Raw genomic sequence first — 72,089 nt, 5'->3', positions numbered from 1 at the left:
CTTTCCGAGATATTGAAGTATTTTGGATCAATGTTATATTAATGTATGTGGGACATTGCTCACGAAAGCTGAACTCCTTGTAGCTATTGTTTTATTATACTATTTTACCTTTTGTCTTAAAACAAGTGCAGTCAGCAGTCAGTTAATATTAATTAATAGTCAAGGTCTTTTCTGAAATAGTCTGTATTTTTAACAAGAAAGTAGTTTAAGGGAATGTAAAACTTTCCAGCTGGGTGTGGGCTCTACCTTTCCATAGGTGTTCTCTTCTCCCTGTCACTCAAACTACTACTCCTAGAGAATTTGCGCACTGCTCTTTATAGCCAACATGCAAGGGGAGCAGGAATTTTATTTGGAGTTAATCCCTTATCCACTGGAGATCAAGAAGTGTCCCTGCATCCTGCCACCTTGAGATTATTAAAATTAGATGCATAAATTAGCTTTATTAAAATCCATAACATATTTAAAATATTTACTTATCACTCTATGCGCTTGTACATCATTGAGTATAAACCAATGACATTAGACTACATAGTTTCATGTTAGTTTATAGTGAATGTTTCTTTCTGGTTCTCATGCTGCTATGTTTGCACTGCAAACATGGTAGGGGAATTTTAAAATCCAAACAAAAACTATCTTCATTTAATTTATTGAATAACATGGAAATATTCTTTTATATATTAGTTTTTCTAAAAGCATTTTACTGTTTGGGGGCTATTTTATTTTTTTGTAAACCTCAATTTCAGGCATAATCTATACATTGAAATAACATGCCTTCAAAGAGCTGAATACAGGCCCTTTACAAGGTATACAATTCTGTGCTTAAGTTTCTTAGGCTATGTCTACACTACTGCGGTAAGACGACCTACGCTACACAACTCCAGCTACATTAATAACGTAGCTGGAGTTGACGTACCTTAAGTCGAGTTACTGGGCGGGGTGATGGGAGAAAATGTCCCGTCGACTTACCTTACTCTTCTCGTTGGGGGTAGAGTACAGGGATCAACTGGAGAGTGAGCTGCAGTCAGTTTGGCCGGTCTTTACTAGACCTACTAAATCGACTGCCGGTGGATCAATTTCAGAGCATCGATCCCTGCCTAGTGTAAACCTGCCCATATTCTCAAAGGGAGAAGTACCATGGCAGTGAGCATTCATCCCCAGAGATAATTTCATAGGTAAAAATTTTTTTTTTCTCTCTCTTCATTCTGTGAAACGAATGGACTTGCGGCCTGATCCAAAGACCACTGAAATCAATGGAAGGACTCTCATTCATGACAATGGGTTTAAATTGGGGCCTTAGAGAAAAAGGGCTGGATTCCCTCCTGTGTTTGAGCTAGTATAGGAAAGGGAGGGATGGGAACATCAGAGATCCTGCGGGCTGGTCTGTGCTGGACCCAGTGTAAATTAGAGCAGCCTAGGGACCCTATGCCAATGGAGGATCAAAGTAGTTTAGTAAAGCTCTGCCATGCCCCCTTCTTGTCCCCAATATGCCTCTTATGCCAAGAATAGTGTGACTGGCGCAGGAGCCAATTCTGCCAACTTTACGAGAGTTCCCCTCCTCCAGTAGAATTCTCCAGTGGTCATTTGCAGCCATAATCCGGCTCCTTTGCCCTGCCTAAGTAGTGCAAAGTGGCTAGATTGTAATGGAGAATCTGTCCCAAAGTTGACAACTTACTCAGCTCCTGTGGCTGTTCACATATAGTGTCAAAAAATCTTACTCCAGAAGAACTAAACAAAAGCACAGATTAAGAGGTCCTGGGGAAGGGCAGAGCTCCACCTGCTGATAGCCTTAATTTAGTTTCAGATTGTAGCAATCCTCCTCATACCCCGTGTACAATGTAGTGCTGCATGTATGTGAATATGCAAAGGTTGCTGCATAACTTCCAGATGACTGGAGAGGTAAAAATAATCTTTCACATACATCCAATTCTTTCTGCCTGAGGACAGAATTTAAATATCGACTGCTGGGTGTTTTTCCTTCTGTGTAAAAGCCGCAAGTTCAATTCCTAGCCTTATCTGCCTCAGGCTACAAAATGTTTAATGAGGACATTTACAGTGGGCAAAGCTAGCACTGGAAACGACACGACTAAAGTGAACAATGCATGAAACGTAAAGGTATATGGAAATAGTTTCTTAAGCATTTCATTTCCTAGCCAAGATAGTAGGGTCATAACTTTCCATATGACTATGAATTCTGTAGGTGAGCAAAACAAAGATGCTGGGAATTCTGTGAGGTTTATCCAGAGACTTTCCTCATAATTTTTAACAGGGGATATATAAAGAACTTTGGTCCCACCTGTTTGATTTCAGGGCACCCGAGTGGAGGTCAAGCTCCTATGCTGCTATGTACATGACACATACCTCTCATTGTCTAGCTGCTTACTGTTCCTGTGTCCTAGCCTACTCTTTGGGGAAATTAGGATGTAGTCTGGAAAATCCTATGAATTCAGTAGGGCTCTGCATGGGTGGCCACTTAGATCTGATTGCAGGATCAGGCCCCTGAAGTACTTGCTGAACATAGGCTGTGAAAATGAGAGCTTGCCAGTTACTGTTCTTTTTCCTACACTTTGCACACCTCCTCTGATGTGAGGCTGTTTCAATCACTACATTACAAAATTACACACAAAGTTATCGAGAGGTAGATCAGAGTTCAAGATCTCCAGTTAGCTGACGCTATGTGGCTGAAAACGGCTTCAAGCATTTCAGAGGCTGCATCTTCAGGTGCTGGATGGGAAATTAATAGACGCATCACCTGTTACTCGATAATGACCCCTGTGGGTCAACTCTGGAGTGATCCCGATGGACTTCAGAGGAAGCTGTGGCCCTCTTTGTCACAACAGCACAGAGAGTTTTGGGAGATAAAGTTTCCAAGGGAGGCTTGGAAGTATCTTCTTAGGGAAAATAAAATAGACTATGTGATGTTGGCCAAGTGCCTCAGGCTCCAGTTCAGCAAGGTACTTAACTACATATCTAACTTTAAGCACGTGAGCAGTTCCACTGACTCCTATATTCTAAACATCATTATATGTCTGTTGCTTTTTTGTTTGGTATATTTCAAGGTTTTCTAATAGTTGTTTATGCTAGGACCTAAAAGCCCCAGCCAAGGGGCTTTGTATTATGCTAGGACCTAAAAGCCCCAGCCAAGACAGAGGCCCCATAGACACTGTACAAACACACTAATAAGAGCCAGTTCCTTCCCCGAGAGTTTACATTCTAAATATTGTAGACACACAAAAAGTGGGAGGAAGGGAGAATTATTATTCTGATTTTACAGATGGAGAACTGAGACAGAGGGTATGTATGTCTACACTGCAGTAAAACACCCGCGGCTGGCCCGTGTCAGCTGGCTCAGGCTGTGGGCTATAAAATTGCAGTGTAGACATTCAGACTCAAGCTGGAGGCAGGGCTCTGGAGCGTCGACACGGCAATTTTATAGCCCCGCAGACGGAGCCTTGGAAGCCCAAGTCTATTGCCATGGGCCAGCTGTAGGTGTTTTATTGCAGTGCAGACATACCCGGAGAGACTAAGGCCCTGATTCAACAATGCACTCAATCATGTGCCTAACTCTAAGCACACGGGTAGTCCATTTGAAATCAGTGAGGAGTCTACATACTTGAATTTTTCAGTGTATTAAGTTTGACTTGTGACATTTTATTTGCACAGATTTCTAATCTTAGCTGCTTTGATGGCTGATGGCAAAAATCAGCAGATTTTGCAGGTGGTATTCAATTTGGTTACTGGATGTCTAAATACAGTATAGTAGCTAGACTGTCAGTAAAGTAGCAGATCTTCAGTTTGTGTATATCCCTAATTTTTAAAAAATCAGTCCTGTAATGTTTTCCTTCCATTATACCTGTAACTATTCAGCTACACCCATCCATTTCATGGGCAGTGCATACACAAACACACACATACAGAGACTGGATGTGCTAGTTTTTCAGTACAAAATAATTGGGTCATTGTATTACACCACTGTGAGAGTCTCAGCCTGAAAGGGATATTTTATTGACATTTAAGCGAAAAGGCAATCATAATATAATGGATCTTAAAAGTGGCTGCACTGCTTCTGGATTACTGTATTGTTGCTCAATATTCCTGTCAAAATCCCTATGCCCTGTGCTACCAGACTGAAGTCATGAGACTCTGTCCTATATTTATGTAACCTTTAGGAATATTTATAGTAATAAACGCAGCAATGTATTTTCAGCACAAACGATACATTCATGCAGTTTGACTTTATCTAATGTGTTGGTAGCAGCTTGAAAGAAAGTACACCAAAGTATAAAGACGTTTGTTTCTCATGCATGCTTTGACACACTCTAGTGGCAGGAAGTTGCACTACTGCTTAAGCAGTGGAGCCCAATCAAGGTTAGACTTGACTCTGTGCCAATCCATTTTTTCTTTTCCATGTGCAGTAATTGTTCAACTGAAATTAACCTTTAGTCTGTTACTATTATAGTACAGTAAACAGCCTGACAGTGCAGAATTTACTGTTCAAACCCTGACGTTAGTACAAAGTCATATTATTCTTATTTATTTTAATTTATAACATTTTGGCTCCAGGATTTTTGTTGACTGTATGCTCAGATGGAGTCTCACACAGCAAGCCCCAACCTGGTTCAGCTTTTTAGGTGCTGCCACAATACAAAAGTTTAATAATAAGAAATAACACCCATCCACAAACTCTACCCATTATTTAGCGATATCTACAATTTACACAGGAATTTACTCAGACAGCCTCATCCATAAACCAACCATCATCAAATAACAAACCAATAAACCATTCCACAAAGAACTACTCATTTATAGCCAAACCCCATCCAAAGCTCGTGTTCTGCTTATTGAACTGATCATAAAGGTCTCATTGTGCTCCCTCTTTCTGTTTGTCATATTCACCTGTTGTCTATCATCAGAAAGCTAGATGGTGAGCTCTCTGAGGCAGAGAATGTCTTTTGGGGGGTGTACATGTGTACAGCACCTAGCACAATGGGGACTCAAACTCTGATTGGGGCTCCTAGGCATCACCATGTTACACATATGAAATATAATAATAATTAATCTAAGCGTGGCCCAGGAGAAACTGGTACATGGTGCAGTGGAGGAAGGGATTCTCCTTAAAGGTAGGAAGGATGGTCTACTGCAGCGGTTCTCAAACTGTGGGTCAGACCCCAAAGTGGGTTGCTATTCCATTTTAATGCGGGCCCAGGGCCAAAGCCGAAGCCCAAGGGCTCAGCCCTGGGTGGCGGGGCTCAGGTTACAGACCCCCTTGGGGCTTTGCCCCCCCCTGCCTGGGGCAGTGAGGCTTAGACTTTGACTTTGGCCCCGCCACCCAGGGCGGCGGGGCTCAGGCAGGCTCAGGCTTCAGTCCCCCCTCTGGGGGTCATGTAGTAATTTTTGTTGTCAGAAGGGGGTTGTGGTGCAATGAAGTTTGAGAACCCCTGATCTAATGGACTGTGCGCTGGGTTGGACCTCAACAGTCTGGAGTTCATTTCCTCGCTCGGCCCAGGACTTCCTGTGTGACCTTGGGAGAATCACTTTATGCTGTGCCACGGTTGTTATTCTGTCAAATACTAGAATAATACTTGCCTGCCTCACCGGGGGTGCTGTGTGGCTAAAGCCACTCAGTTACAGTGAAGACAACCATATCAGTATCTGGATAGATACTCTGTTAAATCCTATCTATGGAACATGCAATTGGCATGACCAAAAATATTTTATATAGGATCGAGAGCTTTCACACTCTGGCAGTTACAATGTTCTTGGTCTGGCTGGGAGCTATTGTGTCTCCCTGTGTAAGAGCAGCCTGATGTCCGTGTGATAAATGAAGGGAGGGGCGGGGGGTTGGCTCCCTTTTATGGACACACAGTCAGCCAGTTAGCTATAAATCCCCTCTTGGTAGCTGTTCTCTACTTGCTCTACATGTAAAGGGTTAAAAAACATGCAGGTAAAAGGAGGGGAGTGGGCACCTGACCAAAAGAGCCAATGGGAAGGCTAGAACTTTTTAAAATTGGGAAAAAAGCTTTCCCTTTGTGTGCTGTTGTTCTTCTCTGGGAAAGAGGGGAACAGGGAGCAGTTATTCATTGCTCAATTAGTTAAAGCAAAACTTTTAGAGATACATCTGGTGCCTTAGAGGTATAAATACTACTTCTTCCATTTGCATTACTGTCAGTTCCTTTTTGACCTAAGTCCTAATCCAAGCAGGGAATAAATCAATTCATAAATGAGAAGAGGATGGATGAGTGTGCATCCAGAAATAATAGCATCTTGTCAAGGCTCAGTCAGTCATATCCATTGAGGCATCGGTAGTTAACCTAAGGTCATTCCCATCAAATAGAGCTTTGTAAAGCTACAACATCGAGGATTCTCAGATGCATTTGGAGAATACTACTGTAGCGACAAAGCTTTTCTGAAGGATTCAACTCAGTTCTTTCCATCTTATTGTTTTGAACTGATGTCATCTTGACTCTACAGTGAATCCACTGTTGGCTTGCATTAAAAATAAATGATCAATTGAGCATTACATATAAATGTATTCAAGATTTTATGTATGGAAAAAACAAGGATGGGAAAGGTCAGAGCCTCGGGGTGAAATTATTACAATCTAAAGATGTTTGGGGAAAAATGTTGAAAATGTTTTGGTAGAAAACAGAAAAAAATTCTAAACAAACATTGTAACTTTGTTAACTTCTTCTGTTAGAAGCTCCCCAAAGTAGAGGTGACAGTGAAATTCTAAACTCTTGTTATGTAGCTTGGCATCAGTGATTCCTCTTTTTTACTTTGAATTACTAATCCTGTGAGGTTTAATTTGGAAGTTTTAGAAATGGTTCCTCTTCCTGTTTAAATAAATTGGGTTGCCCTATGAAAAAGGGACGTATGTTGATTGTAAGATAGAATAAAGAAAGTTGGATAAGGTGCACAGAGAAAACAACTAACAATGCTCTGCACATGAACTGTCCAAAAAGCTCTGCAAATTAGCTAATTAATCTTCACACCAGCCCTGTGAAGTCAGTAGAAAGGCAAGAAAATTGAGAAGGCAGTAGAAATTGAGAAAGAGGTTATGTGATGACTAAGGCTATTCAGTGCATCAGTGTCAAGCCAGGCTGAAGTTTACATTATGGGCTTACTATTTACGTTACCAATAAAGTCAAATCCCAGGAAGGGGGTAAGTTGATGTGTGGATACTTTGCTCTGAATAAGGGGGGAAAAACACCTGCTTCCACCTAACTCTAACATAAAGATTCTAGGTACTTATGTGGTCCTAATTACTAGTAACTGAATGCCTCCCATTACTTCAGGGCAACATGCTTTCTCCTCCTTCTCTGTCACCAAGAAACAGACCTGAAGAAGAGCTCTGTGGAGCTCAAAAACTTGTCTCTTTCATCAACAGAAGTTGGTCCAATAAAAGATATCACCTTACCCACCTTGTCTCTCATATCCTGGGACCAACAAAGCTACGTCAACACTGCAAACACCAAAAAAACAGGGTCAGGCTTTTTTTTTTTTGGAAGGAGAAGTATCTTTATAATGCCAATTTTTTGGGACAGATGAAGACAGGCAAACTATTTGATTTATCTTCCATGTTACCTTAACATATTTGCACTGGTGTTAATTTTCCCACTTCTGTGGGAAAATCTGCAGGGCAAGAATTGGGCTCCTCAGCCACTTAAAAAGTCACCAATGAACCCCCTTGATAGATATCATCCTTGTATCGAGGGATAGCCAAAGAATAAGTTAATTAGAGCAGAATTTTTCTCTGCATTTTGCCACCATGCTTGCTATAATTCAATATGTGCATTTAATAGGCCATTTCTGTCAACTACATTAAAATGTATTCTCTCATTTAAATATTTTGATCTATAAACATTTCTTGGAGCTTTGGAGATTCCTTCAGTCACATGTCAGGAAGTATTGTGGGTGGTAATGTTATCTAATACAGAGGACTGGGAGCTAAGATTTTCTGGGTTCTATTCCTGTCTTTGCCCTGACTCACTGTGTGGCTTTGGGCCCAAATTTTCAAAAGTGACCATTTATTTTGGAGTGCCTCCAATTTTGGGTCCCCATCTTGAGAAACTGGGGACTGATTTTTTTCAGTGATACTAAGCAATGAAACTTAATGGAGCTGCCGGTGTTTAAAGTTGGGCATCCAAAAATGGAGGTACCTAAAAATAGCATCCACATCTGAAAAGGTTGCCCTTTCCCTCAGTGTCACTTTCTTCATGTATAATGGATAACTCTATGACAATGTACCTCTGCCCTTTGCTAGAGGAGATGGGAACCGTGACGGTCATAGACCCTACATTACTAACAGCTAATGGAGAATCTCCTTAACCAAAAAATGGTTTTAGAGCAGAATGATCTGAATTCTATCCCTGCTATTGCTAGACATTTTGATGTGGCTGTGATAGGAGCAGCAGAAGTTTCCTAAAAGAGGGGGGCCACCAGCGTCTGAACCGTGGTCCTGCCCCCCTGCACCACCTCTTCCTCCTGAGGCGCCGCTCTCATGCCACCCACTCCCCCCAGACCCTTGTGTTGCCCCTTCTCCCCGAGCCCCTGCCCCCTGCTTGCTCCTCTCTGCCCCCTCCCCCTCATTGCTTGCCCTCGCAGCTGGTAAAAAGTGATGGGGCCAGAGCTCCCTGCCCCTCTTCTCCCACCTCCGTTCCGGTATGCCTGGGCTGGGGCAAGGTATGGAGTACATTCTTTAGCCAGCTATGAAGTGTTCAGGATAATCCTTAAAGTTTGTGAAGAACTAAGTGACTATAAAGTTGTTACAATCCATATTTATGAAATCAGGCCTTCAGTCTCACCTGGGGGATGTGAGAAGTTAGGTAGTTAATATGTCTACAGGGTACTTGAGAGGTAAAGCATTAGATAAATGCAAAGAACTATCATTAGAACTCATCAAGGTGAAAAGACGATAGTTTCCTTTTCCCTCACTATTCTTAGGTAAAAATGTATTTGAAAAAAATATCAGTTCAACAGAGTTAGTCTCTTATACATGTAGCATTCAGTCCTACGTTGTTTGGTCTCAAGTTTGAGTTAGATGCCAAATATCTAACTCTTTGTTCCAAAGGATTTATTTCTTTTCAACACAATAAAAGTAACATTAACCACTGATTGTGGGTGATGTGTTTATTGTGACAGCCATTTAATATAGCCGAGGGCCTGCCATCTTTAAATGGATGTCCTTGATATACTATACCCTGTACTGCTAATGTAGGATTGTAGAGAGACAAAGTGGGTGAGGTAATATCTTTTACTGGACCAACTTCCGTTGGTGAGAGAGCCAAGCTTTCGAGCTTACACAGAGCTCTTCAAGTCTGGGAAACTAACTCGAAGTGTCACTGTTAAATACAAGGTTTGAACAGATTGTGTAGCATAAGTAGTTAACATATATTTCAAGGGACCATTCAAGGTGAAGTGGCCTCTTAACACCCCTCTAGTTATAGGGAGGAAAGGAAGTGGAGTGGGGAAAGCAACTGGGAGGGAGGGGGTGGTTGTTAGTGGGTTACAGATCATTATAATAAGCCATAAATTCAGTGTCTCTATAGTCCATGATTTTTAGTGTCTAGCAAAGTTATGAATTTAAGCTCCCTGGCTCAGCTTTTGAAAGTGTTGTGCAGGTTTCGTTTGAGGATGGGGACTGATAAGTTGGATGTGGAGTAGGATCTGACTGTTTTGCAGTCTTATAGCTCATTTGAATGCTCAAACATTGCAAATATTTGCAGAGTGATTCTAATTTTTTGACTGGCACTTGCAATAACATACCTCAAATTTCAATCATCAATTTTGCCAGCAAACTGTGTCTCTGGATATGTCTACATTGCACTGAGCCTCCCAGCCCAGGTAAAGAGACTCATTAGCTCTAGCTCGAGCACTAAAAATAGAAGTGTGGGTTTTACAGGTCAGGCAGCAGCTCAAGCTCGCAAGCCCACCTGACCCGTGGGTTCTAAGCTCAGGGAGCTATCTCGAGCCTCCGCTGGTGCTGCAATGTCCACATTGCTATTTTTAGTGTCCTTGCTGAACTAGTGTGAGTCTGTTTACCTGGGCTGGGAGGCACTTTTCCAGCTGCAGTGTAGAAGCGTTCATTTGGAAGTAAAAGCTATTCAGTTCTAAGCATACAGTAACAGAAGCAGTTGTTCTAGTTAGATGCCTTTAGCACTAGTCTACTCCTCTGACATCAGTACAGCAATCTATGAAAAGCCTTCTGTAATCACATAGGTCAAATGTACTGTAACATACGGTACAATTATAGCATCCGTATAGTATATCCTTACATGTCCTTGATAATGTTTACTCATTTGAGCCTGGATTCTGATCTCACTTGGAGTCATTCCAGGAAAATTACTCCAAATTTATACCAAGGTTCCTGCCCCTGATCCTTATGGAAACCCTCTATGAATGATTTTGAGAGGAGAAATCTCACTCCAGCAAGAGATTGAAGCTAGCTGTATCTGTACTGTACTGACAGTAGGTCCCTCAGTTTCTTCAAAAAGACTGATTAACCAAATACAAATTACCCCACATGTACCTTCCTCATCCAAAGTACTGGTCCCATTATCCCATCACTTTCAATAGCGTTTTTCGATGTCATAAGCTAAATCTTGCCTGTCTTGATGTTGTTACCTGTCACAACCTTAGTCTTTGTACAGAGATCCCAGTGATGTCAGTGGCATCTCCACATGGAGAACTGGAGTAGAATATGGCCCTTATTATTTATTCATATGTTTGGGGACTGATTCTCATTTCTTTTACACCAGTGTAATTCAGTGATACCTTGACTGAAGTCACTGGAGTTACCCCTGTGTAAAGCAAGAGCCAGAGAGAACAGACTCATGCTTGGAGTCTTCACAGCTATAATTTTTTAGCTAAAATTGGCAGGACACTTTACAGGTTGATCACTTACAAGAGTTTCTGTTTACCTTCTATGTAAGGGAGTTATATGACTGTGTGAAAGAATAAATATATCCTTTCAGTTCATGGTCAGACTATGTAGTAAACTCTATTTTTAATCAGGCTAGGTTCCATTCTACACCCTATGTATTTTTTTTTTAATTATATTTATATCCAGTAGCTCTTTACAGCTAATTGCCCCTAGGCAGGGCGCATCAGAAGTTCCTGAGTTTGTACAGTATCTACCATAACGAGGCCTCGATCCTTGCGTTTTCAGGTGCTACTGCAATATAAATCAATGTATTGAAAGTTTAATTACACTCTTATTCACCTATATAAATTTTGAGCCAGACTGTGGCTGGCCCTGTGTGGGTGCACAAGGGGAGAAGAAGGTGCAGGAAGCTTTTTTCCCCTCCTCATTTGTGTTCCCGTGCAGGGGTCACTCGCAGTCCCTGGAGGGAGTGCAAGAACTGCATGAATCTAGCACTATGAGTGGGTCTGTACTCACTAAAAGGGATGGGCAGGGCACCAGCCAGCAGAGTTGAGCAGGTGTGAAGCAGTGCAGTATAGTGTAATCTGTAACAGGTTGGTAGAGCTCCAAGTGACAACAGGTGCTGCACACAGAAGCCTAGCAGAATAACCACAGCCAGCATCAGGCGCATGGACTGAAACTGTCTTCTTTACCATGGCTTTATAAACAGCAGAGAGGCTGCTTCATTGGCCCTCCACAACAGAGAGCCCTGCATTCCAGGGGGCAAAGTCTCTACGTGCAAGCAAGTGGGATCCTTGCCTCAGCAATGGCTCCCATACACAGCCCTGATGCATGTTATTCTTGTTCCTGGCATGAGAAATCTATGCAAAGGGCTTTGTGTATGAGGCTGTGGCCAGGCAAAATATGAATGTGCATGAACACAACATAAGCGTGTGCCCAATTTGGGTGCCATTTGGCACAGCTGGAAACTGTTAATCCCTCTAATCCATATCCCCTTCCCCTTAACTCTTCACTAATGTCAATAAGGGTCTTCAGTTTTCAACAGGAGAACTGACCTATGCTGTAATCTATTGTAAAGATGAAAAGTTAATCTATACTTGATCCCATCTACTTTTCTATTTTAGAGGTAATTTCCTTTCTGAATTAAGCTGCAGTGTATTGTAGAGTAACCCATTCATGATCTCTTCCTCTAATATTAACTCTCTTTAATGGTACAATTTCAAATGATATTTTCCCTATAATAAGTGTAAACAAGCTCCACCTACATAGGTAATGGTCATCTACACAAGTTTACCAGTGTAATTAGTTTTATCACATTAAATTGTTCAGATTTTAAACTCTTTGTGGGCTTGTTCTGAAGGCAAAACTTCCATTGACTTCTGGCTTTACTGAGAGTTTCTTCTTTGACAGCCATGTGGGATCTGGCCTTATATGTTTGCATGGCAACCCTTCCAATAACTCATATCCAACCCTCTGCTGACAATAAGCAGCAATTGCTTCAGTAACCTATTATTTTTTAGCAATAGCTTTTCAAAATACAGCAAACCGTATACATTTTTTTCTTTCGGTCTTCAGTTTCTGTGACAAGGTATAGGGGCCCTTCAAGATTCCCAGTAAACCGGGTGCTTACTCCCTGCCTCACTCAAATATTCAGGATGGAGTAACAAGGCTGAATCAGGGGCTAAAGACCTGATGCAGATCTTTCATTAGCTTTATACCAGTGTAGTTCCAACAGGTTCAATGGAGTTACTTCTGAGACTCAGTAGTGTGAAAGGAGAGTCAGTGCTCAAAGCCCAACGAGGCATTCAGAAGGAATTTAGGACATACCATGTAAATTGGTAGTGAATGGGGAGAGAGGCCTTTACAAGAGGCAAAACTCCACACAGAAGGTCTAACCCAAAGTCTTTCCATTGACTTTAGTGAACTTTGGATCAGGCCTCCAATAAGCTGACTTGTAATCCAAAGTGTTCTGCTTGTTTTCGTTTTTGTTTTTAATTTGGATTCTTTCATACCTCAGACATTTGTTCACTTTTCATATAACTCAGGCCCACGGATGCCCAAGGACAAAGCCCGGATTAAAAATCTTGCTTGTTGACAGTCTTTGTTTTGTTGCTGAACCCAGTGCTGGCCCACTGCCCCTTTCCGCACTCACACGCTCATGTAATATTATTTCTCCCCACCCCTTAAATCTATCCTGTTGTAGAAAACCTCTCACCGGACATTTTCAAGCTAAAAAACGGAAATAAATATCTATCTGATCAAAAGGCGGCAGGGGAAGATTGAACACCTGAAACTCTGAGGGTCTTGCTAACTTTTGTTTCCACTGCAGATGCAATGTCTAAGCACTTCTATAGGAAACATTATTCCTTATGGGACTCCATTAGTACTCCATGCTCTCACCGTCTCCTGACAGTAGACACAGGAGGCAGGCATTACTTATTCTGTTAGAAGGTTTCCCTACCACTAGTGCAATCTCAAGCTGTCCAAAATGTCTCTCTTAATAGGACAACACACACTGAGCTGCAGTCAAATATTTGGATGCTAAAGATTAAGCCCTCAGGAGACTTCTGTTGTTGTTGCAATAATGTATCACCAACCATTAAAGGATATTTTAAAGCTACTCCAATTTTTCCAAAAGGCCTCTGGAGAGGTAAAGAAGAAAAAAACCTCTTGCATTTAATGTCTGCAGGGAGTTCTAGAATTTGGGTTGTAGATTCATCAGAAATAAGCAATTTTCCTGGGGTGATATATATATATATATATATATATATGAATAAAGTACCAGAGGATATTTAACTGTTCTCACTGCTATTTCAACCAAACTGTATGTGTTGTAAAATGGGAATTTCACCATCTTTACAGAGCCTAATTCATGCATTTCTAGACGAGGAGAACTGCATGATAAAAACCTATTTATTTTTGGTATAAATAGGTCTTCTACCTTAGCATTAGTGGTATATCTGAGATTTCTTTGTAGTGTTAACACACTATTATACAGCAGTTTTAACATACTGTAGCAAAAGCCTGTGCTCAAGACAAGAAAGCAATGTATGTAACTGTAGATCAGCAATATTGGGTCTTTTTTAATAATGTTTCTAGTTAAAGTACATAAAACAAGTCCTAGACTTGAATTGTTTACTCAGCTAAATAATAAAACTGACATTCAGCCTAGTATCAGGGAAGCTCAGGCAACAGACATATCCACAATTCAATCATGGTTAAAAATTACAGCTCTCCAAAATGTGCTGAAATGTAATGGGAAAAAGAAGGCTGGAACTGAACGAAATCAGGGTCAGTCGTTGATTTCTAGAACATACAAAGACAGTGAGTATAAACGTGTTACTTACAAGTGCTGAGGATTTTAGGGAATGAAAATGGAGACCAGGAGCTGGAGACTGCCTGCCATGCCAGCAGTGTTGATTTGGAAACGATGGACACAAATAAACATTCAGCAAAGCTTAAAAACTGTAATGCAAAGCTAGCCAAAAGTGTCCATGTCCTTACCGTGCTGTGGCTGGCAGGCAATCCGTTTCTGGGAGCCTTCAGTCCCGCTAATCAGGCTCCGGGGATTTTGTTTGCAAGGGAGATTGTCCTTTAAGTGATCAGTGCAGGAAAACGGAGAAATAAAGAGAAATGAGCAAATTGTACAAGGCAAATAGCTGCAGGTCTTTAGCATGCTCCCTGCGTTTTCCTAAGCTGCATCTGCAGGAGAGAAAATATCCCCAAAATAGCTCAGGCTGTCAATGACTTGCTGAAACCTGAGAAAGAATTGCTGAATTTAAAGATCTGCATTGCTGTGGGTGTATAATTAAAATGAGAAACTGCTGGCAGGAGGAACCTGGGATGGAAGCACATGCTTAAGGAGTAACTTGCAAGTTCACCAGTGTCAGAACGTGACCTGACCCCTGATTTTCCCCTTCCTCCCTCTCACATCAGTTAACCCCTATGAGTTCAATGTGGAGGAAAATTCTGTACTAGTGCAATGGGAGGGAGAGGATACATAGATGGCCAAGAAAGCTCTTTCAAACCCTATTACCTGTGGTTCAGTGACAGTAAGTTACAGCAGTGTCCCACTTTCTACATTTCAAAGCAGTCAAATAAGCTGATGTTATGCATAGGTCTCTGGAGCTGCAAATTTTAACCTAAGGAAATCTCAACTGCATGCAGATTTTTGTTTTGACAGTCTGCAGCAGGTTAATTAATGTCAACCTAGTGCTGAGGCTAATGTAGTCTGTTTGAATCAACCTTAATTTTAAAGACTGCACCAGCTGTGTTGTTAAAATGATTCTTGAAAAATATTTTGAATGGGGTCAATGCCAACGATAGAGAGGAACTAAGAGTTGGATGAAGATATAACCAGGAATAGTGGGGTTAAATTTAAATAAGGGAAATATATGCTGATATCAAGGAAAAGAACTGATCATAGGATCTGTTGAGCTAAGAAATAACCTCCCAAGGGATCTGGTAGTAGCCCCATTGCTTTGGACATTTAAAATACGACCGAACAAGACACTACAAAAAGTTCTAAACAATACAGCCCCACATTTCCGGGAGATGGATTAGAAGACTTAATAAGTAGTTATTTTCCTTCTATAATCAATATGGGTCTAGTCCTGCCAGGGGAATTCTCTCCTCCTCCCCCTGCCCCCAGTCACTTGATGCCAGCTAAGATATTGGAAGATAGCCTGCAAAGCAGCAGTAAGGGCCCTCTTACCCTTAGCATAGGGGGAGTCCAGGAAGTGCAGAGTCAGCACAGTGAGACTCAGTGCGGGAGCATGGTGGGCAGCTATCTGTGCCACAGCTCTCCCCATCAGCTGGATGGAGAAATAGGGACCATTGCAGTCAGGGGGTAACTTCAAGTATCCCCGTCTCCTCTAACCTGCACCACAGACTGAATGGGCCCCTGGGCAGTGGGGAGGAGCTCTGCCTCCTTTCTTGGTCCTTGCCTTCACTGGGATCAGCACTGGCACAGGGATGAATCAGGGCCAAATATTTACTCTGACAAAACTCCCAGAGATTAAAGGGACTGACAAGAAAGCCTGGTGTGCTAAGGAGGCTATGTTATACCATGTGGTTTAGGGCCTTGTTCAGGTTACTTTAGTCAGGCAAACTCTGATTGTTTATATTATGGTAACACCTGGAGCACCCGAGGGGGATCAAGGTTCTGTTGTGCTGGCCTGAATGGAGCAGGTTGGGAAGTTTTAGACAAAACAGTTTTACATCAGAAAATGCTGATTTGTCAGGAACAAAACTTTTTGCAGTAATGTGTCAAGTTCAACAAAACTCTTGTTGGGAAATTTCGCAGGTCCGTGATGGAGTTTCTGGTCAAAATAAGAGTGTGTGTGAACACGCGTGTGCAAGACAGAGACCCACCCCAGTATGGCCAGCTTTGTAGCCTGGCATGTTGGAGACTCATGTTGAAGTCCCTGCTGTGCCTCATTCAGCCAAGTGCCCTGACTACGGGGCTATTCTGGGCTGTCAAGCTTTAAAAGGTGTTGGGTTTTGTCCTGATGCAGAATGGGAAAATTGGAATCTTGGAAAATTTCCCACACAGCTCTAGCGCTGAACAGCCATAAAGAGACACAGGCCCTATCTCACCAAGCTATCAGACAATGGGACAGATCTGTGATAACTCTTTCATGCTGAACAGCTCCTTAGACCATGACGGTCCCATTGAATCAATGGGATTAGCTGTGATTAAGGGTATCACCATCTGGCCCAAACAGCATTCATTGGAAACTTTACTACTTATTACTGGGTTTAGGGACTAAATCTTCAGTTGTGCTGGAGGAGAACTTGATGCAGTTGAGGGAGGAAGCCAAAGATGACTCTAACCCTCCTTTCAGTCCCCCACCCCTTCCTGGGTCTAACTAGGGTCCAAAACACCCCTTCCTGGGTCTAACTGGGTCCCAGAGCAAATTAAAGTAGCATAAGGACTGCCCTGGTTTGTGCTGGCTTGTGATCATCCCCTAGTGTTCTGTCGGCTTGCATGGATCTCAGGAGCAAAGCATACTTTGACCCAGTCGGTGAACTGCCTCCTCTCATATATGTCTCCCCATGCTGGGAAGGGAACTAGGAGGGATTGGCATAGAGCTGTCCAGACTGGCTTTATGAGAGCTGATTGTCCCCCCCCCCCCCCCCCCCCCCAAATGCCAGGAGAATCTTATCAGCTACACATTTAAGGCAATTTTAAGGTCCCTTGTGCCACTATAGCATGGTCTAGGATCTGGCTCTAAGCCCCTTTCCCTCTTTATACTTGAACTGAAAGGGGAAAAGCAGTTTCAAAAATATAACCAGGTTGGATTCAACCAGATGGGACTCCATTACGGGACGCTGCTCCCTTGCAAAGCAGTTCTGCATCTGAGAAGCAAGCTTAATGGCAGTTTAGTTTTAATGCTTATTTTTTGATTGATGCCAAACGATAGTGTACCAGATAGGTGGAATGTCATATGCAATATATTTTAATGGATGTGGCAAGCCCTGACATTAACGAAACCTTTGACTATGTAAGCTTTAGGACATGGTAGTCCCTGTACATCTGAGCCCCTTGAGGTGGGGGTTTTTTTTTCCCCCCCCAAGGTGCTTGATCATTTTGTCTTGGGGAAGTTGTGCACATGTTTAATATTGACTAACCATTGTAGGCCTCACTCACTCAGTGTAGTTTTGCTGGACTAAGAACTCTGGGATTTGGCACATAAAGATAAGTAAACTTTTAAGCTGCTCCTACACAAGGAATGCTGAGGACCTCAAAGTATAACTGAAAACAACAGTATCAGAGAACAGGGCGACAAGGTGATATCTTTTACTGGGCCAGCTTCCGTTGGTGAGAGAGACAAGCTTTCGAACCACCTAGAGTTCGTTTTCAGGTCTGGGAAAGGTACTTCCAGTCTGAAGAAGAGCTCCGGGTGGCTCAAAAGCTTGTCTCTTGCACCAACAGAAGTTGGTCCAATGAAAGATATTCCCTCACCCACCTTGTCTCTCTAATATCCTGGGACTGACACAGCACCAACTACACTGCATATAGTATAAGAGAACAGTAAATCCAATAAATCCTGCAACCAGTTTAAAAATGAAGGGTGAACGAACTCATTTTGCATAATAGTCTCATAACATGGCTTCCAAAGCTTGGCTCTGATTCAAAAGTAGCTCAGTTTGCATTCTGCTCAGGGACAGGAGAGACAATGGGGAGCAGGAATCTTGTGAAAAATAGAACAGAGAACAATAACTACAGGGAGACTGGAGAGGAAGGAAGCTGAGAAGAGAGAAAATACTAATGTGGTGGGCGGGGAAATGCTGTATACAGCGCTCCTATTGGTGCCAGATTGGTGTGTAGCCCAGACATTCGCTAACTGGAAAGTCTCTTTAAATTGACCCTCCCTTGGCACAATACAATGGTTTCAATCCCAGGAAAAACAGCTTCATGATACAAACTAGTTTTGTAAATGGTATGAATCCAAAAAGACACATTGACGTTCACAAGCCCTTGTACTCCGAAGGATTGATCACTCCACAGCAAAAATAAAACTCCAACCCACCACCCATAAATAACTCCCCACTTCCACCCCAGACAAGAAAATAAAAACGTATTTGGCTGTGCTAGTAAAAGTATCACCAATACACTGATGTGTCACTATTTGGTGTAAGGTGCCCCCTAATTCCCCTCCTTGGGTTACCCATGTTGCCAGTAGCAGCACAGGAGTGGGGAGGAGAAAGCAGCGTCCATGGGACTGCAACTCCCCCTTTGCACGGGTGGGTGAGCAGGAAGTGGGTGGAGCCTTGATTCTGAGCCCTATCCCAGTGCACCAACCAGTGCAGAGAAGGAAGGAATCTATGCCAGATATAGGGCTGTGACAGATTACCTTCTCCCCATCTCCCTCCTCCTCCTCCTGGAGCAAGGTGGGAATCTGTCATCAACTGCAGCTACACTTGGCCTCTTATTCAAGGCTTATGGCAAAAACACAATTGAGCCCTGTTGTGTGTTTGTACAGCGCCTTGCACAACAGGGATCTGGTCCTCCATGGGCTCTTGATGCTACCGGAATACTACTGCTTCAAACTGGTGATGCACCTTCAGGCAGAGAGCATTCCAGAATCACAGGCCTTCAATTAAAAAGGCCACTTATCTCATTCCTGGGCCAGTCAGCAATTCCAATCCCACTGATCTCAAGGGTCATGCTAGGAACTAGGGCAGCAGGCAGTCCCTGACGTAGGCTGGTTATGTTTTCGTATGTCTCTGTATACCAACAGGAACATTTTGAAGTGCGTCTGGGGAATGAATAACTGTGACTGAGCCCTGTGTGGCAGCATTCATCCTCAGAAGAAAGGCAATGAGTACCAGTATGAATATATTAACTGAATGGATTATCTGAGATGTTTCAAGGCCAGCAAAACAAATCTGACTACAATCTAATCCAAAGGAGACCATAATTAGAGATTAGTGTCTGTGCTAACAGAGTGACCATGCATTTAAAAAAAAAAAGTAAAAAAGAGAAGTCTGTGCCTCCAATGAGCTGACTAATTCAACCTCTCTCTGATCATTATAAAGTGGTTGCTTATGCAACACAGTAAAGCATCGTCTGACCTTCAGCAACTGGAACGGATCAGTCTAAACTATCCTACCTCCCGTAAGCTCCACTAGTGTGTGATAACTGAAGAGCCCAGAAAATATATGGTTTGTATGAGATAAGGCTTGTTTTGTTTTTGACCTAAACATAGCATAGGTAAACCTGGCTCCTCTGGGTATAAGTAAATGAATTCTCTCTTGTTCCTTGACCACCACAAACATCAGTTACAAACGATCTTCATCTGGCTTAATTTATAACCTTACTATCTGAGGGCCCACCATATGATAGGTGTGATTAATAAATCATGTGTACATCACTGCATTTCAGTGTCCAGTATGCTTTGAAAGCTGTTATTCTTGGCCCATAGTAATCGTTGGTGGATTAGGAAAAAAACCACTCCAGCTAGTTTCCACCCAAGGAAAAAAATAGAATGAGGATATTTACATCACTTGCCTAACAACCCTGGCCATTAATTATGGCTTTGTTAAGGAAAACATGCTCGGAGTACAGCAAAATAAACAAACTGGGTTAAATCCTGGCCCTACTGAAGTCAATGGCAGATTTTACCTCCTGCCTTTCCAGTTAGAAATCCCCATGTCTTGCTGGTTATACCTCTTGGTCCCTAGTTCAGTGAGCTTGGTGGATTGTGAGCTTTGGAATAATGTAGACACATCCATAGCACTTCACTAGGAAGTTCTACAATGGACAACCAGAGGGAGACAAATATTATTAGAAGGATGCTACACTTACTGGTAAAAGTAGTATCTTGCATTACCAAAAGCAGGACTACAACATTAGGGAACAGGACCCAGTCCTGATGAAATCGATGAAAATTGAGAGAGCACAATAGTACTTGCTCTATCAGACCTTAGGGAATGTACTCCTGTGGAGTTGAAAAGTTACTCTGCCAGCAAGGAAAGAAGACAGAAGAAAACAAAATTATTGATTCAGTGGGTGCAGGATGAGACCCTAATTTGAGTATTGACCTTGGTGAATAAGTTCTGTCAAGGGTATCTGTTAATAATGAAAGAAATTATGATTTGTCATATTAAATAATAGTCCCTGTCAATGTGCAGGGCTGGAAACAAAACACCAAATATATAGATGCAGTATCAGTAAAGGTAACAAACCTTTAGACACTAAAAACTGATGGAGTTCTAGTGCATCTGCCCAGTTGTGACTGAATAATTGTATTTCTCGTCCATGTTTTGGTTTGCTACAGGAGCAAAGGTAGTAACTAGGGCCTACCCAAAGAAATTGTTTGAAATAGTGATAGATGTAATCTTGCTTCTCCATAGACAGAGTAGTTATAAATGTCCAACTCCAGTGATGTGTTGTCATATCCGATGAGGAAGCACTGAAAGCTGAGAGATGGACTCAAAGAGCCAAAATAAATAAACCCATCCTCCAATGCTGAAATTTTTCTGGATTTAGAAAGAAATATTCAATCTAGCTGAAAATGAAACATCTTAATGTTTAGAGCACTTTTGGTGACTAGTTACTCTCCTGGCACTAAACTAATGAATCAGCAAAGCATTTTCAGCAAACTTTAACTGTGGTAATCAAGCAAGTTCTGTTGAACCAAAACAATAAGAGAAGTCCCTGGGGCAATTAAAAGATTTTCTCTATTTCAATTACTGTATCAAATCAACCTCTGCTTTTATAATTCTTTTCATTCAATATATCCCAAGGCACTCTGCATCAGATTAGGTGGCAGCTCAAGCACAGGATCTAGGAAAATGCCAGATCAGAAAGCACAACCTTTTCCCATTTGACTTCTGAAGACTTTATACATCTGATTGAAATGAAAATGATTTCTTGTCATTGTACTGTTTATAGCCATAATAAAAATATGGACATCTTTCAACTTCTGCTGAGCGTCTCCAAGAGCATCAGTATCCTCATGCATACTCCAAGGCAATAAGCTGGACACTTGAGCACATCCATCTGAACTGAACATCTGTTGCAATAGAGACTTTAGTGTTGCTAATAGAACAAACTGAGTTTTCTAGATTGTGTTAACGCAACTGTCTTTTTCTTTGTTTCAGGGTAGGAGTCCCCCATATCTGGCACTGCTTAATCAGGCTGCGTGTAGAAACACCTGACTAGCTATTGCCACAAAAACTTGATCAGCGGAGCCCCTTCCTGCACCTCAAAGCCGCTTTTAGACCACTCGTTTTCCTAATGGTGCCAATCAATTGTGCATGATTCATAGAGGCTGGAATCAGCATATCACTCCAGTTCTAGCCAGTCCTCATTAGCTTCTACGGATAAGCTCCCACCTGCCAATAATTCTGTTCTCTCTTCCTCTACTTCCCTCCTACTCTCTATGCTCTTAGTCTTCTTTCCTGCCTTCTCTTTGTTCTCTTTGGCTTCATGGCTTTTCTTCTTCTCTTAGGCTGGAACACCCTCCTTCTTGCTTCAACTCCAAGCCTAACCCTCTTCTCCCCAAATAATTCCTCTCCTTGTCTCATCAGTTAGTCCTTCACCATCCCAGTTCTGGGCTGTTATCTTTTCTTATTTAGATTGAAAGTTCTCTAGGCTGGGATGGATGAGTTTGATCTGTAAAGCATCAGGTAATCTGACAATGTTGTATAAACCTTTTATAATAAAATCTATTATTTCATTTCCTACAGAGGGGTGACTTGCAGAGACTGTAAAGATTCCATCATAATCATCTGAAAAGAAAAAAAAATTAAAAGAACGTCACAGGAAACAATACAACTCCCCACCACACTCCCAAAGCGCTGAGCTTCTCTGCAATTGTCACAGCAGTTTTCCTCAACACCATGTTGGATCTATTTCAAAAATGCTAACTCCCTGCTATGCTGCGTCTGGTTAATGACTGTCTCCAGAGATTTTCGCTGGTGATCATTGCATGAGATGCCAAGAAATCAACTGCTTCAGCAATGTCTGGGAGCAGGATGTGTCAAGGATATAGCTTGCTCATCTGAGCTTATAATGAAACATCTTATTATAGCAATTGCCCAGAGGTACTAATTTGATACATACTGAATCTGCTCGGCCAGAGCAGTCTGGAGCTGACTCACAAGTAAACACAGTCTGATAAGAGATTTGTATTTAGTCACCAAAAATCATAATCATTATGTGTGTCATGAACATTTAGGTGCAGCCCCACAGTATATTTATGCAATATTGTATGTGCAACTGTGTAAATTGGAATAAATGCAGTGAGTAACCCTGGGATATTGCTAACTCCATTATAAAAAAATTGGGTTCTGTTAAATATTAGAGAAAAATCTGAGCAGAGTGGGCCAAATTCTGCCCTCCAGTTCCGCTGTAAATCAGAGTAATTCCACTGACTTTAACTAAGACCTGGTGTACACAAGGACATTAGAGTGGTATAACATGCCACTCGGGGGTGTGAAAAATCCACACACCTGAGCGGTGCAGTTAAACTGAGCTAACGCCCGGTGTAAACAGAATTCTCCCATCAACCTCGCTACCACCTCTTGGGAAGGTGAAGAACCTACACCAATGGGAGAACCCCTCCTGTCAGCGTAGGTAGCATCTTTACAGAAACACTACGGCAGCGCAGCTGCAGCAGTTCCACTGGAGTGTTTTAAGTGTAGACAAGCCCTAAGTCACTCTAGATTTACACCCGTGCAGCTGATAGCAGAATTTGGGTCAGTAAGTGGGTATATACGTAAGTTTTGTTTAAAGTTAATTATGTGTTTAAGTTCCATGGGCTTAAATGGGATTTATTATTATTAATTATTTGTGTTACTGTAGTGGCTAGGAACCCCGTCATGGGCCAAGACCCGATTGTGCTAGGTGCTGTAAAAACCGAACAAAAACACAATCCCTAATTTAAGCATGTGCTTAAGTTCTCTCCAGATTAGGAATGCTTTCCTGAATTCAGGCCTTCGGACCTCTCTTTAGTACTGGCTCCTCTGTCTGTGTCTCCTTTGACAGACTCATCCCTTTCCCTGGCTTCACTTTTTTCACTTCTTACAGTTTGGAGACAAGATCCTGGGTGAGTGGTTTGATCCGGTATGGCAATGCCTACATTCCAGTGCAGATTGTCTGCTGTAACATGAGTTTATCTGATCTGCAAATTGGCCAATGGGGATTGATTAAAAAACTAAAATAATTATTGTCCTCCAGTCCTTTCTCAAGCAAAACTCTCACTGACTGCAATGGCAGTTTTGCCTAAAAACTGTAGGATCAGACTCAAGTGTTGGCTGTATGGACAATTATCTGTACAACACCCCAAAACATGAATCAATATGGGGCCCTGGTGTTCTAATTTAAATCTTTTAGTTAATACCTCTGGTATGGATAAGAAGCTGGACATTTCTTTTAAGTACCAGCAGCTACTAATATAGAAAGGAAAATATTTCAGTGACATTTTAAGAAGGTTCCATCAGTTAATAAAAAATCTCACACAGGAAAACTTGGCATTTCAGAAAGGTTCCACACAGACCACATCAAATCTGTTCTAAGAACTCTTTACCATGTCCCTGTGGTATGAGTACAATTAAAGGGAATCCTGTTTGGACAAATGGAGGCAGATTGTGTGGTTTTGATTTGCTGGTTTGTTCCATTCAATACATTTTCCCACTGTGGCACAATGCTTTTCAGTAGCATTGCTTGTAAACCACTTTCAAGGCTTTATTTTGGAGGGGAGGGTGGTGGTGGCGTGAAGTGAATAGAAATGCTTCAAGTCTAACCTGAAGTTCTCAGCATATATAAACATGTAATGTCATATTAATCCTCTGTGGGCCAGTGCCCATATGGTAAATGTATAGAACCGTATTTAATATGGCTGGCAGTCTTGCTGGAGGACTCTCCGCAAGAGCCGTCATGTCAGCAATCTCTCAGCTACTGGCCTCCGAAGAAGTGAGCTATAGCTCACGAAAGGTTATGCTCAAATAAATTGGTTAGTCTCTAAGGTGCCACCAGAACTCCTTTTCTTCATGGAACAAAGTTTTTTCTACACAGGGGCCAATAAGAAGGGACACACATAACTGGTGGGGCTGGAGCTTCTTGGTTTAAGCACATAGCCCAGAAATGGAGGCCCTATTTGAGAGCAGGGTTCAACCATCACCACACATAAGAAGGACTTGCAGGAAGGACTCTGCTCAGCCTGAAGCACTGACAAACCTTAGGCTCAGAGAAAGGGTGAGCTCAGCCTAGGGGAGGGTATGTCTCAGGACTTCTGTTTTGTTTTCAAAGATCTGTAACTCTCAGCTGCTTTAAGAGTAAAGTCCCTGTGGTTCAGAAACTCCTTTGTTAAGCCTGTGTTCCTTGCTTTTCTGCCATGTTATCCCCAAAGGGATTAAACTAGAAGCCTGCAGCACCCACAGTTATGCAGATGGAACGCTGAGGGAATGTGTGTAAGCGACTGAGGGACTCACAAGGTCTCTGACACTCATTTTGGGATCTAGGGCAGCTGGATTGCGGTGTCCCACATCCCAAGGAAGAGTGTCAGACAAGAGTTCCGAGCCTAGGAGTGTGCCCTGGAGTCCCAGAGCTAGAAACAGTGACTAGACTCTATACACATCTATTTAGCTTGGAAGCATGTGGGATCCAGCGACTGGGTCCACTAACACCAGACTGAAGACTGTACAGAGTGGTGCTAAGTCAGGTTGTAACACAGTGAATAAAGGACTTGTTTGGGGCCAGATTCACCAGTATGTTTTGGCTGCTTTGAACCACTCCAGTGATGCAGAGCAGCCTATAAACTTGCTTTATACGAGGTGTATGTCTACTTTGTATCACCGAACTGGGGTGAAACAGCTTAAGCTGGCCCTAAATGTGTCTATGGTACATATCCTGGACCTGATAATGGGTAGTTTGGGTGCACAAGGAATAAAGAATTATGTCCTTCATGAGCAAGGGCTCTCGCCAAACATGGGTAATCTTTGACTTTCACCATTACAGATGATTAACCAAAATTAAAATTACTGTCCTGCAGTCTTTCCGTACTCAGGCAAAACTCCCATTAAAGTCAATGAAGAAATCTGCCTGAGAGAGGACTGCAAGCTGATGTCCTGAACACAAGTGTGCTGATAAAATATAACATGAGAAACAAAACAAAAATCATTTTGAAAGGAACAGAATTGCTAAATTTGTTTTCAGAGAAATGATGATAGATTTTCTATGCATTGTGCTGACTGTCAGTTGCTAGAGGGCAGCATTGTATAATAGACAATGAGCAGTGGGAACATGACAACATCTTAACTTCCATAAACATCTAATAACTTTGGAGCTGAAATGTAGTATTTTCTGAGTGTATAAATGGTTCTGCAGTTTTACCAGTTCTGGGATCATAAATATTGTTAGATTAACTAAGAAAGCCATTCCCAGTTTGGTTGCTGTCTTGGTTACTATTACATTCAAATGCTTCGATTTTTCCCATTCTCTTTTGGTTGATCACAAACACCTCAGAGACATTATCTTGTGCATTTTTCTATATGCAAAAGTTAATGTCAGTAAAGGAATTAGGAAACTATAGTACTAGGTTCCCTAATTCATTCTATTTTGTACTTGAAGAATAACCCACAATCAGTTTTTTTACTTCCTCAGTAGGTGGCAACCATAATGTCTACATTCACCAAGCCCCAGTAAATTCTCAAAACTCAAATTGCATAGAACTGGTTGGATGTATAATTAGTGCCAAATTATGTATTCACCCTGTTTGGAGTGAATGTGTTGCTTTCTGTCATGGGAGTGCATCTGCTTTGTGTTGCTGCTCTCTTACTATTCCTTATGTTGACTTATGCAGTGTATGCTATAGCTGCATTCAAACAAACTGGAAAGGAAGGTAGATTCATATGTGATTGCAATGCTCTTGTGCACAATGTTCATGAACATTTGAGCACACTAGCTTTACGAGTACAAGTAATCACAAAAAGCAATTTTTTAGATCAAATACTTGCCCCAAATGTCAATAGTGAAATTAATAAATTGTAATTCATGCACCGATCGAGTGACACCAGGGAGGGCTTTTTAATGTGGGGTTGTGTGTGTGTAATAAGTTGCATTTATGTCAGCACAAGAAAGTCAATATTGTCAAAAGTGGTGACTGATTTTAGGGACACATGAGACACCTTTGTCATGCACCTGAAAAAGAAGATACCCCCAAATCAGTGGCTACTTCTGAAGATTTGGCTCTATACCTCTGTTGCAAACCTCCTCTTTCCAGCCCCTGTGGAAAGGTAATTTTTTAGTGGTTTAACACAAGGTACAGCTGTGGGTGGGTGGGCAAAGGGAACTACGGGGCTTACCTAAACTTTCACCAGCTGAAACTGTCTCTTAGGCCCCGGTCCATTATTTAGGAAACACTGGAATTAGTGCGTTTCAGCCCCATCCAGTGCTCATGCCCCCAGCCTGCCTTGGAATGTAACCTACATACTAGGCGGAGAGCATGTGGCGAAGAGCCAGCTAGGGCTTTATGCCGCCGGAGGAGCTTCCTATGGCAGGGGAATCCCTGCTTCCCTTTTTAGGAAAGCTTTAAGTTCCTTCGAGCTGGTGTGATTCAAAGGGGACTTAACCTCAGCTACAGGCTGAGGATCCCTCACAGAGTTTCCCCCATATGATCCCAGGTGGGTGTAGGGTTCCTTACCCCAAAGAATAAACTGCTGTGCCTGCCCCCAAACTCCACAGATATCCTCTAGGATCTATGTGAAGCCAGAGCCCCCTTCCTGTCCCTCCCTGCCCCCTGGCTGCCCTCAGGGACTCCCTTAAAGCCCAAGGCCATATTATCTTTTCTTCAGAATCTCTACAGGGTCAGAGAAGGGACTATGTGTCCCCCACCCCCCAAACCCACCCATTTGTCCCTCAGCCTGCTCACCCTCTCCTGAGTGCAGAGGAGTGCACCCAATCTGTGGGTGGAGGTCTGAGGTCTGATCCCCAAGGAAGTCAGTGGAGTTACTCAGGATTTGGTGTAAGCAAGGTTAGCAGGATGCCCACAAGAACACAGACATATCTGAATGAGGATCCAGCTTGTAATAAACAACATAAAGTCAATCAGAATGTTTACGCGCAGGAAGTCACTGTTGCTGGAGTGTGCTGATCATCTCTCTCATTCCGTTGTTGTTTGTTGAGAGAATAAGGCAATTACTTTGTAACTTGAACTCACAGTATATACTCAAACGTCAGCCAAGCTGGCTAGAGCTGCCAGTCCTTGGCTTCATTTTTTTTTAATCTCCTTTTTAATTTGTTTTTAGCAGCATGAAAATATACCAAAAAAATTTTAAAAAATCAGATGTTATTGCCTTTGGATTAAATACTTTGATTATAGCAATGTGTGTGTAGGACTGTGCGTAAGGTTGTGTCAGTATTTCCATTAGATAAACCCATAAAAATAGAGGTATTATTTGGCTGTAAAATTATACTCCAGGCTGCAGCTCAGTGTCCTAGGTATTTATGGAATTAAAAAAATATTTTTTTCACCATTTTTAATTGAGTTAAAAAATAGGGGCCAGACTCTAAGATAGTGCTGGCATAGCTGCATTGAATTCAATGGAGATACACTGGTTTTGTCTGGCTAGAAATCTGGCCCTAGAGGCTTACAAGCACTGACTGCTTTTTAAAATACCTGTATAATTCAAACCATCTTTGATTTTAAAAGCTAAAATTCATCAAGAGACAAGGTGGATAACTGGACCAGCTTCTGTTGGTGAGAGAGACAAGCTTGGACAACAGAAGTTGGTGCAATAAAAGATATTGCCTCACCCATCTTCACTCTCTATCTTGGGACTGACATGGCTACAACTACATTGCATACAAAATTCATCAAGTAATGAGTCCCTAAGATGGGCTAATTACGGGCTGGAGCCTGCTCCCATTAAAGTTAGTGGAAATTTTGCCATTGACTTCAATGGGATGCTAGATCGAGCGGAGATAGTGTGCCTCTTTCTACCTTTGCTGAGAAGCATGCTCCCAGTTGCAGGGTCGACATACCCTTAGAGTCAATGGGAATCTGTCCGTTGAATTCAATGTGAGTTGAATCAGGCCCTTGGAACTCTCCTGGTTCTTTGGGGTTAGAAGGAAGCGTTCCCTGGGGCAGATTATCCCACAATTGCCTACTGCAGGTTTTCCTGCATCTCTGCTAAAGCAGGGGATACTGGCCACTGTTGGTGTCAGGGTCCTGGAGTAGATGCAGCACTAATTTGAGCAACTTTGGCAATTCCTATGGTCTTATGGGGACAATAGCAGACTCCAGTCTCCGGGACTGACAATTTTGTTCCCTTTAACAATGCTACAATCTTTTTGTTTTTAAATCCATGCCTTATTTGCAGTCTCTCAGTATGAAATTTCTTTTGATTATTTGTATAGTTTTTAGTTTCACAACTAAGAACAAAAAACACTTTTAGACCTTACTTGAAAAACTGACTTTTTTCCGGGAAGGAAAATGCAGCCAAAGACACACAGTACTGAATTAGTCCAATTATGCTGCATTCTTGTGGTTGAATAAGACACAAAGCAACTAAAACAAACTAACATAAACAGGGGAGCCAAATAAAATACTTACATTTGTATAGTGCAAGGGGACCTTCTGCTCTGGAATGCAATTCAAGCTTTATTTATTTTTTTTAAATAGTCAGAGCATAAAATAGCTCAAGATCTATAGAATACAATTCTAGTGTAGGTTTCAGAGTAACAGCCGTGTTAGTCTTCTGCAGTTTCCACGATATGCTATGCATCCGATGAAGTGAGCTGTAGCTCACGAAAGCTCATGCTCAAATAAACTGGTTAGTCTCTAAGGTGCCACAAGTACTCCTTTTCTTTTTAATTCTAGTGTAAGCTCATTATAGAATTGTCAGGTAAGAATTCAGCTAAAAGTATATTTTAAGGTGACTAAATGTTTGCTCATTATGCAACAGAAGTTTAACGACTCTAAATAAAGGGTCACACAATCTAAAGAAAGGCTCACACAGTCAGCCATAAGAAAAGGAGGACTTGTGGCACCTTAGAGACTAACCAATTTATTTGGTGCCACAAGTACTCCTTTTCTTTTTGCGAATACAGACTAACACGGCTGTTACTCTGAAACAGTCAGCCATGGCTCTTCATAAAGCAAGAGCAAGTTATCAAATGGATACTCAACACAAAAAAGGTGAGAGAGAGAAAGAACTGGGGTGCTCCCATTAAATGGTAACTGACACACAGCCTACCCGATGTTGGAAGTTTGATGTTCTTCATGAAGAAAAATGAATGTGTTATGTAAAGAATGCAGATGTTTATCTATATATCATTGCTAGTGGGGTTTCTCACAGTCCTCCTATTAATTGTGCTGCAGGAGAGCGTTTGGATTTTCACAAAACAAATGTGACCTTCCTGTCCCTCCCCACTTGAATGGGCTTTGTGCAAAAGAAAATAAATGATGAAGTAGCTGTAGCATAATATGGACATCAAACGAAATGGGAACGCAAGGTTGTAACACAATGTAAGGTAGCAAACGAGATTTTTGGGGTGGGGGGATTTCTTCTGTAGGAGGCAAAATTAACCAATATAAATGATTTACCTTAAAGCAGTGGCTCCTGCACTGTTGTCCATGATCTTCAGTGGCCTATAGGGTAGTGGCTGGTGGTCATTTGAGAGCTGGTTGATCACATGGTTGCTGTTTCCAGCTGCTAAACTGAATTAAAAGAATCTAAAAATTAATTAGAAAATATTTAAGGTTACCATTCCAAGAGCCACAAGTCAACACCAGATGTTCTATGATTGCAAATGGAAGGGTGTTTAGGTGATTATGAATGAGAAGGAAGTGGGACTCGCAGTCACAAATGTGATGGAAGGTGAATCATGAACTCCATTACAAAGTAGTCCACATTCTGAAAAAACCTGAGAACCTCCTGCTGTAGATTCTCAGTATTGCCAGAGTGTCTACCTACAGGGAAGAAGGCCAAAGACTGGATTCTGCTGTCAGTTACAACAGTGGAAATCAAGAATACTGGTAATTCGATTGAAGTTAATAGATTTCACATTACTCTATGTAACCTGAGTATGGTATCTGTCCTTAATCTGTGTTGAAAAGACAGTTGCTGGGTTTAAATGTGCTTTTCTTTTTAAGTCACTGAACTTTCTTACCTTGCCCAAAAGACAATGCTGTCATTGTGATAGAATCTTTCGGGGCTGTTTTTATTTGTTTTTAAACAGTGACCACAGAAAACTGTCAGGGACAAAAGGACAGTTCAGTATCCTATTCTGGGGTCTAGATCATGCAGCCTTTAATGAGGCAAAACCCCCATTGATTTTACATAAGTTTTTCCTCCATGGGAGTTTGGCTTGAGCAGGGCTACAAGAAAAGCATCATAGTTTTTAAGCTTGGAACTGCTATTTGTTTGTTAGGATTTCCAAGATCGCACACAGAATTTCAACATCCCTAATTATTTCAGCATATCACAGTCCAGCAAAGGAGCTCTCCTGGGTTTTTGTTTTTGTTCCCTATTCTTTCGCCTTCTGTCCATTCTCTCCCTCCTTTCCATTTTCCCTCTCTCTCACTGAATTACAGAACTCTCCTTCACATTTTTGGCAGATCATATGGCAAAAAGTCTTAGTGAAAGCCTAAAACAAATCACTGGGTGTTATTTTTCCTTTAGCATTTTTTTGTTTAAGAACTGGACTTGCATGCATTCACCACATAAAATGTTACCCCGCTTGAGTTATGGCTTCTGCCCTTCATACCAGTATTATGTTTTAATCCCTCTTTAATTAGCTGGTCCATGTTGCACCATTTCCTGTTCTCGTGGTCTGTAACATCTAGTTTTATTTGTCTGAGGCCAAGATTTTCAAAACCTTGAGCCTAGTTTGAGGTACCCAAGTTCCTGGTTAGCCACTGGGACGGATTTTTGTTAAGTACTTTCCACTAGAATCAATGGGAGCTGCTAAGTGTCCAGCACTTTGGAAAATCAGCCTGCTTATTTAGGTGCCTAGACTTAGGCACTAAAGTATGAAAGTCCCGACACGCTGCCCTCACCTCTAACCACTAGACAATATTCCTTCTTTGTGTTATGCAGATAACCCCTCGTACTGTGCTGTTCCCAGTTAGCTCGCACCTTTGGTTATTCTAGATAAATGATATATGCAATTTTTGTCTTAGTTAACAGAATATGCAGCATAACCAATGGCCAAGGAGTAGCCATGAGAACAGCTGGGACCAAAGCTGTAGATTGGTGTGTGGGAGTGCTACATATTCTGTGAAAGGTAATGGAAAACTTTACTGTTCTGAATGTTTTGGTGTTGAGTAATTTGATCTGCATGGCTATTTTTGTTCTCTCCTGTTTACATTCTTGGTGCCCTTTTCTGATTTTTTTAGACATATATGCACTTATCCTCCCATCTCTAAGGGGTTCTGGGTAAAATTCAGCAGAAACAAAGACTGTAGCACAGACAAATACAGATGAAAGGTCTGGGTTGTTTTTTATTTGCAGAGCTCTGTATTCACACTGCCATTCTCTGTGTTAATCTCCTTTGCACACCCCCTGGGCTGTCTGTGTATGGGCACCTGTCTCCCAGTTAAACCACACACCTGCACTGGCTTTAACACCAGTCTATTGTAGTGAAGCCATGACCTTCTCTATTTTTGCCCTTTGTACCACGGGCACATTCTAGGATGTGGGTATCATTTTGGTGCATAAATAAAAAAACAAGGGCTCAGTCCTCAGTCATGCTGAGTTTATACTTGGTGCAGCTGAGGAGAGGAGGGTCAAAACCACCTTTATGGCTACTCAATCCTTGGCAAGCCAGGGGCTGAAAGAGCCTCTAGACTAACTTTTAGGGCAGCCTCAGGACTGCTCTAAATCATACCAGCTAGAATCAACGACTGTGCCCACCAAGGAGTGTAATGTGCTCTGTCCAGATGTTCCCACCCCATTATGCACCCTCTCTAATTTTGGCAGGCCCCCTCTACATGAACGGGGGGACAGATCGGTGGTATAGGACAAACTATGCTGGCATTGCACCATCCAAAGATTCTCCTGAGTCACTCCTTGGTAACTTTCCATTTTCTTTGTTGTGACTGTGGTGAGGTACAAACCGTGCAACACATCATGGACAACTGCCCCACTCATGCTTGCCTGGGTGGCATAAAGGGGATCCACTTAGCTACCCCAGAAGAATTAGAATGACTTTCAAATCTTAAAATTCAATTATAATCCCAGCTCATTGCTTTTCAAATGCCATATGAAGAAGAAGAAGAAGAAGAAGAAGAAGAATGTGCTTTGTGCTGCTTTAGATGTGCAAAGCAGGTGGAAGTACCTTGAGAATTTTATATCTGGCCATGGCCACTCTGCTTCATGATCACATAAGGCAAGAGCCTAATGTTCAACCTGTGGAATTCAGGAGGCTTTTAACTTTGTGGTGTCTAAGTTACATAGCTGCAGGCTGCTCTTGATCATTTTTGGGACTTCACTCAAATGAGCTATTCCGAATAGTGGGTGGAATAAAATTAATTTTTACATAACAGTCTGAGGTCAATGCATCGTCTCCCAGTATGTGGTCTCTGAAGCCAGAAGCAGTGATCTCTTTGTGAAAGAATTTAAGAAAAATGAAGGTCTGTCCCAGTTAATACTCTCAATATCCACCTCTCATACCCTCAAAGAATGCATCCTATGCTTTCACATAAATGCCTGATATTTCTGGGACGGACAGAGGCAAGTTTTCATGAGAGAACATCTTATCTGCTTTCAGTGGAAAGCTGCAACGCACAGAAGGAAGGGGCATACATTCTCACCGTTCATCTTCTGGAGAGCTGCAGAAAGGCAGAGAATATAATATCTGGACAACATTTCCAAACTTGGATGCTTAGAGTTAAGTTCCTACATCCATCTGCAGGCACCCAAAAAGATGTGGCCTGATTTTCAGAAGTAAGTGAGCACCCACAATTCAAACTGAAGTCAATGTGAGCTCCAAAAATCACACCATTTCTATTTCAGCGCCTAAATATGGATTTAAGAGCCTCACTTTGGCTGTTTGAGTTTTCAAATGTTGGCTGCAGTCACCTCTTCTCATTGTTTGATCAATGAACTGTAGAAATGAAAATCAGAGAAGCAAAAAGTTGACGCAACTTTTTCTTCTTCCACAAATTTAGTGTGAGACTGATTGGCCTGGAGGAAAAGACTTTTTACGCTGGCCGAGTTAAAGTCTAACCTTTCTCCCCAAAAATAAAGGGGAAGTGATAAGCAGCTGTCTGCAGAACAGGAACTGTCCCTCTCTGTGCATGGCTGAGCATATGCAGGATTATTTTCCTGTGATTTCTGTTCCAATGTTTAGCCAGCTTTACTTTTTGAAATTATTTTTGAGTCAGAACTTTTTAGGGCAATTGAGATAATGTCTGTGGACTGACCCACGATCTCAAATGTCTCAAAATATCACTGAACCTGCCGCTGACTGACTAGGTATATTTTTGGATCCGTGGGCTTTCCTAACCTAAAGTCACTGGAATAGGGAGGTTCTCTGTTTGCATAAAGGAGTCCTAATCAGATCCAATTTGGTGATGTCAGTGACTTCAGAAGAGGAGTGCTCCATTCTGATTTGCCAAGAAATTCCTGAGAGGAGTTCCAAGGTGGGAGAACTAGTCAGGTCACCATCTTCAAAACCTGGATGAAGGGAAGAAGACTTACTACTAGCAGGTTTGTTTCTGGCTTCAAAGGGCCTGTGCTTCCTTTGCTGTCCTGGCTGGCCACCGAGGGGCAAGAATGGAGAAACATGCAACATCTAAGATTCAACATCTACAAGCAGGTAACTTCTAACCAGACAGCAAGTTCATCAGAGTTAAATATCAGAGCCAATACTGGCTAATCTTTTCAACCATGTACCTGAAGATGAATGAAACCACCAGAGATATGACAACCATCCTGCGTATATTTGAGCCCTTTGGGTTTTGTTTTGTTTTCCAATCTTTTTTAGTAGAGGCAGGCCTCTATTTCAGCATTCTTGCACTTGTTTTTAACTCCAGCAAATGGTTAGTAGTGAATTTATGCATGTGTGTGCATGGCTAGAACCCCCAGAATTTATTTGAGAACAGTGCCTATAGAATATTTCCTTAAATACCTAAAACAGCCGTCGGTTAAACAATCCTGCTGTCTAAAAGATCACACAAATGTATATTTAATGGGTTAGGTGTTGTATGTTTAATCCTGAGAGCTCACATTATTTTCACCTAAATTTGTCATTTGAATATTAAATGTAACATGCTATTTCGTCTTTAATTGTGCTGGAAAGTTTTATTGTAACCCTACGTAGGGGACTGGAAAGAGAAAAGAAACTGGCTTTCACCTAACCACCAATAAGTTGGGCAGGCTACCTTAACTGGCACCAGAGCTTCCATCTCAACGTTAGCTTCAAGTTGGGAATGACTTCACCATCCCTATATCAGCTGTTTGCCTGAGATTGATAGTGCCCTATCACTTATGGGGCTGATAGCTAAACAATGACTCCTATCTTCCCAAATGTTCCTGTCACTGTTCCTTTAAGGGCCCGGGGCCAGGAGCCTTGCAGAGAGGGTGGGGCAAGGCTTCCCTCTCACCAGCCAATAAAGAATGAGCTGGGAGAAAGGGACAATACAAATGCTGCCTCCTCCCTCATCTGGGGGTGGTGGCGGCGGCGCAAATGCTTGCAGAAGGTAAGATGTGCCTGCAGGGCCCTGAGTAAAGAGGGAGAAGATGGCAAAGTCTGCCTGATGAACCCCCTCCCCGCCAGTCTGAGGCAGTCCCTGGTGAGAGGTTGGAACCTGCCAGCCCGACCGAGCCCTGTGGCTCGGCAGTCAAGACCCACCATCCCTGACATCAGCATCCAGCCACAATGATTGACCCAGAACAGGCAGTATTCCTGTCCCCATAGGTGGGCCCCTCTCCTGGTGGCCTGCCCCTAGAGTTCCACACAGTCCTCCCAGCCTGAGGGTAGAACTGACTGGGAAAAGGGGCCAACTGGAGGAGACGTTGCCTGAGCCTTTACAGCTCGCCTAAAGTCTAACTCCAGCTCCAAGGAAGAGAGCTAGGAGGCTCCTGTGTTAAGAAGAGGGTGTGGGGATTGTCTGAAGTACAACCTAGCTCTGGGAGTGGGGCTGGGGCCTCCAGAACAGTGGAGGAAACTGAGCAGGACCCAGAGGGGGTGTGATTTGGAGAGGCTAAACAAGTGAATTATCTCTGTAGCGTGAGTGAATAAACCTGTACCCTGCAGCGAGGGGTTGACCAAAGCTGGTGTCGGTAACTGTTTGCACTCAAAGAAAAGGAGTACTTGTGGCACCTTAGAGACTAACCAATTTATTTGAGCATAAGCTTTCGTGAGCTACAGCTCACTTCATCGGATGCATCTGATGAAGTGAGCTGTAGCTCACGAAAGCTTATGCCCAAATAAATTGGTTAGTCTCTAAGGTGCCACAAGTCCTCCTTTTCTTTTTGCGAATACAGACTAACACGGCTGTTACTCTGAAACCTGTTTGCACTCAGGACACCAGACTCAGGTCTGAATAGCACCTCCATCAGCTCATACATAGCATGAAATGAATATGCAGATTAATACAGAGTATAAACAATAAACAGCTTTATTTCCAAATGTGTTAAATACAACAGAGTAGCAGCTACAGAATGTGGGCTCAGCTCTCATTTAAACTGAGGCCCCTTTATCCTGCTCTAGTAGCAGTATAACTTTTATTCTGCAAGGCTAGAGCCATGCAAAGAGGGCTTCGTGTAAATGAGGCTTGGACTCTACCCTTTTCCCTGGGTTTATTATTATTTTTGGCATTGAAATGATTGGTGGAGATGACGTGTATTTATTGTCATTAGGAAACACTTCTCAAAACACGTGATCTAAATAACTGGATTTGGTTTCAAATGTGATTGATATTGATCCATCTCTATATCACGTTTTCTGAAGCTCAGTATTACAAACAGACACAACGAACAGCAAAAAGCAAGTAACAGAATGATAGAATAGCTTATGAAATCTGATGTCTAATATTTATTCACACCCTGCCTTTGCTCCAAAGATGACCCTTTCATCTGATAATGATACACCTTGTTCATGTGAGAAGTTTTCCATCTTTATAATGAACAGCTGCATTTTGATTTTGGCCTAGGGAATAACTGTCAACGGATTTTAAAAAACATGTGTGCTCATCTTGCACTGAACGTGTTCTCTGCTCTTTTTCATCATGTGAAGCTGAACTTTCTTATATCTCCTCTTGTCTGGAATTTCTGTAGTGGAGGAAAGCTAGTTCTCAAACAAGCTTTACAACAATTGCCTTTCCTATTCTTTTTCACTATCAAAAATGTGATAAAAAAGAGTTAAAGTGGCTTAGCAGTACCTTTTACTCTTCCAGAACGTGGAATTTGGCAAATAAAAATGGAAACATCCAAGAAACAGGAAATACAAATAAACATTAGGAAAACAGGAAATACACAACTAAGGTAATACTTCCCACTCGCAATCTACATACTCTTCTCTGTCCCCCTAATGGCAGGGATGGTAAAACCCAATCCTTCAAAACCCAGGATATGCAAAGACAGCATTGCAAGCTCTCATGACTGTATTGCAAGTCTCATGGTATTTGATGTTTTTTTCCCCAAAGCCCCAGCTCCTGCAGTAATTTTATAACATGAAAATTTTAGTTTTCATAAAAAAAAATCTAGAACTCATAGGCCTGGTCTACATTGAAAACTTACATTTGTAAAGCTACATCTCCGAGGGGTCCACCCCCCCCCCCCCGAGAGAAGTAGCTATACCAGCCTAACTGCCACTGTAGACAGTGCTAGGTTGACAGAAGAATTCTTCCATCAACCTAGCTACTGCCTCTCAGGGAGGTAGATTAACTACAGTGAGCGGGGAACACCTCCAGTCACTGTAGTGAGCGTCTACACTGAAGCGCTACAGTGGTGTAGCTGCAGCTGTGCCACTGCATCAGTTTAAGTGTAGACATCCCCATAGTTGTGGAAAAAGCTTGAAAGCATGGCCCCGGCAGGCTCACTAACCAGAAGGCAAATAAAAAGAACCCAAATGTTTAAAATCTCAGGCTCAAAATGGTATCTCATGACTTTGGGGAGGGGGACTGCCTCATGACTTTTGAATGTTAGAGGTTGTCCCACCGAGACAATCTTAACTCTTGGGAAATGTAACAGACCCTTACCTGTCCCTAACAAAACTTCCCATGGTCTCTGCTTCAAATCAGTATTCCTGTTTATGTATTCTCACTATGCTCTGTGGAGCAGTATTGACATAGGGGCTACTTGCAGAGAGCTGTCAGAACTGACACTACCTTCTCATAACTACTCACTTCAGAATGCTATGGTGAAGTGCTATGTTACAGGAAATACTTCTCTTACGTCTTATAGTGATCCTTCTATACACTCTTACCACCAAGGTAAGTAATTGTACCAAATAAGAGCACTTTCCCTGTACCATTTCTTGGATGAGGCTCCTGTTGACTTCAATAAGAGCTTGACTGAGCATTGTGTACAGGATTGAGCTCACAGATATAGTTTTAGCAGCGGTGGAAAGTTTATTATTCATAGATGTTCACGAATAATGATGAAGTATGATTGATAATGACAATAAAGAAATCTACTCATCTGCAGATGTTGGAGTGGGTGGATAAAATTTGATTTGGGTTTTAGGGAGTTGGAAGCATCCTGACCTTTTTTTTTTTCCATTGGGGTAATTGTGAAATGAGTCCAAAAACAGAAAATGATTAAATGGCCCACACCCTTTATTGGGATGAAGGATAAGCATGAAAACTACGCGAGGAGTAAAGGAATGCATTGAAGTTTTTATTTATACTTTATATTCTGTAGCTCATGCTAAAACATTATTTTAAAAAGTTCAGCATTCAGTGAGGATTTTAATTGGAACTCTTACATTTATTAGCAACAAAGATGTTTAATTATAAAAACCAATGCATCTGGCCTTATACTATGTTTTCCCTTTGACTCCTCTCCTCTTGTCTCCAGTATAAGTTTTTCTAGTAATGAACTGGGTGTAATGTTTCTCAACTTTTACACTGGTCCCTCCGAATTTAGTTGCCAAACACCCATAGACTTCCATGACAGCAGAATCAGCCATGAAGATGGATGGATGGATGTTTCAAGAACGAGTTGCTGGGAATAATGGGAAACAACTACAGAGTTCCTGTGACACAAACTCAATCCTAGGTTATGAGAAGACTTATTTAAGGTTCCTGTTATGTGAAATAATAAATATCTAATTATTTCAGACTTCCTCCTCATGCATTGTTAGATTGTCAATGCTTTAGGGAAAGGACCATGCCTTCATATTGTGTTTTGTATGGTGATTTTTCACAATGTGACTCTGATCCTGTTAGTGGTTTCAGGTACTGCCATAATATGAATATTTAGTAATAATACTTTGCTAGTTGTGGAAGTGTTGCTTTCCTGGTGCTTTGGAGATAGGGAAGCAATTTGGGATTTTTACTAGTGGTAAATAGTCCTCTTTACAAAGTGCTGTTATGACCCCCTGAATGGCTGTGGTAGGAAGAGCTTGTGCTGTTGAAGAGGGAGTTGCTCATGAATCTTATTGGTGTTGGAGACAGTTGTTTATATCAAACATAGGGTTGTAGCAGACTTGGTTAAATAAAAATAAAGAAGACTAAGAACTAATGGGGATAATATCGGTCAAACAATCGGGGCCTACATTAGCTGCACTGGTGTGCTAACTAAAATGTGTATGTCCCAGCCTACCAGCCCCCTCTCTTTACCATGCTTCCCTGTGCCTCTTTCATCCCCAATCCCTTTCTTTCCCCTCACCTTCCTTGGACAAACCTCCCTCCAGTGGTGGATTAATGATTTTGCCGCCCCTAGGCCCAGAAATAATTGCCGCCTCCCAGCTCACCTCCGCTCCGACTCCACCTCCTCTCCTCTTGCCGGGTCCTGCTTCTTCCCACTCCCTGCCAGTGCTTGTGCGCGAAACAGCTTCTCGAAGGGGGGGAACGCGGCGCGCTCAGGAGAGGAGGCGGGGCTGGGGCGGGGATTTGGGGAAGGGGGCCAATAGGGGCAGGGAGGGAGCGGGGAATGGGGGCGGGGAAGGGGTGGAGTTGGGGCGGGGCCGGGGGCGGAGGGCGCAAACCAGCACCGGGGGAAGCAGCCTCTGGCTGCTATTATAAATTTGCTGCCCCTGCAAATTTGCCGCCCTAGGCCAAGGCCTGGGCCTTGTCGGCCTAGGCGTTAATATGCCGCTGCCTCCCTCCAGCTCCTTTGTCTTTCCTTGGATCTCCTACCCCTTATTCTTATCTTTTCTCCCTACCTTAGTAAGCCTTGCATCTTTGCTGCTTGGGCTTAGGTGTGTGTGGGGTCACTACTTATTGAACAGGGGTCTGCTTGCTTCATTGTGAGGACCATGGTAGGCTGTTGTTATTAGAGCCATAGGGAGCAGAGCAGCACTTGCCAGGAGTGTGTGGGGAGACTTTAAGATTCTGAAAGATACAACACTGTGAAGATTGTTGTGAAGATTCTGGGAAGATACAACTTCCCCTGGGTTTTTATGCCCTAGGATGCTGTTTACTCACTAAAAGCAATACTTACTGCTGGAAGCAATTCTCCCCCAAGGTCTATCTGAACCACTTAAGTCCCTGCTTAAGCCCTGTATTGTATATACACCTTTTGTGAGCCTCTGTATAAGGGTGAATTTCACATCTGTGCCTAAAGTCACAGCTGGCAATTGTCTGAGTACACATCCTGGATAATGTGGGAGCAAGTGTTAGACCAGGGATCGGCAACCTTTGGCACGATGGGGGCTGCGGGAAGTGGCAGCCAGCACATCCCTCAGCCCACACCGCTTCCTGCAGTCCCCACTGGCCTGGAGCAGTGAACCGCGGCCAGTGGGAGCTGCGATCGGCTGAACCTGCGGACGCAGCAAGTAAACAAACTGGCCTGGCCCGCCAGGGGGCTTACCCTGTCGGGCTGCGTGCCAAAGGTTGCCGATCCCTGTGTTAGACTAAGCACAGCAGCAAGATTGAAAATGGTGAGTACAGCTCGGAAAGTACCATGGCATACCACTAGCACTGCAGCTCCAAGCAAAACTTTATATTAAGGTACACCCTGGTGGCCCTAACTAAAATGAGGGCCCAGATGTGTGGCACCCTGTGTTTGCACAGTGTAAGAGGCAATCCTTAAAATTTAAATAGACAAGGCAGCCCAAGGGCAAAAGGGGAAACAAAGATGAAGTGACTTGCCCAAGGTCACGCAAAAGGTCAGTGATAGATCTGAGAATGGATCCCAGGTCTCCATAGTCCCAGTCCAGTACCCTATTCTCTAGACCATACGGCTTCTTTGTAGCTTTTCCATCAGTGCATTACATAATGTTACTGACATTAACAACAATTGTCTTTATCTGGAACCTTAGGCTGATTCAGGGAGTGAGGATACATTGCATGGTATTAATAGGATCCTAGAGCAGTCCAAGAACTTTTTAGATTGAATGTATTTGATATTATGCAGATATAAAAAGACTGTAGGAGGCTGCTCTCTCAGCTTCACCCCTTGACTTTTGGATTGTGACCCAAACACAGAATAACAGTCAATGGAAAGCTGCCCAGATAAGACTTGTTTCCTGCTGGGAGGAGGAGAAATGACCATCACCACGTTCAGCTCCATTGTGCGTGAGTGCTTCATTTTGGCCAACAGACATAGCAAAGAAACGAAGGTACAGGACTGTACTTTCAAGAGATGCTCCTGCTTAGATCACTCATTAAAAATAAATGGCTCCAAAAGAGAGAATCTCAGTAATAAAAAGTTGTTGACTGATGGAGGCAAAAACAAAGGTACTTTTTAAAATATTGGCTTTCTGTATATGCAGAGATTCTTGATTTGACCTCCCTCCCCGTGTGTTCCTGTTCATTGGGAACCTGTTCTTCTAGTAGTGCTAGCAGAATGAGACTGGATTAGGGATCTGCTTATTTAGGGTGTTTTCCATTGAGGTTTATGAAGAAATCAGTTTGACCAGTCTTAGGTGCGACTAACGTTACTTTATGCAATGGAGAGACCATTGCTATCTTCATTGTGGAGTGCCTACAATGGGCTTTGGCTCTAGCCCTAATCTAAATCAATGGCAGTCTTCCATTGACTTGAATGGGCTTTCAGAAGCGTTTCTTTCACTTCTCCTAAGGTTGGGGGTTACATATTTGGATACTGATACACAGCAAAGACATCTCATTGCAATAGCCTGTCCCCAAAATATTTGTTTTTGAAGCAACTGATTCTTTAAAAAAACACCTCATCTTCCTCTAAAATGTATTCGTGAAAAAGTTCAAAGTAAAACGTACTTCCCTCCCACTTTTGATTGTTTGATAAGATTCTTAATTTAATCACTTGATTAAACTGATTTATATAAAATAACTTTTCAGCAATTTATATTTGAGTGAAAAGCTACTCTAAAGCGAGGCCACAATGGAGCATTGTTACGCTGTCAGATTTCATAAAGAGGATATTTAGCTGAGCTTATTTTATACAAAAACAAAACAATAAAAAGCAAGCATGAAAAATTCAGCATTTTCAGGGTTGTTTGCCGTGGATTATCTCTGCTCTGTGCAGATATGAGGGAAGATTTCTCTACACTTCCAAGCCTTATTATCTAGAAATATTTTAACATAAACCGTGTTTTCTCAATGTGATCATAGGGTTTTGTTAATTTTTTTTTTAAACATACTAAAAGGGAGAGTAGTGCTTTGGCATGAATTCACAACAGGCTTTGATGAGTTCCAGAAAAGTGACTGTTATACAAATACAAAGAATGAAAAGGACTTGTTATCTTTAACAAGAGCTTGATCGGATGTAATAAAAGTTCCTTGTTAATTTACTGAATGTTAGCAGCTATGTTGTTAATGAATTTATAATGAACAACATTTGATCTTCTGTGAAAACTTTAGCACAAAAACAAAAAACCCCACACCCCCACACCAAACCACCCCTTCTGGAGAAAGTCCAGATAACTTCCTTTAGTGGGGACAAAAACTTTAAAGAAGTGTTGCTTTATGGGGACCCATTTTGGCAATTTATCAGAATACTTCTGTAGTTGCTGAAAGTAACAATATAACTCAGTGGGGGGGTTACTTAAAAACATTGGCTTGAGTTTTTTTCTTTGTTTTGAAGGGCAGCGTATTGTTTACAGCAATGCCTGCAAAATAAAGAATTGCAAAAATCAGCTACGTGAGCAGGGAAGTTGAGATGTATGGGAATGGCTCCAAAGTCCTTTGTGTAACACATGTTAAATGAAGTCATTATAAGACTTTGAAACAGGCCTACCCAGATAGACATAACTTGTTTTTTTTTAACTAATCATGTTACACTTAGAGCTCTGAGAAACAATCCATGTTTTTCACATAAACGAGGACTGACATTTACATGAGTGCTCCCACAAAGGCTGCCCAAGCACTGCATGGGATTTACAGAGAAATCTTCCTGTTGACTTGCTTTGATTTTACAATCCCTTTTACAGCCTTGTGTTGGTTTTTTGCTTAGTTTCTCAATTATTTTTATATTCCGTCAAATTCCAACCCCTGTTAAACACAATCAGTGTTATTGGTATGAGTGCCAGTCGCACACAGACAGACAGGGTAGACAGACGGCCCATATAATACATCCTATGCTGGCTTTATAAGTCTATAAAAAAATCTAATAAAGAAGAAGGTCTCATTAGCTAGAGGCAGGGGGCTGATTGATTTGCAGGCCACACTCCTTTTATTGCTGCTTTCTGTGTGAAAGTCCACCTTACAGTGTGAGAATGGCCTGTCTGCTTTTGGTAGCATGTTTAGTTAAACTTCATTTACTTGTTATAATCAGTTTTGTTCACGTTGTTGTGGTGTCTTCTACCCCAACCTGACATCAAAACATGGTTTCTCCCTTGTTTCACCTAGCTCAAGTGAAACTTGTTCCATCTGAGGTCAGGAGTAGAGCTGGCTAAAATGTTCACGCCTTTTTAGTAAGGTCAGGCACACTTCAATACCGAATAACTTATAACTGCAGTTAGTAGAAATTGTTTCAAACCATTCAGGATTATTAATGTTCGTATAATTTTCCACTGTCAAAAGCCATCATTTGAATGGTTAGAGGAGGTCGCTCTCTATATGCATGACATTCTAGTATATAGATCGTCCAAAGAAGAAAACAAGGGGAGCTTCCCTCCACATTAAGAAATATAAAGCCAGGCCAAGTTACATCCAGGCCCAGATAAAGTCAGAGCCCTCTTACAAATTCAGCCACCTAATAACATTGCTGAAATGGGCAATAAACTAAATGTCCTGAGATTAATGTTTTCAACTCTTCACCTGCAGACTGTGCAAGAACAGACTAGAAGGGGAGATGTGACTGGCAGTATGGGGGGATTGATCAGGATTGTTAAGATCATCCACAAGGTGCTTTTCTATCGTTTCTAATCTAGAAAAGGTTTTATTATTTGCAAATTGTAATATTTGTATCAGGCTTATCCAAGAAAAATTGGAGGTAACAACGCTAACTCTTTCTTAATTATTTCTGCCCCTGCCCCTCTGGAATTCTGCTAGGTCTTGGCCAGACCAAAATGATACAGGTTTTGTTGGAGTTAAAATAACCAATAGAATGAGCTGGCAATAGCTAAAATGACTCGTATACTTCAAAATCCTGAATCATTCAGACTAACCAGAGAGATTTCAGAAAGAATCAGCTTTGCAGTGTTCCTCAAGTTTTGGAGATGGTGCTAATCAAGCTTTGTAGGCTCTAGTTGGAGCAGGGTATGGTCCTATATGTGTATGAAAATGTAGCTGTTAGATTGCACCAGGTGAAGCCCTTATTACTGTTTAAAATAGGGACACCAGTTTATTGTGGGTTACTATGAACAGGCAAATTAGTCAGGTTAAGTTGAAAACTGCCTTGTAAGACATTCAGATAAGCATAAGCACCTTAGCTTATCCAAACTGAATGGGACATCTACATCTTTGATAAAATCATCTCATCACTCAGATTATATCCTTCCTATTCAAAACACTACAGAATAAAAAATCCCTTTAGTCTAGAGAGGTTGCTGAGCTATATTCATTTTAATATAGAAATGGGTCTGACCCAAAATCGGAACATCTCCAAAGCTTTGCCAAAGTTCAAGCCCAGAGATGAATTTGCAGAAGATCAGGCCCCTCCATACTTTTTAAATAAAGAAAAGCTTAAAGGTTAGTGAACATTATGAGAGGTTAGGATCTCTCATGGGAGAGCCAGGTGTTCGGTATCTAAAAACTTCTCTGCTTAAAGAGATTTAAGAAGAGAAAATAAATAAATATAGCTTTAGCCAATTTCAGTAGTTATTTGCTAATAATGTATCAGCAGGCCAGGAAAGCTCTGACTGAACTGTTAGTTAAATTATGGAGCTTCATGTTCTCTTCATGAATCCTTCCAGAGTGTCTAAGCTCTATTGGGAAGGGTGCTCTGGATGTTTAGCTCAACCATTTTTACAGCAGGAAATATTCACTCCACCCTGTCCCCCTCACTCCCAAATTAAAATATTCCTCTTCATTTAAAAAAACACTCCGAGAAATAATTAGGTCCCATGTGACACAATTAACCAGCAACTCATCCCAGTGGTTTAATACTTAGGCTTAAGCTCACAGGGTGGGATCTTCAAAGCCATCTAGTGGAAATGACTGGTTGGTTACCATTAATTTTAATGGGGACTGAGTGTCCAAATCCCATGGGCAGTTTTGAAAATCTCTGCAAGATTCTTTTCTTTACCCAGCCAAGCCTGCAACAAAATGGCCACTTACCTATTGAAGTACAGTTCCCAGAACATCTCAAACCTAGGATCAGGAGGTCATAGTAGCTTCCCAGCTATAAAAGTCCCCATTTCCTATGTGAGTCCTTTATTCCAGAGAGCTTTTAATTGCCAGGCAATTATTGGACAATAATAAGATCAACCCCTTAAATCTTAGATTAGGGTGTAGTTAGAGGCTCCCATGGTTTGCAAACACTTGGGAAGTTGAACAAAAAGGGGAGAGAAGTTAACCATATGAATAAAAAGTAGTATCCTTAATTGCAGCAATGTGGACTGCGCTGATCCTAAATGTCCTTTAATATTCATGTAATTAAGTTATGCTCTGTGCTGCCTCCTATATATCTTGTAGTTACACGGTTGCAGGTGTGGTTTTTTAAAAATGTATTATAAATCTGTATTTCCCCTCATCATACACCAGTCTGGAAAAGGGCATCTGTATTGGAAGCTGTTTTTCTGCTTTTAGTGACTTGACACTTTGGGTTTTTTATGTTGTGAGACAAGTTTTAATTTTCTTAACATAGGCCAGGCATGGTACATAAACCTCTTCCTCTGCCCTCTCCCCCAGGGAGGCTTTTATGTTGGATTCCTTTAGTGGCAAAGCTTTGGAATGTCTCCCCTTGATTGACTTGATTATGATCTTCCCAATATGTATCATGTTGATGAATTCCCATTAGAGATCCCCAAAGGAGTTTACGAGGTTTGATGTTCGATGAAACAGAGGAATTAAATTATTTCTGCAACTACCACTAAATGAAGAGTTGAATGTTATTGCTGAGGATGTTTAGTGATTTTTGGGTGTCCAATCTGAGACACGGTAAAGGGCCTGAGTTTTGGAGGGTGGATGCTCATCAGCACTTTCTGCAACTCATGCTTCTTTAAGTTATCTCAATTTGGGTACCCAGAATCAGAAGCCACTGTGAAAAATTAGGCCAAAATAACCTTATGGATCAACAATATTGTATCAGCTTAATTGTGCCATGTGATGCATTGGTGCTGGGAAGTAAGAGGGCATATGGAGGGGACCTACGTAGCCCTAGAGTCCTGGAAGAAGAGAGAGACCCACGCTTGTTGGTGCACCACAGCTCCAAGAGGGCTCTCAGAGATGACCAAGCCAGTAGCTAGTGAGAGCATTCAGCATCATAGCCTTGCTCAGGTGAGGGCTACTCCTACACTGCTGTTCCAAAATTGGCACTGAGCAACATGTTTTACTGCCCTGAGCTCTCTGTCTTACTAGCAGGATGGCTGGCAGCACTCATCTCCTCTCCCTTTCACCAGGAAGGGCAGGATTTTGCCTAGAACAGTACTATTCAAATCCTGTTCTTAAGCTTCTGTAACTGGTACTCTAAGATCCCCTGTTTTTCCCTAGCATAATGATGAGCCCCTCTGTGGTAGCCTTTGGAGCACTATTCCTATCCACCTGCCATTCAGCTGTAAGCAGACTACCAAGCAATCAGGGTCAAGCCATTCCAAACACTGTTCTCCTGAATGTGTGGGCTAAAACTCTCACAAATGAATGGCTCCAGTCGAGATCTTTTTGGGTAAAGTGGCACATTGTCTCAAAGTGCTGGAAAATGTTGCTAAAAGCTCATTGAGTGTGACTGACATAAGAGAAAAGACAAACTAGATTTTGTTTCATATCACCCTCTTTACAGTCAGTATGCAAGATATCTTGGCCACAAGGTAGTTGTGGTCTGACAAATTCCATTGTTGGCATTATGATGGAAAGAACATTATTTATGTTCATGAGTGACTCACTTTATTGATCCCAAGACTAATGTAAAACACCCAGGTTGAGATTTTCAAAGTGGACTAGTGATTTTCAGTGCCTCATTTTTTTCAGTGCCTCAACTAACTTGAGTCACCTTAAGAGGGCATGTTGTCAGAGGACTAGGGCTCAGCACTTGCTGACAATCAGGCCTCTTTTGGTGATCTAGGTTGGGCACCCAAAAACTTCTTAGTGAGGCACTAGTCCTTTGTGAAAATTTTGGCTGCAGTTGGCATATGTAGCTATGATATCGGGTACTGCGCCTTTCAATGCACAAATAATAATAATAACACCTCTTATAGAGCACTTTTTATCTGTAGATCTCAAAGTACTTTGCAAAGGAGGCCAGGATCATTTCTCCATCTGTAAAATGGGGATAGTGAGGTACAGAGAATTGACTTGCCCAAGGCCCCGCAGTAGAGACCCAGTTTCTATTCTTGACTCTGAAGTGCTCTGGCCACTAGTCAATGCTGCCTCTTTCCTCTGTCTGCTTTGAGTGGGGGTAGGGCTAAGAGGCATTTCAAGCTGGAAGATCTTGCCTGAGTGAGACATACTCTTCTTTCCCTCTTGTGGTTAATATATTATTTATTTTTTCTTTAATCCAAAGCAAGTGGAGCTGGTTGAACAACAGGGGAGGGAGGGAATGAATTTTACATTTTTCATGCAAAATGTTTCCCCTCTTTCTTTTGATTTAAAAAAATGTTTTGATGATTTTTTTTCAACCAGTTCTAAAAACCACCCAGCTAGTCTGGGAGGAACCAGGAGGAGAGGGTGTCAGGCAAGGGAAGCTGCAATGAGAACAGGCACCAACCTTATGGCTCCCATAGAGTGGGTTTTGTTTTGTTTGTTTGTTCTCATTTCTGTATTTCTGTCATAAAGTCCTTCCACTCCTCCTTGTCCTCTCTCCTTTTTTTTCTCTCTGCTTTCTTCTCTCGCTCCCAGCTTCCTGCTTTCACTCATCATCTGTATTAGAGTTGGCTGAAATTTTCCAGAGGTTGATTAAAAAATGTCATCAATTTCTTATTTCAACAAATAAAATGGATGAATTTTTAGTGACAATCCCCCCCCCCCCTTGTTTTTGGACAAGCTCTAATAATTGTTGTGACTTATTGTTTGCATGGTGGTAGCGACTAGAGGCCCCAGTCAGGGATCAGGACCCTCAGAGGCCCATTTTTTAAATAAAAAAGAAAGACCATTCCTGACCGCAACAACTTCTAGCTTAACCATAAGTAGGGCCCTACCAAATTCACAGTCCGTTTTGGTCAGTTTCACAGTCATAGGATTTTAAAAATAGTAAATTTCATGATTACAGCTACTGAAATCTGAAATTTCACACTGTTGTAATTGTAGGGGTTCTGACCCCAAAAGGAGCTGGGGGGGGGGTAGGGTTGGTGGTTGTGAGGTGATTGATGGGGGGGGTTGCAGTATTGCTACCCTTACTTCTGTGCTGCTGCCTGCAGAGCTGGGCCCTCAGTCGGCAGCTGCCTCTCTCTGGCCACCCAGCTCTGAAGGCAGCACAGAAGAAAGGGTGGCAATACCACAACCCCCATGCAACTCACTTTTGGCTTGGACCCCCAATCTGAGAAATGCTCATCTCCCTGTGAAATCTGTATAGTATAGAGTAAAAGCACACACAAGACCAGATTTCATGGGGGAGCCCAGATTTCACGGTCTGTGATGTGTTTTTCATGGCCCTGACTTCGGTAGGGCCCTAACCATAAGACAAGACACAAGAAGTGGGGATAAGCAAACAACAGGGAGGACAATGACGTGATTACATTTGGAAGTCACAGAGCACACAGTGTCAGATCTTCAGCTTACATTGACACCCACAATTCTGCCCCTGCGGAGGGAACGAGATAGAGAATGAACCATGTAACAGATGTTAGTCACTTCACTTAATGCACGTCTAGAAGGTGCTAAGATTCTACAAGACACAAGGGTGGTGTAAGAACCTATGTAGAGTAGCTGGTGTAAATTGTTGTTGCAATTGAGTTATGATAATTTACACAAGTTGAGGATGAGGCCCAAATTAGCTGTTGCAGTCCCTTGGTTAGAACAGACCCCTCTTTTCTATTCATTTAACACATCCCTCCTTCCTCCCACTCCATCCAGTTGTCCCCTTCACCAATAGCCTTTTCACAATTTCCCTATTGCTTCGGGTCTTGCCCTCATACCCACCAAGCTTTTCAGGCAGCAAACATGTCTTCCTCTGTGAAGTGCAGTGAGAATTTAGGGATGTTTAATAAGAACACATGCTTAATTCACAATTTTCTAGGTTGCCTCTTTTTTGCTTTGCCAAAGCAGTTCTTATACAAAAGCGAAGTGCTTAACGAAATCTTGTTACTGTGTATGGTCTGTAACTAGCCATGCAAGGTTAATAATAGAGACACTTTGGCAATGGAAGGACCTTTGTGCAGGGGCAGAGGATCATTGATACTGAATTCAGAGGTCATAAATATTGGACACAGGTATGTTTTATAATCCTTATCAGCACATAGTCCATGGTAACATAGAATTGCCATACCAGATCAAACCACAGGTCCATTAAGTCCAGTATTCTGTCACCATCATGGCCAATCTCAGATGAAAGTACAAGAAACTCTACATTAGGTAGCTATGTGATGACCTGTCCCCAGAGAAGTTTCCCCCTACCCCGTCCCCCCTTAACCCCAGCAAGGGTTATGGTTTTGTAATTAGGGTATTAACTTGGGACTTGAGGGAAAGGGTTCAATTCCCTGCTCCAGCAGAGACATTCTGTGTCTCTGGGCAAGCTGCTTAGTCTCAGTGATTCAATTCTCCAAACGTAAAATGGAAATAATAGTACTTCATTGCATCTCAGGAGTGTTGTGAGTTTGGGGATTGTGATGGGGTATACCAGAGCCTCTGAGGACCCTTGCTGGAGGCCTTGTGGCCCTGCCACACCCTGCCCGAGAAAAGGGCAGTGGAGAGGGTCCTCCAAGCTGCCTAGACTGGCTGTGTGGGACACGGCCAATCAGGGTCCAGCAGCTTAGTGTAAGAAGAGCTACGGGGTCAAAAGAAGTTCAGTTCCTTGCTGGAGTTGGAGCTGTGTGGGTGGCTGAGGGAACTGCAGAACCTTGGACAGGGCAGCACTGCCAGAAGCTGGGGAGTCCTGAGCTGGTTGTGGGACTCCATTAGGACAAGGCCCTGAAGTAAGGGTGAAGACAGTGTGGGACCATGGGGAAGTGGCCCAGGGAATTAGAGCAGCAGTGTGACATAGATAATGGGACACAGTGGATGGCTGCTATCTACAGGTTCCCTGATCTGGGACCTGGAGTACTGGGTGGGCCAGGATCTCCCCATTAGCCACTGGAGGAAGTGTCCTGGACATTAAGGCACCCAGAGGGGGAACTGAACTGTAGTGGCCCAGCTGGAGAGCTGTGACCAGAAAGGCCCCCAACAGGCTAAGGACATTGTCTCCAGGGAGGGAGCCCTGGGGCACTGCCCTATCCTGGAGCAGGGACAAACAGAGAAAGTGTAGGCACACGCCCTTGGCCAAGGGGGTGCTCATGACAGGGAAGTTATATAAAGTACTGTGGTACAATAGTGGGGGCTGTATAAGAGAGAGGCTTAACCTTAGATTTCTCCCTCTTAGTTATTTTTAAAAAAATGTTTACTATTCTAACTTTATATTCTTGTTCCTAAAAATGTTTAATCCTTTATTAATATTACTGAGCTCAGTGATCTCATGTGGCAGTGAGTTCCCCAGGCTAATTGTACACTATCTGAGGAAAGTATTTCTTTTTATCAGATTTTAATTTGCAACCTTTCAATTTCAGTGGAGGTGGTGATGAAAGGAAATGTGGATTCTGTAAAGATTATGGAGCCTCATTCATCCCTGGTGTTACTCTACTGAAGGAAACAGTTACCAAGGAGGTAGCCCACATGTCTTCCTTTCTGAAGCCTGTTAGCATTTGCCTTGTAGCACGATAAATCCGTGCTGGAGAGAATCAGGACTGTTTCTTTCCCATACCCAAATGTTAGTTTTCTTGACTCCAAGTCTAGAGGGAAAAGTCTAATACAGAATTGTGTCCTTTTCTGATAGCAGATTAGTAATTGCAGATTTATGAAAAATACCTTCAATGAGAAGAGGTTAGCCACTGCTTTTGAAAGTCACAGGCCAGTGATATGTACAGAAGGAGAAAATGCTCCCTATTGGCCAGAATATGTTTTCAGATCCTTGAAGGTATTGTTTAGACCAAAGAATCTAAATCTGAGCATTCAGATAAATCCCAGGCTTTACGTATTGGGGGGAAATTGAAATTTGCCTGTTTTTGTTTCAAACTGTACTGGGAGTGCTCGGCTAGAAGATGCTGAAAAGTAAGCTTGATGGGACCTCTAAGTTGGGTTTGGCCCAGTACAGCTCCTGGGCGTAGGATGGATAGATCTGTAACCTTTTGTGTGCTCCTTTCCAAAAGGCAGATGCTGTCACTGTCCAATATATATTGACACCTGTGAAAGATTTCTGGGAAAAACTTCCCAGGTGGGATCAGTGGCAAGGCTGTGTGGAAGTTTTCATAGCACAGTGACTGTAGTAACAGTTCTGATAGGGGAGGGATGTGGGTGGCTGGGTGGAAGTGGTGGTAATGTGTACAAAGGGGGGCACTAGGATGCAGCAGGGGGCATGAAAATCAAAATGAGAGCTAAGAACACAATATAAAGGGAGCAAATTACAGGCATTTACTGAATAGGAAACTACTCAAGAACTTGTAAAGTCAATTTTTTTACCATTCCCCAAAGAGGGGAATGGTTACTTTTCTATCAGAGGTCTGGTCCTACATGGACCTCTCCATCCTTCCCTCTCTCTTATTCTGCCCCCTGCCCCATTCATTCTTCCTTTCTCTTCCTTTCCTCCTTTTCCCAACTTCCCCACCGGCATTTCTTGTCACCCCACCTTGGCTTCCATAATATGAACAAAAATCATTGACAATAAATTGCCACTTTAAGAACCTCACACTGATCTTGACCATTCAAATACACTCATGAGCTTGTGAAAAGCATGTGACTGTAGCCGCTGCATTTTAGAGAGAGAGGCTGACTTCAAAGAATGCTGAGAATAATTAGTCATGAACTTCCAAGAAAAGGTAGTAACCCTCAAATCGCACAGTTGCAACACAGTGGGTCCTGCAGTTATCCTCTCTTTTCATCTCCGATCCTCCAATAAGTCAATATGACTCTTTAAGGGTGACTGCTGCCTTTCAGATGGCAGAACAGCGCTGTCATTGTTCAACAGATTTTGGCACTTTTTGGATATGTTGCAAAAACCTAATCAAACTTCTTTGTGAAAGAGAAAACAAAAAAGGAAAAACACGTGTATTAAGGCAAAAGCTGCAAAGGTTGGGAATAGAAAATGAAACAGGGAAGCAAAGTCCTAGGAACAATAAACTCTAAATTGGCTTTGATTCAGCTATTTAGAATGGATTGAAAATTACTTTTGATTGCTTTAATGACTGGGTGTGTCAGGAATGAAGCTGTTACCTTCCCTAATTGAGCTAGTACATTAAAAATGGAGCATAGCTGCCATGGCATGAGCATCAGGAGGAGCGAGCTACCCTGAGTATGTACCCATCTGAGGCACAAGGCATGTAGGGGGGGTGACTAGCTGCTCACACCACTATGTCTAAACTCTAGTTTTAGGACATTAGCTTGATCACAGCTAGTGCTGGTATGTCTCCTTGAGCAGAAACATACCTGTCCAGTGCAACATGTAGCTGTAGCCTTAGTCTCTTAGCTCAAGCACTAGAGGCTCTTGCCTGTTGTGCTGAAGATGCTGGGTTCAAACCCTACTAATGGTCCAAGTGAGATTGGCTTCACAAGCCCCTATTTCAGTCGTGGGCGGGCTGCACGCAGCCCGTCTGGGTAATCTGCTGGTGGGCCGTGAGAGAGCTTGTTTACCTTGACCGTCCACAGGCACGACCACCCGGAGCTCCCAGTGGCTGCAGTTTGCCGCTCCCGGCCAATGGAGGCTGTGGGAACTGGTGCAGGCCACACTGATGTGCTGGCCGCCACTTCCTGCAGCTCCCATTGGCCAGGAATGGTGAACCGTGGCCCCGGTAGTTGCGGGCTGCCATGCCTGTGGATGGTCAATGTAAACAAACTGTCTCATGGCCCACCAGCAGATTACCCTGACGGGCCGCAGGTTGCCCACCACTGCCCTATTTGTTTCCATTAAAAATCCAGTCTTTGCAAGCATTGGGGGCCTAGCCAAATTCCATCTGGAGTAAATGATTGCAACATTAGGGTTGCTGATTGCCTGGCCAGAGAGGAAACCACTGTGCAGTTAGAGTGTTAGCCTGTGACTTGGGAGACCAGGTTTCAATTCCCTGCTCCATAACAGACTCCATGTGTGACCTTGGACAAGTCAGATAATCTCTCTGTGCCTCAGTTCCCCATCTGTGAAATGAGGACAATAGCATTGCCCCAGAAGGGAAGGCAAATAGTACTTTACCTCGATAGAAACTGTGAACAGTCTTCCTGGTGAGTACTGAACTTGCTTGAACTGAGCTTTGAGTTTGATGCATTTGTGAGATTCAGCCCATGCTCACACAAGTTCTTTGGCTGAGGTGGTTAGTACAACTGGGGAGATAATGAATCTGCTTGTCTTCCCCATCCATCTACATAGCTTCCCTCACAAGAGTGAAGGCTTCAGATTTACCATGCCAGAGTATGCTGGATGGGGGCCTTGCAAATACATCCACTGGCACTCCATGGCACCAAAGACACAGGTAGGTTGCAGTTAGGCTCTCAGTTGATTAGCATGTAGCCAGGATTAGCTGCAGCAGGCACCACCATTAGGGTTAGTTGAAAACTTTTAATTCAAACTGGGTTTTTTTGTGTGTTGGGGGAGGGGGTGCGTGGAAAATGTCTGCTTTCCATGGAAAACTTCAAAAAAAATTTTGTCAAATCCTGAAAAAATTGAAATCTGAAATAATTTAATGCAGATTTGTTGTTGCTGTAGCTAATGGGAGGTGTAGTTGGGTTGTCTCATGGTGATCTCAGTCCCTAGAAAAATCATGGAGCAGGTCCTCAAGGAATCAATTCTGAACCTCTTAGAGGAGAAGAAAGTGATCAGGAACAGTCAGCATGGATTCACCAAGGGCAAGTCATGCCTGACTAATCTAATTGCCTTCTATGACGAGAACTGGCTCTGTGGATGAGGGGAAAGCAGTGGACGTGTTATTCCTTGACTTTAGCAAAGCTTTTGACATGGTCTCCCATGGTATTCTTGCCAGCAAGTTAAAGAAGTATGGGCTAGATGAATGGACTATAAGGTGCATAGAAAGCTGGCTAGATTGTTGGGCTCAACGGGTAGCGATCAATGGCTCCATGTCTAGTTAGCAGCTGGTATCAAGTGGAGTGCTCCAAGGGTCTGTCCTGGGGCCGGTTTTGTTCAATATCTTCATTAATGATCTGGAGGATGGCGTGGACTGCACGCTCAGCAAGTTTGCAGATGACCCTAAACTGGGAGGAGAGGTAGATACACTGGAGGGCAGGGATAGGATACAGAGGGCCCTAATCCAAATTAGAGGATTGGGCCAAAAGAAATCTCATGAGGTTCAACAAGGACAAGTGCAGAGTCCTGCCCTTAGGACTGAAGAGCCCCATGCACCGCTACAGGCTAGGGACCGAATGGCTCGGCAGCAGTTCTGCAGAAAAGGACCTAGGGGTTACAGTGGACGAGAAGCTGGATATGAGTCAACAGTGTGGCCTTCTTGGCAACAAGGGCAATGGCATTTTGGGATGTACACGTAGGGACATTGCCAGCAGATCGAGGGACGTGATCGTTCCCCTCTATTTGACATTGGTAAGGCCTCATCTGGAGTACTGTGTCCAGTTTTGGGCCCCACACTACAAGAAGGATGTGGAAAAATTGGAAAACGTCCAGCGGAGGGCAACAAAAATGATTAGGGGACTGGAAGACATGACTTATGAGGAGAGGCTGAGGGAACTGGGATTGTTTAGTCTGCGGAAGAGAAGAATGAGGGGGGATTTGATAGCTGCTTTCAACTACCTGAAAGGGGGTTCCAAAGAGGATGGATCTAGACTGTTCTCAATGGTAGCAGATGACAGAACGAGGAGTAATGGTCTCAAGTTGCAGTGGAGGAGGTTTAGGTTAGATATTAGGAAAAACTTTTTCACTAGGAGGGTGGTGAAGCACTGGAATGTGTTACCTAGTGTTAGGATATAGATATTCAGGCCTGTCTGTAAAGGCCTATACTCTAAGAATTTAGGTGTATTCTTATCACTTGGCTAGTTAGAGGTATAAAAGAATCAAAATCACTGTCTGCCAGTGTAAGGTCCTTCTCTTACTATGACAGTCTGAGGCCCTGTTCTTAGGCTAAGGCCTTTGGCAAGGCAGCAGAGGCAGCCATAAGCTGGGAAGCGACTGGTCACCTCCTCACATTCCAAACTAGTCACATTGAAATAAGGTGTTATTGGGCTGTTAGGAATACAATCCTGTCCTGATAGTGTCTATCACCTCCAGAGAAAGGGAAGTGCCTAGAAGATGTAAAAGGAAACTTAGTTTAATAGCATCCTGTCTGGCAAGAACTCACTTATCAATAACTGGGATGTGAAATCCTCACTTCTGTACTGTTTTGTCATTATAGTTCCCACTTTGCTATTGTTTGTGTGTATAATCTCTGTCTGGTTCTGTGATTGTTCCTGTCTGCTGTATAATTAATTTTGCTGGGTGTAAACTAAGGTGGTGGGATATAATTGGTTACATAATCATGTTACAATATGTTAGGATTGGTTAGTTAAATTTCAGGAAAATGATTGGTTAAGGTATAGCTAAGCAGAACTCAAGTTTTACTATATAGTCTGCAGTCAATTAGGAAATGGGTGGGGAAATTGGAGTCATGTTTGGCTAAGGGAAGGAATGGGAACAGGGACACAGGTGTAAGGCTCTGTGGTATCAGAGCTGGGAAGGGGGACACTAAGGAAGGAAACTGGAATTATGCTTGCTGGAAGTTAACCCCAATAAACATTGAATTATTTGCACCTTTGGACTTTGGGTATTGTTGCTCTCTGTTCACGCGAGAAGGACCAGGGAAGTATGTGGGTGAAGGAATAAGCCCCCTAACACCTAGGGAGGTAGTGGAATCTCCTTCCTTTGAAGTTTTTAAGGTCAGGCTTCACAAAGCCCTGGCTGGGATGATTTAGTTGGGGATTGGCCCTGCTTTGAGCAGGGGGTTGGACTAGCTGACCTCCTGAGGTCCCTTCCAACCCTGATAGTCTATGATCTGGCTAGACTAGAGTATGCTAACTGTGAGGAAAGGCAGAGGCAAACCAAGACACAAGGGATAATTTTAAATTTCTAGAACTTTATAAGGGAAAACCCCAAAATTGTACTGAGAGCATAAATAATATAGAACATTACCAAAGCATTACTAATTAAATAATAATCTATAGGTTACCAACTCATTAACCTTTTGTGAGTTGTACACAATGTGCCATAATACCAGATACATTGCTTTTAACAAGAACAAAAGAAATTATTTCACAAAATACTGTCTGACTTCAGAAACGAATCAATTCTTCCTCTCCTTGGCTGTAAGTCCCAGCTCCGCTCTTGCTATCCTGTTTCTTGCTTCTCTTTGGCTTGAAGTGCTTCTTAGATTTGATGTTCCTGTGGCTGTACCTCTTTTCACTGAGTTTATCCACACATGGAGTTTCTTCACCTGATGGGGCCTCACTTGTGCATTAGGCACCTTTGAATTGTAGTCCAAGAGATGTTCAGACAAATTACCTGAACAGAGAGTGATTAGGTCCTGTGTGGGTGGGCTTCTTGTTTACCGTTTTCAGGATCTGTTTTCATCTAGCAACTTTTTGATCAATTCCCTTTTTCATCAATTATATTTCCTTTCAGGTTTTTCCCCTTGATTCTCTCTCTGGTAAGTCTGTAGATTTCACCCCCACCCCACCCCTTCCCTTCCCTTCCCTAAGAGTACCTGCTCACATACTGAGGTCTATTTTTCTCCCCCTCCCTCTTCTCCTGACTTGAAACCTTTCTTTCCTTCTCACTCCTCTGTCCCCTACTTTTATTCTGCAGATCTTCTTTTATTTTATCACCTCACCTCCTATCCAGGCTCCAAATCATTCAAGATGCTGAGCTAGGGATTCTTTTCCTTCTCTAACCGCCCTATCAGGGGGATTCTGAGCCACCTCCCCAGCTCCTGCTGCCCTCTCATGGGCCATCTCTCTCCCCATGACAGCAAGTGCTAGTACCAGGATGTGGGTTACTACACTCACTTATGTCCTCATTCTCCTCTCTGGGACAGGCACCAGATGGACTACATCTCTAATGATGCACCACAGCCATTGACTCATGATGCATCACCTCCCCTCCTCAAGAGTGAGGGGAAGTGCTACATTATGAGAGATGTAGTCTGACTAGGAACCCTGGTTTATAGAGGAGAACCTAAAGTACTCTCTATTCAGACATTTCCAAATTGAAATATTTCTGTATTTTGCCAAAAAGTTGAAAGCTTCCATGGAAAACTTATACAAAAATGTTTTTCATTTTCATAAATTTCTGTCTCCCTCCCTCCCTTCTGACTATTTATTTCTAATCTGGATTAATCTTGGCATGTATACATGACCATCACTGATCTGACTTCCAGTGTGCATGACATCTTGCTCATTGTCCATAAAGGAATGCATCAGCACAATCTGTACATTTTCTAAAGACCTGACTACTTTAACAAATACTAGAAACAAACAACAAATGCCCCCAGAGTATGAAGGCTTTAAACTTTTGGTTCTTACAAACCACTTCTCACTGGTGCTAACCTCCCTTTCATTGCAAGACAATTAACCTTCACTTCTGTTATGCACCCTTGCTTTCAGTGTGGGACTCTGCATAGCTCCGCTTGTGGTCAATTATCTGGCAGGAGAGGCCCACAACAGTGGGGACTACTGCTTAATTGTTATTGCGGGATTCTTATGCAATGTGCTGTTGCTGGGGCTCATTTACAATTGTAACACATCCAGAGCGCCCTGCATCAGGAGTCCTGTGTACTGGACAAAAGTTAGAAAGTAGCAGCACTGTCCCTGGCCAAAAGCTCATTAAGATACATGTCTCCTTCTAGTGAACATCACACAGATGACATAGACAACTCACTCCAAACGAGCAGCACTCTTTTGTTCTGCCCCGTTGAGGCTTTCAGATAAAAAGAATTTGAGTGGGCTCAAAGGGCCAGCTGTGGTATGAAGGGAACAGGTTTAAAACAGCTCTCACAGGCTACAAATCCTTAATGATGGGATCTTTCATTGGTCTTAGAACATTTTGAGGAAACTCAGCCAGCTAAAATTTTTGTTGATTACTTCAACAGAGGCCCTTTGTTCTTATTATCATGCAGAATAATTAAGCCAATGCAAGCGAGTCCCCTTAGCTGTATACATAATTAAAATGTTAGACTGTGATTAAGTAGACTATATTGGCACAGAGAGCAACCTATTCACTTCATCAGAGTGCCATCGCTGCCTTTAACTTGGTTTCAACCTCAGCCTTATTTTTTGTTTTGGAAAAGAAACTTTATAGACAACAATGGTCAGTTGTATCAGTTGGCCTAAAATGAGGAGTGATTGTAGATTAGGGACAAATGGCAGCTCCTGTTAACTCTGTAGGGGCTTTTTCTTGGTGATTTTAAAGGTTTGCATCTCAGAACAATAAAAGGAAAGAACCAAACCCCAATGGTATGAAAACAGACACTTTAAGAAGGGGATGTGAAAAATATTGTTGTCTTCCTGTCTTTAATAGTGTGGGGGAGGCAGAGATGTAAACACATCTTAAGTGGTTACAATACAGGGCAAAGACCAAGGTATGGTCTTTCCATTTCATCTTGTTGAGAAGGTTCACTTTTTCAGCAGCTGCCTCTAATTTCCTCATTCACTTTATGATCTTGGGAGTTCATATGCAAAAGTCAGATCCCAAAATAGAAAAGTTGTATGGCCATGTGTTACTTGGAGCTTTGTCAGAAACAGACACTCTTTGATCAAACAAATCTCTTAAATGCAGTCACAACTTTCTTTCTTTGTTGTGTTACTAGTCTGAGATCAGGAGGAACATATTGTCAGTCAGAACTCCTAGTCTTGAGGGATCCCAACCCTAACCATCCCTTTTTAAGGAGGCATTCTCTCCCTGTTCTGGGAATGGTGAGAGTGACAGTATGGCACGGAGTCTTTCCCATTTAAGATCAAGAATTCTTAGTTAGACTCTTACTTCATTTTCCAGATGTTCTAGTCACAGAACCTTGTTCACCAGGAGCAGCACGCACAGGGTAATAAGTACAGGAAGCATCAATAGATCTGGGGACTGGAAGAGGGTCTGCAGGAAGGAACCTGGGTTACCCTGATATCATGTCTCTTCAAATGTTAGGGCCTTTTTTGAGATATCCAGCAAAGCTGCCACTTTGGCTAGATCAGCTCTAGGAAAAGGGGTGTCTCTCTATAGTTCACACTAGCATTTCAACATGTTAACACATGGAAAGTTGCAGTTTTAACATGTTAGCTGTTCAAGGGTAAGCTCTAGAGGAGAGATTGGGATTTACCTTGACCAGTTTACATGCATTAAAACTGCAAGAGCTTTGATTGCATTTTCTGAGTCATGAATACCTATACAAACTAGACATCAACTCATTCAAGTCAGGCCACTGAATTGCCATGAGATCTAGAACTCATCAGATTGGCCCAGTTTGGATTCAAAGTGGTGTCCTACTCTGTGGCTACATCTACACTGGGCTAGCCCCCTAGTTAGGTGCAACCTACACTGACCAAAGGAGTCTCCTGTCAGTACAGGAAAACCAGCTCCCCAGTGATATTCGTTAAGTCGGTAGAAGCCCTGGTCTATTGACATAGTTGCATCTATGTGGAGAGTTTTGTCAGCATACCGATGTTGGTCAGGGCGTGTGTTTTTTTAACACCTCTGGCCAATGTGGTACGCCGATACAAGTGTAGACTGAGGCCGTGTCCACACTACAAATTTGTTTCATGTTGTGTTGGCACACAGCTGCTGCAGTTAGTGCATTGCTTGTGCTTGTGCATACTTGGCTCCTTGTGTCAGCAGTGCACATACGCACCAGGAGCGCTTGTATTGCTGCAGAGTGTAGTGTACCATGGGTAGGTATCCCACTGTGCAACTCACCACCATTCAGTGCACTGTCTTTTGGGAAGTTTTGGCAGTGCATGATGGGGCTACAACAAGTTGCACAGGGGTGACTAGGATCATGGCATCGACTTACCAGTTTACAGCAGTCTCCATCCCATAATGTTATCTGTAGCCCATAATTTTCATGCCTTCCCATCCCCACCCCCAAATCCCATGAAACTGCATGGCTCTCCTTGCTATCCACCATCTAACAGAAGCATGCAGCCTGCACAGCTCTGCACTAACGATCCTGGAGTATTTTCAGAGCTGTAAGAACCAAATGAGTGGAGAACATGATGATTTCTTGGAGGGCAGATGGCTGTAAAAGTAAGAATCAACTCAAGGTTGTTGGTGGTATTCACAGAGCAGTTGCAGATGGTGGATTGCCCCAGAAACTTCTGGGCCCCAGAAACAAGAACTGACTGGTGGGATCACATCATAATGCAGGTTTGGGATGACGAGCAGCAGCTGCAGATTAGGCTGAGCTCACCCCAACCCTCTGGCACAGGGACAACAAAATAAGAGTGGAACTGACAGTGGAGAAGCAAGTGGCAATCTCACTTTGATTCCCTACTGTCCAGTAGCAGTTTGGAGTCAGGAAATCCATCATGAGGGCTGTTGTGATGCAAGTGTGCAGGGTCATTAATCTCCTCATGCTATGCAGGACTGCGACTCTTGGCAATAAGCAGGACATAGCAGATGGATTTGCAGCAGTGAGGTTCTCAAATGGCAGTGGAGCAATAGACTGCACACACATCCCTATTTTGGCACTAGAACACCTTCAATAGAAAGGGCTACTTTTCTACGGTCATTCCAGCACTGGTGGCTGACCAAGGCTGTGTCACTAACATCAGTGTGGGCTGGTCAGAGAAGGTGCATGACACTTGCATCTTTAAGAGCACTGGACCGTTCAGAACACTACAGCCAGGGACTTTCCCAAATGGCAGATTACCACTGGGGACCCAGCCTACCTCTTGGTCCCCTGGCTCATGAAGCTGTACAATGGCCTGCTTGACAGCACCAAGGAATGGTTCAACTACTGGCTCAGCAGGTGCAGAATGGCATTTTAATGAGCTTTTGGTCATTTGAAGGTTTGCTGGCTGTCACATCATACCCATATTCTTCATAGAAATAAGCTTGTGATATGAATATGGCATAACTAAGCTATATTTGATGCAAGATGAGTCTTGTGAGGTCATTGGAAGGGTTATGATTCACCAAATATGATTATGCTATTTGTATGCATGTATCATTGCTGTATCTGAAGTTAGGAATATAAACTCTGTATCAATTGCAAAAGTGTTTGGATCTGGGAAACGTCCACCAGACAGTAGGCAATCAGCCTGAATGGGCCATTAGGAAGAACAATAAGACTTTGAAGATACTAATCTCCTGCCTTCCTGAGAAGCTTCCTGGGTCGCTGCTTTGACACTGCAGGGTCAGGTGATCCTGTCACCCATCTTTGGCTTTCAGTGCTTTTTCCATTAAGGGAGATCAGACTAGGAAACACAAGATTCCCGCCATATGTAAATCCTATATAAGTCTGGAGAGTGAGTTAATTAAGGTAGCTGGTTCTTCACTGAATCCCCGCCCAAGATGACTGCTATAAACACCTAAGACTCTTCTGGGGAGAAGGACTGGGACCCTGGCTGAAAGAGGTCAGCCGATGAAGGGTATACCTGGAGATTTAAGCTGCACTGCTTACAGTTTACCTTCAAGAAACTCTGCAACCTGTATAAAACAACATTTAGGGTGAGAAATTACTGTCTGTAGCCAGTTTCTTTAATGTATTAAGCGTAGTTAGCATGTTTTGTTTGCTCAGTAATCTGCTTTGGTCTGTTTGCTATCCCTTATCACTTAAAATCTGTCCTTTGTAGTTAATAAACTTGTCTTTGTTTTTTTATAAACCAGTCTGTGCGATTCATATTGGGGGTAGGAGGGGGGAGAGGAAACTGTGTATATCTCCCTCCACTGAGAGGGGGGCGTGTGGGTGGCGTTTTTTTTTAAATTTTTTTGTTTGAGTTTAGGTAAATCCCTGAGCTGAATCCTCCCACAGAACTGATTTCAGTCTGTCTGCAGCTGGATGTGGCCTTAGCTGTATGTGTGTGCTAGAGAAGGCTTGAGGGCCTGGCACAGCAAAGACAGGGTGAGGAATGGTGGAATGGGTGGGCTCAATAGGACCCCAGTACATCAGGTGGCATCCCAGAAAGGTGGGGGATCCAACACTCACACTGGAATTCTTTACTCACAAGACTGCACCTAAGGGAGAAAAATATACCAATGGTTATAGCTGCCTGCTGTGTCCTGCATAATGTATGTGAAGCAAAGGGGAAAAGTGGAGTGGCTGTCTGCTGAACTTCCTCAGTCACATATGAGGGTTATTAGAGCTCAACACAATTATATGGCTCGGGAGGCTTTGGAAGACCATTTTAGCAGTAAGTCAGAATAGTATGTTGTAATGGGCTCTACCTGGCCCTGCTCTGTTGTGTCCTGTGAGGAATCATATGGTTGCTGTAAATGTAAAAATAAACATTGTCATTGCACCTATTAATTTTTGTTTGTGAATGATCCTCTGAGTTGTGTGACACTGTGCAGTAACAGGTAATTTGGTTGCTTTCAGAACTGTTGAGCACTCAGCAGAATGTTGTGAACAAATAACAATGAATTATGTTCCAAATAATAGGACTTTATTCTGTAACAAAATCAATATGCGGAAAACCATGCAATTTTACAACAAATACATTTAAACTTAATTTCTGTTCCCTTGATTTATTATGAAGGGGAAAGAACATTCATGTCCATTCCAGATACACCAACCCTGGCTTGCACAGATCAGTGTATGTGAAACTGTGGTTCTTTAATGTCCCCCTGATGCCATGGGGGTGTGTGTGTGTGTGTATAATATGGTGACCAGACAGCAAGTGTGGGGAAAAATCAGGATGGGGTTGGGGGTAATAGGAGCCTATATAAGAGAGACCCCAAAATTGGAACATCTGGTCATCCTATATAGGGAGGTCCTGATAGAGTTCTCAATGGGCTGCAGAAGGAGGTGAGCCTGAGACTGTTGAACCTGCAGGTTCAACAGAGTCTGCAGCATCTGTTTTTGATGCCTGAGATGCCTCCTTATGCCCTGATACAGCCCCCTCTCCTTTTCCTGCTAGGACTCCAGGGCCTTTCTCCTCTCCACTCTTGTTCTCCAGGTTGTCTTCAATGTTCATCTTCCAGGCTTTGTACTCACGGTCCAGTGCAGCAGGATTTCATTGAACATGTCATCCCACGTCCTCTTCCTTATCTGGCTCAGGCATTCAGTGAGTGTGGAGGTGGAGACCCTGAAGGCTGCAGTGGCAGCCCTTGAAGATAAAATACAGAGGTACCATTATCAGGGTCTTCACTATGGAGAGTGAAACTTAAGATGCTGAACTTCCTCCCCTTGCTTGCCTAAAGTTTTTTAAGCACTACATTTTCACTTCTGCTTGGGATTGCTTGTGCACAGCAGTAATCACAGCACCATCCATGGTGAGTATGGCCTGCCAGGGGTTGGGGAAATGAAGAGGGAATTGTTTGGTTGCATGATTCTTGTAATACAGGGTTATGACACTGAATACTGGCACCATTTTCCACAGGTGGTGGTGATTTTAGGTGATACCCTCAGGAGTGAGGTAGCAAAGACCAAGAACACAGCTCCTGCAGATTCCTAAAGCTGTGCAGGCCTATATGCTGCTAGCCTGTGTATCACAGTTATCAGTTATCGCTGAGTGGTGTGGTAAAGCGTTCTATGACAAAGTAAGAAATAAGGCAGCCCTCCTTAGAAACCTTTGGCAGAGGATTGCAGATTACCTCCAAGAAAGTTTCATCAAGATCTCTCAGGAGGATCCAGGGACATCCCTCTGTACATAAACTCACTGCTCCACACGCACCCCCCACCACCTAACTCTAGAGTGGGATGAAAAGTCAAAAGATATCCTGCTACTTGCCATCCCTGCAACTGAAATTTGTCTACATACTTACCTGAGGGTCCTTCCCCTGCATTAGGCTCGCTGGTGCGGGACTGCAGTGGAGTCAAAAACAGGTCCTGGCTCACTGTGCAGCCAGATCCCTGGTGGCCTGTCCCCCCACACCATAGTCCTCCTCCTCTTCCTTGTCCAGCACCTCCTCTTACTCACTGTTCACCAGGGCCTGTGACTTGGGCTCCTCTTAGGCATCCGCAGTGCTCTGGGGGGTTGTGGTGGGGTCTCCCCTGAGTATGGCACACAGCTCTTTGTAAAAGTGGCTGGTCTGTGGCTCAGCACTGGATCGATTGTTGGCTTCCCATGCCTTTTGGATTGCCTGCTGCAGCTCCTTGGCTTTCATGCAGCACTGCAGCTGGTTCCTGTTCTACCCCTTCTCCTGCATCCCCTGAGCAATGTTTCTATGGCGGGCTCAGAGCTGTGCCAGCACAGCCTCTTCTCCCAACAGGCCCAGGAGATCCAATATCTGTCAGCTGCTAGGTATGCTCACCAAGCTGGGCAATCAGGAAGAAGAATTTCAAAAATTCATGGGGTTTTAAAAAGGAGGGGAGGCTTCTGGTCTCCCTGACCCTTGGGCAGTGGAGTTCACAGTGGTGACCAGAGCAGCCAATGTGCGACAGGTTCTGGAGGTCATTTGGGGTTGAACTAAGTAATGCAGTGTCTAAACTCACCCTGCGTCTGCCTAAGTACATTGACCATGGCTCTACGCTGCTCAGGGAGGGGTGTTACTATACTGGAATAATGGGGTTCTTGTGTCAGTGGGAGACACATGGACAGCTAGGTCAATGTAAGCTGCCTTGCGCCAATCCCATTTTGTAGTGTAGACCAGGCCTGAGGCTTGGTCTAAACCTAAAAATTAGATCAACCTAGCTAGGCTGTGCCAGCCTTGCACCCTAGGTGGCTGGCAAAATTGACCTAACTCCCCAGTGTAGATGCAGCTAGGTTGACAGAAGGTTTCTTCTATCAGCCTCGCTACTGCCTCTCAGAAAGGGGGATTAACTATACTGATGGGTTGTGGGGGCAACCCCTTCCACTGATGTAGGAAGCATCTATGCTACAGTGGCACAACTGCACTGACATAGCTATGCCTCTGTAAATGCTGTAATGCAGAGATATCCCAAGGCTGTATTTCCTTTATCACCTGGGCTATGCCCCCTTCTCTCCCCCCTGCTCCCAAGTACTCTGTGTCCTGAATTGCTGCCCATTCTATCCTTCATAAATTATTGGGGTCTTGGTTATTTAGAAATCACTTTGAGATCCTCCACCTGAAGGTACTACAGAAGTAGGGAGGGTTAGAAATGAATGGTTTACAATAGCTGTGAGAAGTAAAACAATCCATAATTCAAAACGGATAGCTGAAGAACCTTTCTCATAAGTAGCAACAGTATAATTTCTTAGTCTTGAGTTCTGTATCTTCTGTTTTTAGTGGTAATTATTTTGGGCCAGGTCCTTAGCTGGTGCCACTATGCTGATTTACACCAGGTGAGGATCTCGCCCTTTCTGGTTAGGTTTCCTTCTAAATCCTACTTGAAACCACATTAATACTGAGCTGCACAAATATTCTCAGAACATCTTATCAGGACTAATGTTATACTGACTTTATATGCAAATATATTTTTGTGGCTGCTAGTGTGTTTCTGGGGTGTTTCTCAGACAGATGTATAATAAGCAATCCGTAGACAAAACCTTATCCTTCTGTGATACCATCCCATCCTTTGCTTTAAGAATCTCTCATTTGATTGATACTGCTGATGGTGGTTTTTGAGGTATAAGCTTCATTTTAAGGGAATCATCTGGCAAACAGTCCTTTCTACATTTAATCTGTGGGGAAGAGAGAGAATGTTTGTTCAGATATGCTTCTATTAGGTAGAGAGACCATTGAAAAAAGCCAACATAAATTCCTATTTGCTCACTTTAGAAGGTAACAATGTATGCAAGAATGCAAATGTAACAATTTTGCAGCTGACATGGATTCCTCCGGCTGTCTTTAGAGTTATCTTAGCTTTCTGCTTGACAAGTAAATTATTCTTCACTGTTGTTTTTGTTGTTAGGATTTCCGTGCAGCTAGTGATATGGGCAGTGGGCCCCATAAACGGGATGGCTACGATAGCTTTGTTTTGTCTCTGAGAGCTGATCTCATAGCGGACATGGTTGGGATGTGGTAAATAATACCCAGCACATGCTGATGAGAAAGAACTTGAGAATGATCTGCAAGCTTAGGTCATGGGCAGTGCCTAGTCTCAACAGCAGGAGACTGGTCTGTGTAGAATTCTTTAAAAAGTGCCTAAGGAAGGAGGAAAATAGGATGAAGAGAAGCTGCTGTAAAGTTCAAAGTCCCTGTGAAAAGCATTGTTTTATTTCCATCATTATTTTACAGTGAACTAAATTTTCTATTTTTTAAATGCTTGTAAAAGCAAGGGCCTCTACATGGATTTTTCTTTGAATTCATAAAAAAAAAACATGCATTTTTTTTCTCCCTCATGTAAAAATGATCCATAACCTATACACCAATCCTTGGAAACAAAATAGTAGCAGATTTTTGAATACCAGGGAGTTTTAGCATATTTTGACATAGGAAACTCAACGGGACTGACTCTTCAGTGCCTTGTATAGTCATTTACACTAGTGTAAAATTACTGTAAAACACTGCCATTGTGAATTGGTAATATATTTACACCCGATTGTATTGGTATAAATGATTCTCTATTCAGGGCACTGGACAATCATGCCCAAAGTCTTGTAAATATCCTTCTGAGGATTTATATTGGCCTTGTTCTGAAAGGATACCACACTGCTGCTGTCTGGATGCATTTAATTATCGTGTATCTTGTGAGGCTCAGCTTCTGACATGCACCAATATCTTCCATCCAAAGCAGGAAATGTTTTCTAAAAATACAGAATAAAAAATAAATTGCCCTTAGATATACTTGCCCATGTGTCGTTCTCACAGCAGTCAATGGAAGCTGTATGCATGTATGCAAGAGCAGAACTTTTATATTAAAACTGTATTTACCATTGAAATGTCCTCTTTCAATCAACCTTTTGTGAAGACTGGAGTGGTAATTGAAGTGCTGCCATTTAGTTATTAGATAGTTACAAAGTCTTTATTATAGATAATGTCCTTCTACTGTGCCAGTGGAAGATATAGCAGAAAGAGAGAGAGAGAGAGAGCAGAGGGCTTAATATTATTAAAAGTATCTTGCATTTTTGTAGTGCTTTTCATTCCAAAATATCTCAAATGATTGATCAAGTATGTTCATAGGAATTATTTCATTCACTACTGAAATCCTGTCACCTCTTGCTATATAACAGTATACTGCATCATGTCAGTATCACAAAACCTTCAGGATAGGAAGTGAAGAATAAATACTATATTCGTTTGAAGCTGCAGGGTTTAACAGGAAAGTCCTATTTCTCCTAGTTAGGAATGTAGGGGGTGAAATTCACCCCTGGGCAGAAGGCTAGCACAAAGCTCAAGCATTGCTTAAGTCCCACCTGAGCCTTGAAACTATTTAATTATGACTGAGTCACGTATGGGTCTTGTACTGGCGCTCTGCGTGGGGAAGAATGTAATCTGGGATGAACCAATTCCAGTAACAGCACTGAGTCAGAAACATTTAGGTAACTGGAGATCTGTCCATAAAGTGTGTAAATATGGTTTGTACCTTCTAATGTCTTTAACGTCAGGACAATATGTAGCAGTACAAAATTCTTCAGCCTTTTCTGAAAGTTGCAGTATGTTGTTCCTTCTGGATAGTTCACCTCAACAGAAGAGACTCACCTGGTCTTTGGGAAAGCTGGCCTATAGGATTTGTACATTGTTCTTGCTATAATTTCTGCATCTTCCCTTAAAGCTCAATCCTACAAGGAGTTGAGTACTTTGACTCAATCTGTCAAAGCTAGGGTGACCAGATGTCCTGTTTTTTATAGGGACAATCCGGTTTTGGGGACTTTTTCTTATATAGACGCCTTTTACCCCTCACCCCGTCCCATTTTTTCACAGTTGCTATCTGGTCATTCGAGTCAAAGCACATGCTGGATTCCAGTGAGGCTATGTATGTGCATACAGTTAATTGTGTGCTTAAGAGCTTTGCTGAACTGCAGTTTGTGACTCAACTCCAATCTTAGGGCCAGATCCTGCAAACCTTTACCCCTTGGAATACCCCTTGTTCATCCCTTACTCAGTTCGTAGTCTCACTGACTTCAATGGGCCTGTGTACAGAATAAGGGATAGCAATGGAGTTACTTTTGGTTTGCACCACTTTGAGAGGAGACTCCTGCCAGGTCTACACACACATTTGCACTAGTTTAACTGAAGGTGTGATTTTAAAAACTGATTTATTTAAATTGGGGCAACTTTGTATGTGGACATGCTTAACTCCATTTAAACCTGGCTTATAAATTAGCTTTCCCTGTATATTTACAGGGGCAAGCGAAACTGATATACCCAGTTTTAAACCAATATTAGTAGTTTGCATTGGTTTAAACTGGTGCAAATTTGTGCGTGGATGAGCCTCCTGTCTCCTTTATTTTCATCAGTTTATAAGTAACATGCTTTTATTTTTCTCCTTTCCTCTTATCACCTCTTCCCTTCCTTTCATTCTTTAGCTGCAGCAGTGAATGCTCGTCAGAGAACACTAAGAAGTCACATTTAAGTTTTTGGGCTGTCAGGATATAGGTGGAATTATTACCAATAGATATTGTGCTGGTTCCTATGAATGTGCCTGAGGAGTGTTATTTCCATACTTGTCTATTTGTAAATTGTTTAGCCACATTTTAATTCAATAATAAACATCAAATTGTGTATGCTTTTGATTTATGAACAATATCTGTCTCTGTTAGGCCCCAATCCTGCATTAGGGCCTTACAGTATATTATCCAAAGAGGATTTTTAAATACAGCTGGTTTTCTAGGAGCTGCATCTCATTTCATACTCCTTGACTCTCATGTTGGCTTTTCTGCATTCTATTAATGTGTGTCTCTCTCTTTAAAACATACAATGCCTGAACATCGGCTTGCATAAAAACTAAGCAGGCCAGAAAACCCCTGAAAGCAAATATTTCTTTTACTTAGAAATTATTTCAATTGAAGTGAAAGCTCATCTGGCATAACTACAACAAAGCAAATAAAGTTCAAACTGAAATGGCATTTCTTCTTTAGTCAAGGGCCTGTTACTATTTCAGCGGGCTTCAAGCAAACTTGTGCATTCTCGTAGAATGTAAAAGTGATCAAAGTAGGTCTCGAAATGTCGTCTTTTCCCCCACGCTCAAACAAGTTAGTAAAGTGACTTCAAGAGACTCCTGTGCAGCCTGCAGCATCCTAACTCTTCCAGGGCTTCCTGCTGCTGGTTGCAAAAGGGCAGAGCTGGTAGAAAATACAGGCAAATATTAGCCCCCCTTTCCCACTTGCATAAAAATCAAAACTTTAATGTAAACTTTGCTTAAATTTTGACCATTCAATAAAGGTGGCAGGAAAACAGCAGGAAAAAGAAATCGTGACAACTTTTTGAAAAATATTTGCAAAAAATATCCAGTGACAATTGCAGCTCTGACAACATATTTGAATAATTTGTCTTTTATCATGCATATCCTTTGACTTCAGTGGCCGACTGTATCAGCCCCTTTAAAATCTGCTCCCATTGAAATGAATGAATGGGAACTTTGCCACTGATGTCAAATAGGAGCAGGAATCTGCCTTTACCGGTATGTCTACATGGCGGCTGACAGCAAGCCTCCTAGGCAGACACATTTGTGCTAGCAGGGCTTGAGCTCGCATGTAGTGTGCTAAAAACAGCAGTGTGGATGTTGTGGCAGAAACTTTGGCTAGGTACCTGATCTCAGACCCAAGATGACGAATGGGCTTGAGGGCCTGAGCTCCATCTGAGCCACAGCATACATGCTGCTATGGTTTGAGCATTTGCTTCTTGAGGCCAGCACTGGGAAGCTCACATCCAGTGCACTGTAGACGTACCCTAATTTACTTTGGCCTTAACACACCTCACTGTGTGGGTGTTATGAGCATCTTGGTAAGGAAATAAAAAAGAGAAGAGAAGTCACCTTGGAGAAGACGGAGTGTCCATGGAGAAGACGGAGTGTCCATTCACCCCAGTCCAGGGAGAGTCAGCACAAGTTGGTGTATTCTCCACATGAGAAGCACTTAAGCTGCACTGAGGGTATGTCTACACTTCAGTTAAACACCCACGGCTGGCCTGTGTCAGCTGACATGGGCTCATGGGAGGGCTTGGGCTATGGGCCCAAATTTCTTCACTGCAATTAAATATCCCTGCAGCCCGAGTCCTGCAAGCCCGACTTAGCTGATGTGAACCTGCTAATGCGTAATTGCAATGTAGACATAGCCCCTCCGAGCTCAAGTGGGTCTTGAGTGGTGCATAGTCGTGCTGTGAACTGTCTCCCATCACAGAGTTGAATAAAGGACAGGGGGAATCTTTACTCTGAATGCTGTTGCTGCTGTTAGTTGAAAACAAACCTGTCACCTTAGCTGAACATATTGAATTAGCGGCAAAGACATCTGTTGAAACTTATTCTCCCAGGTAAAAATAATTGCTTCATCTTATCTTGGCTAGTCACTTTCATGCTCAGTTGTTGGTTTTTATATTATGTTAGATAAGGGCAGGGTTGTGGGTATATGCTTGTTATGCTTTTGTTCATAGGCAGTTTCATTTTCATGCACACTGTACCCAGGTAGCAGAAGTTTCCAAAACTTCAGTGCAGGAGAATAAAACCAGAACAAAAGGAATAAATGGAAATAAGGATTAACTGTGATGATTTTTATCCCTTTCCCTCAATAAATCAAAAAAATCTTGGCTTTTATAGCAGTGGGTAATGCAATAGGCATCATACAGTGCACAGATATTACATAAAGGCTTCATGTGTTATCAATTACTCTTGAGATATTAAAAATCTGGGTTGTGAAATGTCTTTAGCTTCTTTCCTATTGGAAAATGTATGAAGAGGGGAGGCTTAATACCCTTTAAAATTTTTAATATGTATTGCAGAACAACACAATAGTCTTAAATGAGGTAGTTCCTTCTCCTTTATCCATCCTGCATGATTTGGGGATGTGGAAGTCAGACTATCCAGGTTCTATGATGGGGAGGCTTTATAGGGTGTGATAAATCATGCAGCTTAATGTGCTATTGAAAGGTGCTCAGACTACTGTGATGAGGGTGGTTTAAGAAATGATAAAGAATAGACTAGCATGTGTTCTAGTGGTTAGGAAACAGTTTCTTTAGTTTTGTAACATGGTCTGTTAAAACTAAGGAAAGTGGCTTATTTGGAAATGACTATATACAGGCCAAATGAAATAAAAGAATTTTATGAAGAGTTTCCAATAACATCTTAAACCCAAGGTTTGAAGAGTTTCACTATTTTTACCTCTTCCCAGTTTTAACAGTTTACCTTTCCAGGGTTTAACATTCTGTTAACGCACTTCCACAATTGATTTGTGTGTGTGTGACATATTTATTTCTTTTCCCAAAGCCTTCTCATGCTGGTATTTTTAAATTTGGCATAGACTGACTTTTATCAGTATTTTCCAAAGGATCTTGAATTGTACTCCCTGTGTAAAGAGATCTCTATAGATCTCATAAATGTCTGGGCATAGTAGGTTGTTAGTTGGATACTACACATGGATGTTTGTGCTTTGCTTATATGAATTACTGGTTTTGAGTGAACTGCTGTACTTGCCCAAGGTGAAACTCACCTCTGCAGAAAGGGCTGGTATAAGACCACTGCCCGGCAGTGGTCCTATGCTATTCCTTTGCACAGAGGTGAATTTCAACTCTTGTGAACTGGTGGCCTAGCTCCATGAATTAGAGCCCATTTTCAGTCCTCTGTTCTAGCCATTTGATCCAAGGCGTATTTTAATTGCTTTGCATTACAAAGCAGGAAGACATTTTGTCAGGAGCATTAAGAAACCCCAAACAAGGCAACCCAGCCATTTCTGTGGCTTTCTCCAAGAACCATAGAATT

At 42.5% G+C, this 72,089-nt stretch overlaps 1 long non-coding RNA gene across 3 annotated transcripts; it reads left to right on the top strand.

The window, feature by feature from the left end:
• The first annotated feature begins 49,980 nt into the window (after positions 1–49,980).
• Positions 49,981–68,864, top strand: LOC122461729. Of its 3 annotated transcripts, none has more exons than XR_006283865.1 (4): positions 49,981–50,093; positions 50,721–50,817; positions 53,564–53,666; positions 68,707–68,864. It is a non-coding gene; the product is annotated as an uncharacterized LOC122461729 (long non-coding RNA). The 3 variants fall into 3 exon arrangements; XR_006283863.1 differs by lacking the exon at positions 68,707–68,864 and adding an exon at positions 63,292–63,561; XR_006283864.1 differs by lacking the exon at positions 68,707–68,864 and adding an exon at positions 63,253–63,561.
• Positions 68,865–72,089: the final 3,225 nt, after the last annotated feature.

Source organism: Chelonia mydas, chromosome 9 (genome assembly GCF_015237465.2).
Source record: "Chelonia mydas isolate rCheMyd1 chromosome 9, rCheMyd1.pri.v2, whole genome shotgun sequence".
In the NCBI taxonomy this organism is placed as follows: domain Eukaryota; kingdom Metazoa; phylum Chordata; order Testudines; family Cheloniidae; genus Chelonia; species Chelonia mydas.
The sequence above is the reverse complement of the archived record's forward strand: the minus strand, read 5'-3'. Positions and strand labels throughout refer to the sequence as shown.